Source organism: Schistocerca piceifrons, chromosome 2, assembly GCF_021461385.2.
Source record: "Schistocerca piceifrons isolate TAMUIC-IGC-003096 chromosome 2, iqSchPice1.1, whole genome shotgun sequence".
In the NCBI taxonomy this organism is placed as follows: domain Eukaryota; kingdom Metazoa; phylum Arthropoda; class Insecta; order Orthoptera; family Acrididae; genus Schistocerca; species Schistocerca piceifrons.
Window position 1 is genome coordinate 18,820,121 of NC_060139.1, and position 72,089 is coordinate 18,892,209.

A 72,089-nucleotide genomic window follows, 5' to 3' on the forward strand; every position below is an offset into this window, starting at 1 on the left:
TCGTACGGAATGAATTCATAAGAAATGGTACAAAACTGAAATAGAATAAAATGGGCTTGGCGCCAGAAATGTCGATTGAATGTCATAAAATTATGAAACGAAGGCAAAACAGTGACTGTTTTGTGTCCAATGATTGAGATGTTGACTGGAATACTCTCTTTCAAATTCTGAAGGTGGCAGGGGTAAAATACAGGGAGCGAAAGGTTATTTATAATTTGTACAGAAAAGCAGATGGCAGTTATAAGAGTCGAGGGGCATGAAAGGGAAGCATTGGTTGGGAAGAGAGTGAGACAGGGTTGTAGCCTCTCCCAGATGTTATTCAATCTGTATATTGAGCAAGCAGTGAAGGAAACAAAAGAAAAATTTGGAGTATGTATTAAAATACAAGGAGAAGGATTAAAAACTTTGAGGTTCGCCGATGATATTGTAATTCTGTTAGAGACAGCAAAGGACTTGAAAGAGCAGTTGAATGGAATGGATAGTGTCTTGAAAGGAGGATATAAGATGAACATCAACAAAAGCAAAACGAGGATAATGGAATGAAGACAAATTAAATCGGGTGATGCTGAGGGAATCAGATTAGGAAATGAGACTCTTAAAGTAGTAAAGGAGTTTTGCTATTTGGGGAGCAAGGTAACTGTTGATGGTCGAAGTAGAGAGGATGTAAAATGTAGACTGGCAATTGCAAGGAAAGCGTTTCTGAAGAAGAGAAATTTGTTAACATCGAGTACAGATTTAAGTGAGAGGACGTCGTTTCTGAAAGTATTTGTATGGAGTGTAGCCATGTATGGAAGCGAAACGTGGAAGATAAGTAGTTTGCACAAGAAGAGAATAGAAGCTTTTGAAATGTGGTGCTACAGAAGAATGCTGAAGGTAAGATGAGTAGATCACATAACTAATGAGGAGGTATTGAATAGGATTGTGGAGAAGAGAAGCTTGTGATACAACCTGACTACAAGAAGGGATCGGTTGGTAGGACATGTTCTGAGGCATCAAGGGATCACCAATCTAGTATTGGAGGGCAGCGTGGAGGGTAAAAATCCAAGAGATGAATACATTAAGCAGATTCAGAAGGATGTAGGTTGCAGTAGTTACTGGAAGATGAAGAAGCTTGCACAGGATAGAGTAGCATGGAGAGCCCCATCAAACTAGTCACAGGACTGAAGACCACAACAACAACAATTGAGGTTCTCAACGACAATCCACAGTCAATAACAGGCAGATTTACTGCTGTTTACTATATTTATACGTATGTGCCACACGTGCTTGGCCCCACTTCAAGCAAGAGAATTTCACAGATAATAGACTTCCTTCCTAGCCTAGTCTTTCTACTACCTAACATTTCTCACTTTAGATGTTCAGATCACTTTCAGGATACGTCTGTAGAACCTATGAATGGAAATCAGCTACGTGAAGAAAACTTGGAAGACCACCCAGAAGATGGATCCAAGATGGTAAAGGTGCGATAAATTCAAGGGATTAAGACTTGACAGATGACAATGACAGTCTGACTGGTTTGATGCTGTACATCACGAATTCCTCTCCTGCGCCGAACCTCTTTATTACAGAGTAGCACTTGGACAGAACTTCGTCTATTACTTACGAGTTGTCTTCCAGTCCCTGCCTTCCCTGCAATTTTTACCGTGAATATTTTCGTCTAGTACCATGGAGGTTAACATATGGATTATCATTCTGTCCGTTCTTCTTGTCGGTATTTACCATATTTTTCTTTCCTAGTTGACTCTACGGAGAACCATATCTTATCAGTCGACCTAATTTTCAATATTCCGTTATAGCACCGCACCTCAAACGCTTCGATCCTCTTATGTTCCGGTTTTCCCACTGTTGTTCGTATGTCATGAACTGTTTTGCTTCCAAAGTAGCAGAACTCCTTAACTTAGTTCTGATTCTGATGTTAAGTTACTCGCTATTCTTATTTCTGGTACTTTCCATGAGTTTTGTCTTTTTCCGATTTGCACTCAATCCATATTCTCCACTCATTAAATCATTCCATTCAAAATATCCTGCACCTCTTCTTCTCCATCAATGAGCGTGTCATCAGCGATTCTTTCCACTTTGAGTTTTAATCCTCTCTTGTCTCTTTCTTTTTATTATATAGATTGAATGGAAGGGGCGAACGACTGCGTTCCTATCTTACACCGTTTATAATTCGAAACTTCGTTCTCGATCTTCCAACCTTATTGTTCCCTCTTGCTTTTTGCACACGTTGTGTATTACTCGTCTTTCCCTGTAGCTTATTCCTATTTCTCTCAGAATTTCTAACATCTTGCAGCATTTTAGGTTTTGAAACGCCTTTTTTTCAGGTCGATCTTATGAGCGTGCCTTGTTGTATCTTCAACATTGTGGTGTCACCGCCAGACACCACACTAGCTACGTGGTAGTTTTAAATCGGCCGCGGTCCATTAGTACATGTCGGACCCGCGTGTCGCCACTGTCAGTGATCGCAGACCGAGCGCCACCACACGGCAGGTCTCGAGAGACTTACTAGCACTCGCCCCAGTTGTACGGACGACTTCGCTAGCGATGCACACTGACGAAGCCTCGCTCATTTGCAGAGCAGATAGTTAGAATAGCCTTCAGCTAAGTCAATGGCTACGACCTAGCAAGGCGCCATTAGTAACATTGCATGTATCTACAGAGTCTCACTTGTATCGTCAAGAGCAATGTACAACAATGATGGATTAAAGTTAAGTATTCCAGAAGCTACGTACTTTTCTTTATAGCATTCATTACGTATCCTGTTTCAGACCTCACGCCCATCTGCGTGAGCTTAGCGCGTGCCTTTCGGCTTCCTCGCATTGTGTCTAGGCTGTCTTGCCTAGACACAACAAACATTGCTTCCATTATCAAGCTTAAAGTCAGAAGTACCTGTCTGCTAGCCTTACCTGTCCTGAGCAAAGCTGATCGTTATCTAAAAGACCATCAGTTATCATTTCTATTCTTCTTTTGGACACTTCTTGTCAGGAGCTTGGATCGCTTGGTTGTCGTTCTCCCCAATGATTCTAGAAATTCCAGTGGAAAATTATCTAACCCTTCTGCTTTATTGAATCTCAAGTTTTCCGAAGTTCTTTTAAATTCTGAGTGAATTAAGTGTGTAAGTTCGCTAACCTCTTGTCGACCCCTGTTCACTAGTCTGGGTATTTTGACATTGGCCTCTTAATATATATATATATATATATATATATGTGTGTGTGTGTGTGTGTGTGTGTGTATATATATTAAGAGGCCAATGTCAAAATACCCAGACTACTGAACAGGGGTCAACAAGAGGTTAGCGAACCTACACACTTAATTCACTCAGAATTTAAAAGAACTTTGGAAAACTTGAGATTAAATAAAGCAGAAGGGTTAGATAATTTTCCACTGGAATTTCTAGAATCATTGGGGAGAACGACAACCAAGCGATCCAAGCTCCTGACAAGAAGTGTCCTAAAGAAGAATAGAAATGATAACTGATGGTCTTTTAGATAACGATCAGCTTTGCTCAGGACAGGTAAGGGTAGCAGACAGGTACTTCTGACTTTACGTTTGATAATGGAAGCAATGTTGAAGATACAACAAGGCACGCTCATAAGATCGACCTGAAAAAAAGGCGTTTCAAAACCAAAAATGCTGCAAGATGGTAGAAATTCTGAGAGAAATAGGAATAAGCTACAGGGAAAGACGAGTAATACACAATGTGTGCAAAAAGCAAGAGGGAACAATAAGGTTGGAAGATCGAGAACGAAGTTTCGAATTATAAACGGTGTAAGATAGGAACGCAGTCGTTCGCCCCTTCCATTCAATCTATATAATAAAAAGAAAGAGACAAGAGAGGATTAAAACTCAAAGTGGAAAGAATCGCTGATGACACGCTCATTGATAGAGAAGAAGAGGTGCAGGATATTTTGAATGGAATATATATATATATATATATATATATATATATATATATATATATATATATATATATATATATATATATATATATAGGGTGGTCCACTGATATATATACTGTCATTCCTTATTAATAATATCAGCTTATTCCCAAAAGTAAGCCGCTTTCATTCAATTAATGCTCGGCAGAAACCAAACTTGCATTTGGATGGAACTTCCTTCACTGTGAAGTATACTTCTACATCCATTTTCAATAAGCTACCACAAGAATTCAAAAATCTTAGCAGTAATCCGTGCTTTCAAATCTAAACCAAAGAGTTTCCTAATGGGTCACTCCCTGTATTTTGTCGAGGAGTTCCTTGGAACATTAAGCTGATTGTTATGTTGTATTGTTGATTGTGTTTACTTGAACTTACGGCTTGATTTTTTTGGGTTCATAAACAGTTTATTTATGTTATTACTTTTATGTTGTAGTTTCCACCTAATTATCAACATTCTTCTATAGCATCACACCTCAAACGCCTCGATCCTCTTTCTGAAAGCAACCAGTTTCAGCGTTTCATTGTGCCATCTTCAGGCCCCATACGCTTCTATCCAAATAAACGAACTTGTCGTGTAGCACTATCAAACATTGGATATTGTGAATTCCAATCGTTATACTATTGCTTCATTCAAAGACGTCTTTGTATGAATCATTTGTATAAAGATTTGGATTCACAAATCCAGTGATTTATGGTGGCATAGGACCTTCTTCTTCCATTGTCAGGCATAAATGCTTCCCTGCAGTTGCTGTCAAGTCTTCGTATGTATACTGATTGGAATCCATGATATCCAGTGATTTATCGTGCTACACAACAAGTTCGTTTATATGGATGGAAGCATATGAGGCATGGAGGTGGCAAAATGAAATGCCAGAACTGGTTACTTTCAGAATGAAATGTAATAATATATTAAAGAACATGGCTGGTGGTGAATTTTACATTGACAATTTTCACAATATTGTTGCACATATTAGCTTTTTTCCCACACTTTCATCTAAATATGCCCCTCTTATTTCTATATTTGCTCACCACCCCTCTTCACTTTAGACACATACCCAACACCTCCTCTGTTGATCTCTTTTCTCCCTCTGCCTGTCATTTCACAGGTTTTCCTTCTTAAGCCTGCCTCCACCAACCCTCTCCCTCTTTCACCTTCCTCCACACATCTCCCTTTTCCACTTGCTCACTACTAATCGTCATCTTTCACATGCCTTCTACACCTTGTACTACTCGAGCATCCCTTACTCTGTATACCTCCTCCTCCCTTTCTCTGTCCTACTCCTCCTCTTCCTCCTCCCTCCCTCTGTCCACTTCCTCTTCCTTCCTCTATTTGTCGATTTCCTGCTCTACATCTGTCCATCTGTTGCCTCCAACCTCTGTCTATCCCACTACTCCTCCTCCATCTCTCTGTAGCTCCTCCCCTCTCTTTGTTAATGTTCCATCCATATTTTACTCTCCGTGCCTTTCCATTCCCTCCTCCTCTCTTTCCCTCTCTCTGCTCAGCCATTCCCGTCCACACATATACCCACTGAACTGCATCTGATGCTACCCACACAACATTTCAGTCATGGAGGGTAACCAAGACGTCGGGCATTGTCAACCCTTTTCACTTCCACCCCCACCACTGTGTTAGTTAGGTGATTATTACCCCAACTGTGCTTCAGTCTAGACAGTAAGTGTTATGAGTAACATATTTGATGGAAATTGATCCAGTCCTGGATTTGAATCCTTCCACTGCTTATATTCCGAACGAAAATCATCAACAGTGGCAGCCGATGCCTTCTGGCATAAGAAGTCATCCTAATCCAGACAAGTGCCTTGTCAAAGTGGATGGAGGAGCGGACAGAGGTCCAGGGCACTTGATTAACCACAACCGGCCGCGGTGGTCGAGTGGTTCTAGGCGCTCAGTCCGGAACCGCGCGACTGCTATGGTCGCAGGTTCGAATCCTGCTTCGGGCATGGATGTGTGTTATTTCCTTAGGTTAGTCAGGTTTAAGTAGTTCTAAGTTATAGGGGACTGATGACGTCCGATGTTAAGTCCCATAGTGCTCAGAGCCTTTTGAACCATTTTGATCAACCACATGAGGATGCACAAGGCACTGGAAACCACCGCACCAAATACACATAACCTGTATTCACAGGATATGAGGTCTGTAATAAATAAAGCGTCATGATGCCCTCTCCATTGGCAAAAGATTCATGTCTAGTCCCCTCCCCCCATCAGATCTCCGGGACTGCCAAGGGGAGGTGACCTTAACAAAAAGACTGAAAAATCAACGAAAGGATAACTTGCTACGAAATGGGCTGAGGAATGTCAGAAGTTTGAACGTGGTACAGAAGCTGAAATACATAAAAAGTGAAATGCTAAGGCTCAATCGAAATGTAGAGGGGGGGGGGGGGGCTTACTAGAATGAAATTTAAAGAAGACGACAAGGATTTCTGGTCACATGAGTATACGGTAATATCAGCAGCAGCTGAAAATGGTATAATTGTGGTAGGATTTTTCATACATAGGAAATTAGGGCAAAGAGCGAGTTGCTGTGAACTGTTCACTGATTGAATTGTTCTCATCAGAATCGACGGAAAACCAACACCGACAACGATAGACGTACATGTCGACGCCGTACAGAGGTAGAGAAAGTATAGTAGGATATTGAATGAGTAATTCATTGTGTAAAGGGAGATGAAAATCGAATAATCATGAGTAATTGGAATGTGGTTGCAGGAGACGACGTGGAAGAAAGGATTACGGAAGACTATGGGGTTGGTACTAAGAATGAGAGAGGAGAAAGACTAATGGAGCTCTGCGATAAATTTCAGCTAGCAATAGCGAATAGCCTGTTCAAGGACTACAAAAGGAGGAGGTGCACTTGGAAAAGGTAGGGAGATATGGGAAGATACCAGATTACATCATGGTCAGGCAGAGATTTCGAAATCAGATACTGAATTGTAAGGCATACCCAGTAGCAGATATAGATTCAGATCAAAATTTAGTAGTAATGAAGAGTAGGCGGGAGTCTAAGAGACTACACAGGAACAATCAATGCGCAAAGAAATGCAAAATTATCGATAAGGAATAGCTCAAGAGGCAGTTCAGTTGAAGGGGAAAGAAGATCTCTAAAAAAGACAATCACAGAAGCTGGAAATAAAAACGTAGGTACCAAGAATGTGACTGCGAAGAACCACAGCTACCAGAAGAAATACTGCAGATGATCGATGAAAGAGGAAAGTGCAACAATTTACAGGAAAATTCAGGAACACAGAGACACGAGTCACGTAGAAACGAAACAAATCGAAAGTGCAAGGAAGATAAGGCGAATGGTTGCGTAAAAAATGTCAACAAATCAAAGGAAAAATGATTGTCTGAAGGACTGACTCAGTATACAGAAAAGTGAAACTGCCTTCGGTGAAATAAAAAGCAACGCCGGTAACATTAAAAGCGAAGTAGGAGTTTCACCATTAAATGCAGAGGAGAGAGCGGATAGGTGAAAAGAATACATTGAAAGTTACTATGAAGGCGGAGACTTAGTTGATGACATGATAGAAGAAGACACAGGAGTCGATTTAGAAGAGATAGAGGATCCAACATTAGAAGCAGCGTTTAAAAGAGCTCTGGAAGACTTATCATCGAATAAGGAAGAGATAACATATCATTAGAATTTCTAAAATCATTGGGGGACGTGGCAGCAAAACGACTTTTCACGTTCGTGTGTAGAACGTATGAGTCTGGCGATATACCACTTGATTTTATGAAAAAAAAATATCATTCACATATTTACCAAGATTTTGAGAGTTGAAAAGAGCGAGAATCATCGCATAATCTGCTTAACAGCTCATGCATCCAAGTTGTTGACAAGGAAATATACAGAAGAATGGAAAAGAAAATTGATGACGTATCAGATGACGAGCAATTTGGCTTCAAGAGAGGTAAAGGCACCGGGGAGATAATTGCTGTAGATAATAGAAGTAAGAATAAAGAAGTTGCTATGGATAATGGAAGCAAGATTTCAAAAAAATGAAGAAACATTCATTGGATTTGTCGACCTGGAAAAAGCGTTCAACAGTGCCAGGTTGTGCAACATGTACGAGATTCTGAGATACTTTATGTACAGATATGGTGTAGGAAGACGGGAAATATACGTCTACAAGAGCCAAAAGGGAAAATAAGTGTGGAAGACCAAGAATGAAGTGCTCATATTAATAATGGTGTAGGACGGTAATCTAGTCTTTCTTCCCTACTATTCAATCTGCACATAGCAAAGCAATGACTGACATAAAAAGAAGGTTCAGGAGCGGAGTTAAAATGCGAGGTGAAAGGATATCAGTGATAAAGATTTTCTGACGACGTTACTGTCCTAAGAGAAAGTGGAGAATAATTACAGAATCTGCTAAATGGAATGAACAGTCTAATGAGTACTATATATGGATTTAGTGTAGATCGAAGAAAGAAGAAAGTAATGAGAAGTAGCAGAAATGGGTATACCAAGGAACTTACCACCAGTAGTTAAGGAATTCTGTTGCCTGGCAGCAAAATAACCATGATGGACTGAGTGAGGAGGATATAAATAGCAGACAAGCACTGCAAAAAATGGCATTCCTAGCCAAGAGAAGTCTACTAGCGTCAAACATAGGCCTTAATTTGTGGAAGAAATTTCTGAGAATGAATGTTTGAAGCACAGCACTAAATGGTAGAGAAAAATGGACTGTGGGACAATCGGACAAAAATAGAATCGAAGCACTTGAGGTGTGACCTACAGAAGAATCTTAATAGTTGCGTGGGTTGATAAGGTAAGTGCGAGCTAACATCCCAAAGATGTCCGAGCTCACATGCGGTTCCTCTTCGTTGAAATGCCACAACTCAAACTCGTCTAGGGGTTGAACCACACGTGTCGCATTTCACGCCCTAAATTAGAGACTTGTGACCTTTTGGTTAAATAGCCTGGCTGATGGGAAGTTGGCGAAACTATATGAAACAAAGTTAATGTAACATATAATAGCAGTAATAATAATATCGGGAATTAAATTAACGACCCATAAATGATGTGGGCCACACAGTTGCGATTTGGTTAGAATAATGTTTATTCAGAAAGAAAACTAATAGTGAAAGTGGTGGTATTTAGATTCACTATCACACTCGAGCGCATATCCATTTGATACAGCTCGATCATTCACAATCTCATCGCGAAACACAAGCCCAATACTCCACCTCGATATTTACACGAAAAGTTAGAGTTCACACCATACGCGCGGCTGCTCACCGCCCAGAGCTAAGTCCTGCGATACCACACAACGCGAAATATTCCAAGTCGTTTTACTTCCAAGCTGCTTAAAGATCGACTGTTCGCTTTCGCGTCCCAATCCCAATTCAACTCTGCCCATCCACGGCCGTGTTTCCCGTGCGCCGAATATCGCTCCACTGACTAGGGCAGTTCCCTTTCCTGAAGCCGTCCATCTGATTGGCTACAGCTTATTCTACATTATTTTACATTATAACATATTTAAATAATCAAAGCTTGACCACTTTCACGTTCTAAATAAAGTAGCAATAAACGTTAAATTCTTTTACATAAATCCAATACAATTTCCTTCTTAACTTTGATTATCACGGCCATTAGCCTTGGGCCAATGTGCTTTCTGATAACTAAATAAAAAACGGAAGAACTATCGTGCACTAAACTTTACAACAATTATTCTATTACTTCATGATTCAATAAGTGGTCATGCTGTCATCGTTCAATGTGTGAGGAGGAAATGATGATCTGATGTTTAACTGAAAAAACTGATTATTTATATTTAGTATTTATTTTAAACAAATAAGGTTACAGAGTTGATATTTACAACATTTGACATTTTAATAATGCGATTCTAGATGAAATGTCGATCGTTAAGATCGACCAAAGCATTCAGATTTTAGAATCCAGGTCTCTTTTACAAAACTTGTTAATTTCAGTTTAGCAGTAAATCCTAAACTATTATAGATACGATCAATAATCAAGTTTTATTGGGATCATCATGAAATTTTATGAAGAATGGTAGATTAAAATTACTGTGGCTTCATTCCCTGCATTGCTTCAGAAATAAACAGTTTTCATAAATCTTTCCCTTTATGGCTAATCTTAGTTCCACCAGTTTTAAGACTGCCACGTCTCTCCAAAATACTAACGCGAATTCTGTACAGACGAATGGAAAAACTGGTAGAAGCCGACCTCGGGGAAGATCAGTTTGGATTCCATAGAAATATGGGAACACGTGAGGCAATACTGACCCTACGAATTATCTTAGAAGCTAGATTAAGAAAAGTCAAACCTACGTTTCTAGCATTTGTAGACTTGGAGAAAGCTTTTGACAATGTTGACTGGAATAATCTCTTTCAAATTCTGAAGGTGCCAGGGGTAAAATACAGGGAGCGAAAGGCTATTTACAATTTGTACAGAAACCAGATGGCAGTTATAAGAGTCGAGGAACATGAAAGGGAGGCAGTGGTTGGGAAGGGAGTGAGACAGGGTTGTAGCCTCTCTCCAATGTTATTCAATCTGTATATTGAGCAAGCAGTAAAGGAAACAAAAGAAAAATTCGGAGTAGGTATTAAAATTCATGGAGAAGAAATAAAAACTTTGAGGTTCGCCGATGACATTGTAGTTCTGCCAGAGACAGCAAAGGACTTGGAAGAGCAGTTGAACGGAATGGACAGTGTCTCGAAAGGAGGATATAAGATGAACATCAACAAAAGTAAAACGAGGATAGTGGAATGTAGTCTAATTAAGTCGGGTGATGCTGAGGGAATTAGATTAGGAAATGAGACACTTAAAGTAGTAAAGGCGTTTTGCTATTAGGGGAGCAAAATAACTGATGATGGTCGAAGTATAGAGGATATAAAATGTAGACTGGCAATGGCAAGGAAAGCGTTTCTGAAGAAGAGAAATTTGTTAACACCGAGTATAGATTTAAGTGTCAGGAAATCGTTTCTGAAAGTATTTATATGGAGTGTAGCCACGTATGGAAGTGAAACATGGACGATAAATAGTTTGGACAAGAAGTGAATAGAAGCCTTTGAAATGTGGTGCTACAGAAGAATGCTGAAGATTAGATGGGTAGATCACGTAACTAATGAGGATGTATTGAATAGGATTGGGGAGAAGAGGAGTTTGTGGCACAACTTGACAAGAAGAAGGGATCGGTTGGTAGGACATGTTCTGAGGCATCAAGGGATCACCAATTTAGTATTGGAGGGCAGCGTGGAGGGTAAAAATCGTAGAGGGAGACCAAGAGATGAATACACTAAACAGATTCAGAGGGATGTAGGCTGCAGTACGTATTGGGAGATGAAGAAGCTGGCACAGGATAGAGTAGCATGGAGAGCTGCATCAAACCAGTCTCAGGACTGAAGACCACATCAACAACAACGTCTCTCTAGCGATAATTTGCTTCTACGGGGCTTAACTACGACGTAGGTTCTCGTCTGTTTCACTCTCACACTACAGCACGATAGATTCCAGTGAATTCCCCCATCTCGTGGCGAATCTGCGCTCTTTGTGGCACGCGGTCCTGGACGACAGGTTTCGTTTCACAATTCCTTTAGGCTGACTCTTTCGGCCATATTCTTAAATGAGAGTGAAATTCTCGTTAACTCACGTAAGGTTCTCTGCAGAATCGGAGAGGAAAACAGGGAAAAACTGACAAGAAGAAGGGACAGAATCTTAGGACATCTGTTAACAAAATACGGAATGGCTTCCATGGTATTAGAAGGAGCTGTAGATGGTAAAAACTATACAGAGAGTTTGGAATACATCCAGCAAATAGTTGAGGACGCATGTTGCAAGTGCTACTCTGAAATGAAGATGTTGGCACACGAGAGGAATTCGTGGCGGACGCACCAAACCAGACGGAAGACTGATGACGCACAATAAAGTACGAAGGTCACTTACACATATTGCACATTTGTAATGTAGCGTGCAAGATCCTGTGCGGGTGGAGCACATACAGGTTCTTTGAGTCAACCAGTACCATGCCGGGTACTGAGACGTTAACCGAAATGGCCACGAATGTATCAACAAATAAAAGTACATTGCCAGCTTTATGTAATATTCGACCCAGCTGCGGACGGCCAGACATCTGGAATTGACTTAACAATCTAAAATGAATGCGTAAATGTGGTAGAATACCAATTACTGGGACCTCAAAAGTAATTTACTACACTACTGGCCATTAAAACTGCTACACCACGAAGATGACGTGCTACAGACGCGAAATCTAGCCGACAGGAACAAGATGCTACGATATGCAAATGATTAGCTTTCCAGAGCATTCACACAAGGTTGGCTCCGGTGGCGACACCTACAATGTGCGGACACGAGGAAAGTTTCCAACCGATATCTCATACACAAACGGCAGTTGACCGGAGTGGCCTGGTGAAACATTGTTGTGGTGCCTCGTGTAAGGAGGAGAAATGCGTACCATCACGTTCCCGACTTTGATAAAGGTCGGACTGTAGCCTATCGCGATTGCGGTTTATCGTATGGCGACACTGCTGCTCGCGTTGGTCGAGATCCAATGACTGTTAGCAGAATATGGAATCGGTGGGTTCAGGAGGGTAATACGGAACGCCGTGCTGGATCCCAACGGCCTCGTATCACTAGTAGTCGAGATGACAGGCATCTTATCAGCATGGCTGTAATGGATCGTGCAGCCACGTCTCGATCCCTGAGTCAACAGATGGGGACGTTTGCAAGACAACAACCGTCTGCACGAACAGTTCGACGACGTTTGCACCAGCATGGACTATCAGCTCGGAGACCATGGCTGCTGTTACACTTGACGCTGCATCACAGACAGCAGCGCCTGCGATGTTGCACTCGACGACTAACCTGGGTGCACGAATGGCAAAACGTCATTTTTTTCGGATGAATCCAGGTTCTGTTTACAGCATCATGATGGTCGCATCCGTGTTTGGCGACATCGCGGTGAACGCACATTGGAAGTGTGTATTCGTCGTCGCCATACTGGAGTATCACCCGGCATGACGGTATGGGGTGCCTTTGATTACACATCTCGGCCACCTCTTGTTCGTATTGACGGCACTTTGAACAGTGGACGTTACATTTTAGATGTGTTACGACCCGTGGCTCTGCCCTTCATTCGATACCTGCGAAACCCTACATTTCAGCAGAATAATGCACGACCGCACGGAATCTGTTGTTGACAAGCGTACGAGCACTTCGACTGAAATGTGCAGGAGCTCCATCGTGCAGGAACCACATGTTGTGTCGTACTCGTAAAGGCACATGTTCTAGCAGCACAGGTAGACTACCCCGAATGAAATCAGGATAACGTGCCCATTGAGCGTAGGTGGAGGAACATGGGGTCCAATAAAGACATCACCAACTATGCCTGCCCAAACGTTCACAGAAAATCTGTCTTGATGACGTGATTGCACAATTGCGTGCGGATTCTCGTCAGCCCACACATGTTGATTGTGAAAATTTACAATTTGATCACGTTGGAATGAAGCCTCATCCGTAAAGAGAACATTTGCACTGAAATGAGGATTGACATATTGTTGGATGAACCACTCGTAGAAGTGTACCCGTGGAGGCCAATCAGCTACTGATAGTGCCTGTCACGCTGTACACGGTACGGAAACAACAGGTTCTCCCGTAGCACTCTCCGTACAGTGACGTGGTCAACGTTACCTTGTACAGCAGCAACTTCTCTGACGCTGACATTAGGGTTATCGTCAACTGCAGGAAGAATTGCCTCGTCCATTGCAGGTGTCCTCGTCGTTCTAGGTCTTCCCCAGTCGCGAGTCGTAGGCTGGAATGTTCCGTGCTCCCTAAGACGCCGATCAATTGCTTCGAACGCCTTCCTGTCGGGACACCTTCGTTCTGGAAATCCGTCTCGATACAAACGTACCGCGCCACGGCTATTGCCCCGTGCTGATCCATACATCAAATGGGCATCTGCCAACTCCGCATTTGTAAACATTGCACTGACTGCAAAACCACGTTCGTGATGAACACTAACCTGTTGATGCTACGTACTGATGTGCTTGATGCTAGAACTGTAGAGCAATGAGTCGCATGTCAACACAAGCACCGAAGTCAGCATTACCTTCCTTCAATTGGGCCAACTGGCGGTGAATCGAGGAAGTACAGTACATAATGACGAAACTAAAATGAGCTCTATCGTGGAAATTAAGCGTTTCCGGACACATGTCCACATAAGATCTTTTCTTTATTTGTGTGTGAGGAATGTTTCCTGAAAGTTTGACCGTACCTTTTTGTAACACCCTGTATTTGTCCAATGAATACCCGTTTATCATCTGCATTTCTTCTTGGTGTAGCAATTTTATTGGCCAGTAGTGTACATAAGGGTTCATCACACCGTAGGCACATGTCGTGGACGCCCAGCAAGAACGGACAACAAGTTGCGGCCTGAACCGCAGTGACACGCCTCAGCGCACATAACGCTAGAACTAATACCGAAAGCGAGGCAGGCAACTGAAGAAACTGTAGCTGTCAACACGGCTGCACCCCCACGTTTTCTCTCAAACGCCATCCGCTACTAAAAACGATAGAAAAATATTACTTAATGCATGTCTTTATTTCAGGTAGCCGTCGTACAGAACAAAAAACAAAAGAAAAACATTGCAATGTAATTTTACTGCCAAGACATAAAAACAACAAAAATCTATAATAAAACTGTCAAGAAATAAAAGTAATAGAACCATAGTAAAACAAATAAAAGGGATCAAACCGACATACGGCAAATTATACATAGTAGTGGAAGATATGCAAATATGCACAGTGGTTCACATAAAGAATACAAGGCTATGGATGCAGATAGTGTAACCATGGTATAAGGTAACCTGCATCATCATTGTGTAAACTGAGTATATCACGTAAAACCCAGTAAAAAGCTGCATCTACCTTTGAAAACATTATGCGATACCTCCTAGCAGACACAACACTCAATCTCCAAGGTAAGTGAACGAGATGTTACAGATACAATTTATGCAAAGATGACCAAATACAAGAACCCGCTATAGTGGACACCGCTTTAGGACTTGGAAGATCAGTTGAACGGAATGGACAGTGTCTTGATAGGAGAATATAAGATGAACATCCACAACAGCAAAACGTGGGTATGAAAAGTAGTCGAATTAAATTTAGGTGATCCTAAGGGAATTAGATTAGGAAATGAGACGCTTAAAGTAGTATATGAGTTTTGCTATTTGAGGAGCAAAGTAAGTGATGATGGTCGAAGTAGAGAGGATATAAAATGCAGACTGGTTATGGCAAGGGAAGCGTTTCTGAAGAAGAGAAATTTGTTAACATCGACTATAGATTTAAGTGTCAGGAAGTCGTTTCTGAAAGTATTTGTATAGAGTGTGGCCATGTATGGAAGTGAAACATGGGCGACAAACAGTTTGGACAAGAAGAGAATAGAAGCTTTAGAAATTTGGTGCTACAGAAGAATGTTGAAGATTAGATGGTTAGACCGCGTGACTAATGAAGAGGTACTGCATAGAGTTGGGGAGAAAAATAATTTGCGTCACAACTTGACTAGAGGAAGGGATCGGTTGGTAAGACACGTTCTGAGGCATCAAGGGATCATCAATTTAGTATTGTACGACAGCATGAAGGGTGAAAATCGTAAAGGGAGACCAAGGCATGAATACACTAAACAGATTCAGAAGGATATAGGTTGCAGTAGTTCCTCGGAGATGAAGAAGCTTGCACTGGATAGAGCACCATGGAGAGCTGCATTAAACCAGTCCCTGGACTGAAGACCACAACAACAACAAATAGTGGCTATCGTCCCTTTATGTTGAAATTCAGTTTTCTCATGACGCTACTATCTGGCGGTTGCAACTTGCAGTTCGTAAATTGTAAGTCCTCCATATTGTTAAGAACCTATCCTTTTGATTGTGCAAAGATACTTGATATTTATAAGTCGTCTTTCATATGCAATCTGTGGATACTGAGTGCCAAATGCACCAAGAAAGCTGCCTTAGGATAATGAGTGGCTGCATATTCCATGAACCTAGTTTGAAAATTTCTCCCCATCTGCCCGATTATCTTACACTCATTTAATATTGTAAATGCCAGCATTATTATATGGGCAAAACACGCACATCATGACGGACCCAACGACGCCCGTTGGTTTTAGGAACAAAATAGGTAGGATAACACTCATAGGCGGTCAAAAAGAGCCATTGTAGACGGAAGAGCCAAAGAAACTGGTATAGGCATTCTTATTGAAATACTGAGATATCTAAATAGGCAGAATAAGGCGCTGCGGTCGGCAACGCCTATGTAAGAAATAATGGTTCAAATGGCTCTGAGCACTATGGGACTTAACAAAAAATAGTTCAAATGGCTCTCAGCACTATGTGACTTAACTTCTGAGGTCATCAGTCCCCTAGAACTTAGAACTACTTAAACCTAACTAAGCTAAGAACGTTACACACATCCATGCCCGAGGCAAGATTCGAACATGCGACCATAGCGGCCTATATAAGACAACAAGTGTCTGGCGCAGTTGTTAGATCGGTTACTGATGCTAAAACGGCAGGTTATCAAGATATAAGTGAGTTTGAACGTGGTGTTATAGTCGGCGCACGAGCGATTGCACACAGCATCCCGGAGGTAGCGATGAAGTGGGGATCTTCCCTTATGGCCATTTCAAGAGTGTATCGTGAACATCAGGAATCCGGTAAAACATCAAATCGCTGACATCGCAGAGGCCGGAAAGATGTCCTGCAACAACGGGACCAACGACTACTGAAGAGTATCGTTCAACGTGACAGAAGTGAAACCCATCTGCAAATTGGTGCAGATTTCAATTCTGGGCAATTAACAAGTGTCGGCGTCCGAACCATTGAACGAAACATCATCGATATGGGCTTTCGGAGCCAAAGGCGCACTCGTGTACCTACATCTACATCTACATTTATACTCCGCAAGCCACCCAACGGTGTGTGGCGGAGGGCACTTTACGTGCCACTGTCATTACCTCCCTTTCCTGTTCCAGTCGCGTATGGTTCGCGGGAAGAACGACTGTCTGAAAGCCTCCGTGCGCGCTCTAATCTCTCTAATTTTACATTCGTGATCTCCTCGGGAGGTATAAGTAGGGGGGAGCAATATATTCGATACCTCATCCAGAAACCCACCCTCTCTAAACCTGGCGAGCAAGCTACACCGCGATGCAGAACGCCTCTCTGCAGAGTCTGCCACTTGAGTTTATTAAACATCTCCGTAACGCTATCACGGTTACCAAATAACCCTGTGACGAAACGCGCCGCTCTTCTTTGGATCTTCTCTATCTCCTCCGTCAAACCGATCTGGTACGGATCCCACACTGATGGGCAATACTCAAGTATAGGTCGAACGAGTGTTTTGTAAGCCACCTCCTTTGTTGATGGACTACATTTTCTAAGCACTCTCCCAATGAATCTCAACCTGGCACCCGCCTTACCAACAATTAATTTTATATGATCATTCCACTTCAAATCGTTCCGCACGCATACTCCCAGATATTTTACAGAAGTAACTGCTACCAGTGTTTGTTCCGCTATCATATAATCATACAATAAAGGATCCTTCTTTCTATGTATTCGCAATACATTACATTTGTCTATGTTAAGGGACAGTTGCCACTCCCTGAACCAAGTGCCTATCCGCTGCAGATCTTCCTGCATTTCGCTGCAATTTCCTAATGCCGCAACGTCTCTGTATACTACAGCATCATCCGCGAAAAGCCGCATGGAACTTCCGACACTATCTACTAGGTCATTTATATATATATTGTGAAAAGCAATGGTCCCATAACACTCCCCTGTGGCACTCCAGAGGTTACTTTAACGTCTGTAGACGTCTCTCCATTGACTGCGCGACACAAAGCTTTACGCCTGGCCTAGGTCGGGCGAGTCTCATTTGAAATTGTGTACAGCGGATGCACGTGTAGGGGTGTAGAGACAACCTCAGGAATCCATGGACCGTGCGTGTCAGCAGGGGCCTGTTCACGCTGGTGGAGGCTCTGTAATGGTGGGGGGCGTGTGTAGTTGGTATGATATGGGATCCCTGTTACGTCTAGATACGACTATGACAGGTGGCACGTACGTAAGCAGCCAGTCTGATCACCTGCATGCATTCATGTCCACTGTGCATTCCTATGGACCTGGGCAGAATGGGTCTAGGAATACTCTTCTGTGTTTAAACACTTCCGCTGGCCACCAAATTCCCGAGACATGAACATTATAGAACGTGCTGTTCAGGAGAGATTCCCACCGTCTCGAATACGGATTTATGGACAGACCTGCAGCATTCATGGTGTCAATTCCCTCCAGCACTACTTCAGACATTAACCGAGTCAATGCCGCGTCGTGTCGCGGCACTTCTGCGTGCTCGCGGAGGGCTTACACGATATTAGGCAGGTGCACCAGTATCTTTGGCTCTTCAGTGTATACGCAACTAGCTACCGAGCAGCGTCCCCTGTTAAACTGCGCCCGCTCTCTCTCTCCACTACGAGATCAGTACTCAGTGTAAGGCCAGCACAGTGCGGCCGGAAGCGGACTGCGGCCAGTGGCGGCTCGCATATAATCGCGAGGGGCGGAAATTGGCCGCCGCGAATGCCAGCCCACGCGGCGCCTCTGTTGTGGCCAATGTCCGGCCGCGGACTGTAGCCGGGAGCGGACGCATTCTGGGCCGTTGACCAGGGCGACAGCGCGACCCAGTATAGCGGCTATTCGCTCTCAAATGGGTCCCACAGTCGAACTGCAAAATACGGGCAAGGGCCGCCACGCAGTTTGACGGGTCGCCACCCAGCAACACTTCCTGCGGGAGTCGTTCAGTTCAAGCACGCTGCAGAACATCAAAATGCAGATGTAACCATAAACAGGGTGACACGTGCTACGGATTACAAGAGCAAATCGGCGATTCGGATCCTATTGCTACGCTGCCCATCAGAATATGTACCAATTTTAGCACAGACATCACTGCACAGTTGAAACATGTGTAGTTGTCATTATCATCTCAAAAAATTCAGGCTGCAACTTGGTGTTAATCCTTGTCTACATATTCACTCTTTAATGCGGCACACTTTTCCCAACAGTGGATGGCTTGGAGGATATCTTCCACTTCGATATCGCAGGTTCGAATTCTGTCTCTGGCATGGACGTGTGTGATGTCCTTAGGTTGGTCAGGTATAAGTAGTTCTAAGTCTAGGGGACTGATGACCTCAGATGTATCCCATAGTGCTTTGAGCCATTTTTTGAACCACTTCGAAAATCACCTAGTCAAGATCACACACATGGCTGCCATCCGTGATCGCCCTTTCAGGAAAATGCAGGGCTCGGGAAGTGGAGCAGGAGATGAGGAAAAATTTGACAGCCAAAAGTAGATATAGATATCTGAATATAGTGCAAAATGAGCTGGATCGATGCCTTGGACGTAATCTTGACAAGAGATTCCTGCAAAGAGCAGAATATTTATGTGTTTGCGTCCTGATATTACTCTGACACCACGTTTAACTTCCAGTTTCCATTCTTGCTCTTCCCTCTTCGATCTTGTACATATTGTATATTACCCGTCTTCCCCTGTAGCTTACCCCTATTTGTCTCAGAATTTCCAACATATTTTATCATTTTATTCTGTGGCATACATTTACAGGTCGACAAATGCCATGACTGTGTCATGATAGTTGTTCAGTTTTTGCTTCGAGTGTCAACCGCAACGCCAGAAATTCCGCTGTGGTATCTTTACCTTTCCTAAAGCCAAACTGATCTTCATCTCACACACATTTAATTTTTTTCCCAACACTTCTCCACTTTATTTTTGTAAGCTACCTGGTTGCAGGAGCTGTTAATCTGATTACACGATAGTTCTCGCAATTATCTGACTTGCTGTATTCAGAGACCTAGGATTGATATTTTTTCGAAAGTCGGACACTACGACGCAAATCTCATACACCGAAAAGAATAGTTGTTTTTTAGCCTCATCCCAAAAGATTTTAGAAAATCACTTCTGCCTAATTTGATCTTAAGTCATCCAGAGCTCTTTTAAATTCTGATTCGATGATTGGATTGACTACCCCTTCCCTGTCGACTACTGTTTCTTCTTCTATTACGTCAACATACAGGTTCTCTGTCTCATTGAGGCTTTCAATGTACTTTTTCCACCTTGAAAGTATAATGTGTAACATTCCTACTTAAACTCGTGTTTGCGTCTGGTTGGTATCTGAGAAACGTATAAAACTTGTTCTTATACTAAAATACGTAGATCGCAGAACAGTGTTAAAACTAAATTTTGAATGGAAGTTAGCTGTGAGTATTTTAATGAGTAATAGCGACGTTTTAGGAGCAGAAATATGTCATTTAAGGCTTCATTGTATCTGCAACATATGGTAAATCTTACATATAATACAATATTATTTATGCTCCAATTTTCACAGAGATCTTGCATATATTATGATAAGCATGCAAGCTGTTTGCATTTAAGCAAGTTATACAGGCCATTAAGATGAGGCAATATATAATTCGAAGCTTCACTGTGCATACAACGTGTGAGCAAGCTTACATTTAACGACATTTTAATTTTGCGCCAATTTTTGTATGTATCTGGCATACATTATGATAAGAATGCAAGATATGTACAGTCGTGCTCAGAAGTATCCGAACGACCTGAATTGCATTTCGCCTGATTCGCATGCAACCAACATAACACAGCTGTCTAGCAGGTCCTCTAATCGCTCCTCGGTACAGTCGTTTGACTATTGAAAATGGTTCCAACAAGTCACCACTAGAAAACACTGCTCTGTATCGCAATAACTCTAGATGTAAAGTAAAAGCAAGGTACTACAAATACCAGGGAACACCTTGTCACAGATACGACTGTCATTAAGGCTTGTAAACTCACATTTATTACAATAAATGATATATCTGAAATGTTATGACTCTCATTATTACGTCAGATAGGTAATGAACGTTGTAAGTGCGTCATATTCATGATTTCCTCTCAAAGTAATGTACCGAACTTATTATTAAACACAAAATGACATTAAAAATTTAAGTTATTCATGAGCAGCTTGTTGAGAATATATATTAACTTCAAGTGACACGAAGAACCGTCTACTTCTGCATATGGATTCAAACCCAGGTCATGAAGACTAAGCAAAGATTTCGTTACTGACGGAAACTTACAGTCATTCCTGACTAGGCCTACAGAGAGTGATATACTTCGATTTTAGACAGTATCAGTTAGCAAATATCAACTTTAAATTACATAACGTAAGCATTTTCAACGGACGCGAATTCCTTCTTAACGAACTGCGAGAGAAGTTAAATATTGCTTCTTCACAAGTAGCTTACTTGAAATGCCGTCAGGTAAAGCTTTGTGTTTGACAGGGATTCGAATTCAGAGCCTAATAGGATTGTTATCGAAGCACAATCAAATGTGACATATCGGATTTTCTCGGCAGTAGGTAGATGTTTTAACTGAAATGACGAGACGACACATTAAGTTTTTCCTTCCCAGGACTACAACTGGCACCTATCGTTGCTATATTCTAGAGAAAACGAACGTTAAATATAGGTTTGTTACACCAGCAGCAACATGTAAGCATGTTTGAACTCGAAATAATATGACGAAGACTTAAGTACTGACTGGGAATCGAACCCCACACATAGCGTTCTTGACTGCACACAAAGAGACGTCAGCTACCGAATTTTCCTCCTCCACCAGCTCGGAATAACATCCTTGAACGGTCAGTGATCTTGCAAATACTTCTGTGTCTCATTGGGAGTCAAAAACGTCAGATATCGTTAGTGTTGACAACGAATGAAAATGCATTAAAAGTCAAAATTTTTATCTACCAGCAGATAGGTGTTCTCATGCTGCTGCTTGATAATACATAATGAAAAATTTAGTGCCGTGCCAGAATTCGAAACCAATCACGCGCAATGTGTGGGGATGTTGACGAACCTGCAGTTTTGAACAAACAACAAATTGTAGTCGAGCTGTATTGTCACGAAGGGGAACAAATTCCGCGTTAAGGGCGGTTGAGTTGCATTCCCAGGTCATAATAATTTTATCGACATGCAGAAGCTCAAATAAAAGATAGAATAAGTGTCCTGTGACCCTACATCGCGTTGGTTTTGTCACTAGAAATAAATAACTAGTATAAGAAAGGGTACAAGTGATAGAGTTTCTACATGTCGCCACTCCTGACTTTATCTTGGTTCAGCGTAACTTCTAATTGCTAGCGAAGGCATATCATGTTTAACGTGAATGTCAGACCACAATGCCATTATACCTTCTTGATTTGGCGTAGCCAGAAGACAATAGAATCTGTCTCTCCTTATCAAAATTCATCAGCAGAAGTTGGAATCGAACCCAGACCATAAGTATATGAACCTTTCATCAATCCAACAGACCACCAAATCCTCTTCTCTGGGACTCATTTTTCTGTAATAACAACGATGCACCACACTGGATTATATGACACACAGGCTCCCTGTAGTAGTTTGCAGCATGTTCAGTACATTTACTTACTTGGTTGACTGAATCGCCATGAACTAGATGTTTCAATAAAACTGAGCATCTGTACACAAGCGTGCCTCTATGAGCATGAATTAGTAAAATACTACTCACTTAGATTTCGATTGGGTCTGTGTTTGATTGGTATGCTGAGTCATACTCAAGTGCTATGCAAATGTGGCATTTCATAAAGAAAGTTATGTATTCCTAGAAACCCAACATTTGCTTGTCAGCAGCGGAAAGAGGCGTTACCTGTTGCGCAGCATTGGAAATGACAGAGAAAATCAAGTGAACTTTGAAGCTTAATTCCGTGCACACCAGGAAGTAACTCGTCGATCACAGAGTTGCCAAACATTTCTTGCGTTGTGCCAAATGTCAGTTACGTTACCAGCAGGAAGAAGACGAACCGATGTGATCCTACAGCGGGCTGGGAAGCGACCATACCTGACGCTGCTGCTACGGCCTGGAATACATAATCCGTCTGATACACATTTCTGTAACTGGGTTTAGGGACTCGAGCGTAGTTACTAATAATACTCAGAACTGACTGCAAACTAAGCATCATAAATCAGTAACTCTCATAGTTGTTTTTATATTTCTTTCGTAAGTGTACTCGAATATAAGAAACTCTTTGACGGACGTTTCCGTGCCTCGCCGATAGTCGAGCACAACAGACAAATAAAAATAAAAAATGAATGTGTGTGTGTGTGTGTGTGTGTGTGTGTGTGTGTGTGTGTGTGTGTGTGTGTGACAGAGAGAGAGAGAGAGAGAGAGAGAGAGAAAAATAAATAAAACAAGAATGAGAGAGAGAGAGAGCAAAAAATTGTTGTAAACAAATTGAATCATGGATAAATAAAACAAAAATGAGAGAGAGAGAGAGCAAAAAATTGTTGTAAACAAATTGAATCATGGCATGTAAAGAAATCTTTCATTAAAATGACACGTTCCACATTACTGCGAAATGTCGTATTCATGATCTATGGAACAAGTATTAATCTAATCATATCATTATGCTGACTAGCCATGAAGAGGCATGAATTACCGAAATTTTCGCCAATATCAGTAACCAAGTCTAAACTTGAAAATAAGAGACGACAGTTTTTGTAATAAACCTGGACTCCTATCAACCCCTTTCGTCCCTGCTAACTAACCCCCAAAGATTTCTGATATACCTCCATTAAGAAGTAACAAAGCGTGCATGCATTTAAAGATGAAGCACATGATGTGAAGTTCTGTGACGGAGATACGAACCCAACGCGTAATCGGATTGTTAACTAAGTAAAATCAAATGTTGCGTATGGGTTTTCTTACCAGCTGCTAGATGTTTGAAACTAAAATAAGGATACAAATTTTTGTGCCTGATTGACAATCGAACCGCAAAACCTATCGTCCTTACTTATCATCCGCGAATATAGCTTAAGTATCAATTGCTTTCTCCAACAGTAAGATGTGTGCGTGTTTGACCAGTAATGCGATTGTTAACAACACATTAACAGACATTAAAAATGCACTTTAATTTTCAGTAGCAGGCTGGTGTTCACGTGATAGGGCTTGAAATGAAATTATGAATATTTTTGTACTGGATCAGGATTCGGACCCACATACTTAACTTTGGAGGAGACCTAGAGAAGATTGCAGTCTTGGGAAATGGAACGAAATGATTGAACTATACTGTTCCGAAAGATTTAAATCCTCGAAAGAGGAGATACAAATTCGAATCACAGTCGAGGACCAAATTTTTCAACGTCGCTAGTTCAATCAAGTACAAGTAAAATAATAGCCCTGTTCCTTTAAATGTCTATCGGTTAATCTAATAAAATAAAATTTTCTAATATAAGTAATTTTACTAGCCACAGTATTTCTGTTTACCATGACTTCCGCCTATGTCATTTCCCAACGAAACCCGGCTCTGTCCAGTTGGTAATGAAGGAACGTGATGTTTAATGCAGATTCTGGATTACAGCGTCTTTCTCTTGAGGTTACCAGAGGTAAAGTAAATCTGTTAGTGCCTCTTGAATGTAAATGCCTGAACCCAGCCATTGCACCTGTCATAGTTCGTTCCACCAGACCATAGTGGCCATATTTCCCAGCCCCAGGAGTGTGCTGTAACGGATGTGCTTAGCTTACAAAATTAGTCACGGTGGAAAAAATGCGAGTATATTAAATGGTTCAGTAGAAACAAGCTTCTGACGTGAATATTATGCTATTCTCATGTCAGCAAGATGTAAAGACTCTTCTAGGCATCATAGCCTCGATGTGAATCCATTTTGAAATTTTCACTAATTCAGCAAATTCCTTAGTTCGTGAAAATCCACTGTGAAATGTGAAGTTACCGGATAATTTGATTATTACCGTCATTATTACTTTCATTTTTTTTCCTACCGCTGCTGGAACACATATGCTTGAAGATCATTTAATGCCTATTGGTCATTATAGAAATAGTTGCCCAAGAAGAGGTTCTTTCCCTGTCTACGGAATCCTTTTCATGTTAATATCAAACATCAGCAATTACTCGTAGATTACATTAAAACTAAAGTAATTGATGAAGACTTTACTTGATAACAAAAACGCGCTGTCTTTCTTCGTTTACTTGCGCCTAGAAATGGCTGTCGAATACTGCCAAACCAAAAGCCAAGGGATCTTACTGCCTTCCGATGTACATCGCTGTCAGTTCTTCCATATGATTTGGTCGTCGTGACCTGTTTCAAGTTGTGTATGACAGAGGATGTTTTAGAAAATCAGTTGTTTTCCTTTGCAATAAACAAAGATTTTCATTCTAAGCTATCCAAGTTCAAAATTTTCTCAATATTACTTCAAATTTATTATACACTTTTATAATGTAGGAAATTGCAAAACCTGCATCCGACTCATTGACCTTACGCTTAGTCGCAGACCATAAATTCTAGCTCAGAGTGACGAGTGACACTATTTTAAGTAACCTAATGTAGCGAAGACTGTTTGCGAGTGCTCTTTCTCACCGGAAAATACGCAATTCACTCATTGGGCTCCAATAGTACACTTTAACAGTAATTTCTGTGTGTATGCAGTGCATACGGATAGTAGAATTTAGTGGTGCTCTCTCTTCCACTTCTGTGTACAATATGCCTGACCTAAATGGGCTCTTTGTCATTACAGGTCCTGGGCAGTGCAACATCATACTGACAACAGTAATGTGCTTATACTGAAAACCTCCCTGTTCGTTTTGTGGTGTCGCCGCCAGACACCACACTTGCTAGGTGGTAGCCTTTAAATCGGCCGCGCTCCATTAGTATACGTCGGACCCGCGTGTCGCCACTGTCAGTGATAGCAGACCGAGCGCCGCCACACGGCAGGTCTTGAGACACTTCCTAGCACTCGCCCCAGTTGTACAGCCGACGTTGCTAGCCATGGATCACTGACAAATACGCTCTCATTTGCCGAGACGATAGTTAGCATAGCCTTCAGCTACGTCATTTGCTACGACCTAGCAAGGCGCCATTAACAGTTTATATTGAGATTGTTATTTATCTTGGGATGCTTGTACCGTCAGACCGATGTTCTACAATTATGGATTAAAGTTAAGTATTACATCAACTACGTACTTTATTTGCTACTAAAAATTCCCTTAACTGTTCCAGACCTCACGTCAGTCTGCGTGAGCTTAACGCGTGCCTTTCGGCTTCCTCCAAACCCCGTGAATTGGTTCCTGCCAATTCACAACAGTTTTAGCTGATTCTGTAATTATTTAAATAAAACAATATGAGCTTCCAGTGGGAGATCTTTCGTCCCCCCTTTCTTTCTGTGAAATTTGTCAGTAAGCTTTTTGCCTTCCAACCAGCGAAATGCGGCAAAGTACGGCCAGTAAACGATTCACAAACCACGATTTAGTGCCGTTAAGACGACTTCTTTAAACATTGTCGTAGCTAAAGGGATTTAGTTTCTTCTTAAATCGTCTTATGCAGCAACGTTCACAGATATCTCAAATAGGAAAAGCTCTTTATCCAGGTACGAAGGTTGTAAAACAAACTTCCCACAGTTTGTGTCAGGTTGATCTTTTCGTCTGATAGCACTGCGTTGTATTTTGTCTAAGAGGTATCACAAGTATTGTTCCTGTAGCTGTGGGAATCATTCGCTGAAAACGAGTTTAACTCCAATGGGTACAGTACTGCTAAATATTCAAAATGATTGTCAACCTAAGTCTGAGTTCATCCATAAACTGAGGTGTATTTATAATATTGAAGCTAGACTGTGTATCCTTGTCTTCCTTGAATGAGCATTGGAAGGCAGTTACACACACGTATACAATACTACGAAAACTTCGAACGCTGTAGTCAACGTTGCTCTCATAAACTAATTTTTTTTTAATTGTTCTGCGTCTTCAGCGTGCAATATGTGGTGTAGCTAGAGACTTGGACAAAAAAATTGACCGCCGTGTCGTTCACGTAAGGTGCTCCCCTCAGAGTTCTATTTCCGGCAATACGCTCGAGCTGGCAACATTGTAGATTGTGGCACTTCCTGGAGGAAGTCTTGACTGCAGTCTGAATACATCACTCTTGACTACGACCTTAGTCTTGAGGTAAAACGCGAGACTAGCTAATACGACGTCTGGCAACCGAAATCACACGTCGATAAAACTTTTATCGCCCCTTCCCTCCCGGTGCTGAAGCTATGAGTGTATTTCAAGCGAATCTACAAAATATTTCGCTTTCTGTCACATTGGTAATAACAGTTTGGTTCAGCAATATTTTAGCGTGATATTTCTTGGTCGACCATCTGCCTCTGAACACCGCATGTGTCAGAGTTCTCTGGGACACGTTTGCTGCCTACCGGCAGTGGCTGGAGCACTGTGCTGCCTCGCCTTCTGCCGACATCTGCTTCACTCCTCACTGTCGACGGTGTGAAATGCATTAATGTTTTTGAGTGGTGACCCATAAAATCTGTCTACTATTTCTGTCTCACACTCGACAGCAACAGAGGCACAAAACCGTTTGTATTTGGTAGGTACTTTATTGCACTAGTATGCAATACATCATTGTGGCACAGAATTAATTTCATTGTTTCTGATCCAGTGAGCTATAATTAAAGTGCCACATCCTGTTGTTTTTTCTTTCTCATGACATTCTTCAAGCAATCTATTTTTGTCATGGATTCATATGTATTAGTCAAGGCACAGAGAGTAAATGCAATGTAATGTGTGTGTGTGTGTGTGTGTGTGTTTTTATTTGATTCCCTATGGTAAATAGATGCAAGACATTGTGTCAATACCTTTCAGAACCTGCTCTATAGCTACTCAGGAAAATTTCTTGTTTGGCGCTCCATACATTAATTAATGGAGAACTGAACGCTGTTCAAAAGTCATATTTAAAATATTCAATAGGATTTAAGGCGACAAAATTTCCCATATTTGAAACTACCCAGAGAATAGTAAGTTGCTAGAGCCACTGTTAGAAAACGTCTGCAAAGAGTTCCTAATTGCTGCTGTGGAAATTTAACACAGAGGAGCCGGCCGGAGTGGCCGTGCGGTTCTAGGCGCTACAGTCTGGAACCTAGCGACTGCTACGGTCGCAGGTTCGAACCCTGCCTCGGGCATGGATGTGTGTGATGTCCTTAGGTTAGTTAGGTTTAATTAGTTCTAAGGTCTAGGCGACTGATGACCTCAAAAGTTAAGTCGCATAGTACTCAGAGCCATTTGAACCATTTTTACCATAGAGGCCCTATAGTAATCAAGAGGTTCATTTCCCTCATACTTATCACCGTGGCATGTGGGTCTTAAGTGAAGAACTATATTGAAATTCGTATTGTTGACGTTAGATGTACTATCATCATGGAAAGACGTCCCGTAATGACAGTTCACACGTTGTTAGAGTAAACAAATCTTACGTATTTAGATATTGTTCCTGATGCTGCGCAGGATTAGCCGAGCGGTCTAAGGCGCTGCAGTCATGGACTGTGCGGCTGGTCCCGGCGGAGGTTCGAGTCCTCCCTCGGGCATGGGTGTGTGTGTTTGTCCTTAGGATCATTTAGGTTAAGTAGCGTGTAGGCTTAGGAACTGATGACCTTAGCAGTTAAGTCCCATAAGGTTTCACACACGTATAGTTCCTGATGTATTTTGCAATATTGTGGTGTCTTAGCTGAGGTAAAGTAATTCATCTGATCCCTATTACGTTCTTCTTGTACAGCAGAAAACCAGTTATCCAAACCCTAACTATCTGGATCACCAGTTATCTGGATCACTTTGAGGAAAAAGAGATTTTTAGTGTACGACTAAGCCGGCCGCGGTGGCCATGCTGTTCTAGGCGCTCAGTCCGGAAACGCGCGACTGCTACGGTCGCATGTTCAAATCCTGCCTCGAGCATGGATGTGTGTGATGTCCTTAGGTTAGTTAGGTTTAAGTAGTTCTAAGTTCTAGGGGACTGATGACCTCAGAAGTTAAGTCCCATAGTGCTCAGAGCCATTTGAACCATTTGTACGACTAAAATTACCGATTCTGTCCGGCGGTCATAACGCTATACAGTACACTGTATCGCGGTACTCGGGATTAGGAGTTTTGTGGAATTCTACATATGCAGTGATTAATCAAAAAATAAATACTGAATACTTCAATATTATTTACTCTCTACTGCAATATTATTTGCTCTGTTAAATATTGTGGGCTAGCATGAGACTCTGAAGTAACCCAGTGGCACGATAACATGCGTACGGACATCGGATATTCCGAAGTACGCACGAAATAATGTATTATATACACAGCGCGCGACTCACTGTCTTCTAACAGATAGTTCGCGTGAGCGCTGCTATTATGGTGAGAAAATATGCGAACTTATACGCAAAATGTAATGATTAATCTCAGGGGCTACTGGTCATTTATGTACTAATTTTTGCAAAGAAAGAGATATTTTTGTGTTTATTAAACGGAATATTTATCTGTATTTACTATTCGTTATCTGCAAGGCAAAAACTGAGGAGAATCTCAACTGCCGTAAAGCGGCCAATCTTAAACATACTGAACTCATTCAGTACGAAAGGATTAATGAATGGAATTTGTCTTTGCTTTACTAGCTTTTAGACTATTAAAAGATCAAAACAGAGAAGTCTCCCACATTTATATTTAATATTACAGACTGAATTTCTAACTAAAAAATATCGTCAGCGTAATGGCGGACCAAATGCTGCTAGGGAAAGAGAGCTCTCCGCAACACTAAGTTCTGAAATAGAGTTATTAATTACAATTAATGGTGGCTATTATGGGAGGTACTCACTACTTCTATAAGCAACACTTTCTAATAACAATTGGACATATATTCTGATAACTTACAGACAGACTTACTTTAAATATTAGACTGTGATACAATGGCGGCATTCCGCTAGACGAAACAAGCTAGGAAAACAAATTCTAACCCAAAAAATTCTCTCTGTTCTTGTTCAACTACATTACACAGATACGATAAACAAAAGGCTATTTGTTAAGATCATCGCTGTTTGCGAGCCGTACAAATAATAAACTACACTTTTTAATATTTGATATTCATAGCGCACACGCACGCAGTCTTTCAATAATTTATAGTTCACAAGTTAATATTTTATAACACACAAAACACCCATTTAATTTTTCTCTAAATCTCAATTTAAGTGACGTTCCGTCACAAATGCATGTTTCTTTATTGTTCTACACTGAAGCGCCAGACAAACTGGTACAGATATGCGTATTCAAACAGACAGATATGTAAACAAGAGGAATATGGCGCTGCGATCATCAACGCCTGTATAAGACAACAAGCGTCTGGGCTGTTGTTAGATTGGTTACTGCTGCTATAATGGCAGGTTATCAAGTTTTAAGGGGAGCCGGAGGTGGTCAAATCGAAAAAATTACGATTTCTTTTTTTTTTTTTTTTTTTTTTTTTTTTTTTTTTTTTTTTTTTTGCTACCGAAAATTAATTGGAACATTCCTCTTTAATGTAAACTTTGAATTTTTGTTCTACTCGCCCTAGAAGTGAAGTTATTACCATTTTCCCCCACGCCTGCAGAGGAAATGGGCGGCCGCTGAATGCATCTAACACCCTCTCGTGACTTCCTGGCGAACTGCTTGGGATTTTCTCGGCCTGTTACGCATACAGCGCCTTATGTTACGCATACAGCGAGTGTGCAAGGGTTGGCTACATTGTTTTCTGTGACAAATGAAGTGCTAAGAGCGCGGAACATCGTCTCTTTGCTGTCTACCATTTCGAATTAGTTCAGTGTTGCGAGTGTTGTTGGTAGTATTATACTTCTTGTGTAAAGCGTTGTTTTGGTTACGATGCCACGTTTTACTAACTGTGTATATAAGAAGAGGAAGAACGAAGGGAAAAGAAAATTAACACTAATACCAAGTTGGGATACTACAATTACTGAAACAGTGCGTTCTTCTGCTAAGCAACACATGGCTGGCCATAGCCCTGTGACATCTTCTAGCAAATACTACCTTGGGGATGGTGACTCCAAAGGTTTCAAGACTATAGAAGAACTGAAACCATATGGAAATGAATTTGTAGTTGAAAAGTTGCACTGCATTGGGCATGTGCAAAAGCGTATGGGTGCACAGCTTCGAAGGCTCAAACAAACTTTGGGTTCAAGTAAGCTCAGTGATGGAAAGACAATAGGAGGGAGAGGCCGGCTTAGTGATGAGGTGATTGAACGTCTGCAGAGATACTATGGGTATGCTATAAGGCAAAATACTAGTAATGTTAGGGACATGCGAAAAGCAGTGTGGGCATTGTTCCTTCATACTGCCTCTTCCAATGAATACCCTCAACACAGCCTGTGCCCAAAAGATTCCTGGTGCAAATATAATGCAAAAAGGGACTATGATCAGAAACATGGTTTGCCAGCAGCTGTGATAAATGCAATAAAACCAATTTTTCATGACTTAGCACAGCCAGAATTATTACACGGAAAGACGCAGAATCCTAATGAGAGCGTAAACAATTTGACTTGGAAAGTGATTCCTAAAAGGGTGTTTGTAAGCATAAAAACACTGCACTTTGGCATTTACGATGCAATAGCAACCTACAACCAAGGGAACAGTGTGAAGTGTGTAGTTCTGAAGGCATTAGGATTTACAGCTGGGGTGAACACTGTACGAGCACTAAGAAATATTGGCAGAGAAAGGATAGGAGGAGCAGATAGAAGAGAAAGGCACAGGAAGTATGATGGAACAACTGGCCAGAAAAGAAGACAGAAGAGGAAGCTTTTGGAGGATGAAGAAGAAGACCATGATAATCCATCCTATAGTGCAGGAATGTATTGAGAAACTCTGATAGCCATTTCCTGTAAATTAGAAGTTTTCGAATATAAGGAACATTTTCTCAAAATCCACTCAAGCTAGAGAGATGAAATTTTTATACAGCACTCCTAGTGGTCAAAATTACATTGTTACACAGCCATTTGGCAATGTGTTCAGTAGTTTCATTTCAGTTTAATTATAAAGCAATTATTTGTAAAAAAAATTGGGTCATTAATAAAAAAAATAATTGGAAGGAAACTAGAAAAGATACTCCAAAATCCCTCTGTTATAACTGCAATACTAAACCACTCTATATGTAAAAAAAATTCCAATTTTTCTGTTTGGTAGTTTATTCATAAATGTTCCTCAAACTTACTGATTTTAACATGGGCAGCATAGGCACCTCCGGCTCCCCTTAAGTGAGTTAGAAAATGGTGTTATAGTCGGCGCACGAAGGCTGAGGCACACCGAGATAGAGATCAAGTGTGGACTTTCCCGTACGAGCATTTGACGAGTGTACCATGAATATCAGGATCCGGTAAAGCATCAAATATCCGACATGGCTGCGGCAGCAAATATATCCTGCAAGAACGGGAGCAACGGCGATTGAAGAGAATCGATCAACGTGACAGAAGTGCAGCCCTCCTCCAGATTGCTGGAGATTTCAATACTGGGCCATCAACAAGTGTCAGACTGCGAACCCTTCAACAAAACATAATCTATATTAACTTTCGGAGGCGAAGGTCCACCCGTGTACCCATGATGACTGCCAGAAATAAAGCTTTACACCTCGCCTGTGCCCGTCAACACCAACATTGGACTATTGATGACTGGAAACATATTTCCTGGTCGGACGAGTCCCATTTCAAATTGTATCGAGCAGATAGACGTGTACGGTTATGGAGACAACCTCATGAATCCATAGACCATCCATGTCAGCAGGGACTGTTCAAGCTGGCGGAGGCTCTGTAATGGTGAGGGGCGAGTGCAGGTGGAGTGATATGGGACCCTTGATATTGAGAGGCACCCACATGCCTTGCTAATACTGTGGCATCAAGCAGTCAGGCCTGCAAGATGAGTGGTCTGCCAAGCGAGTGGATTCATTCTTAATTTATCGAGTAACATGAGCTCTCGTACTCACAATTTAGTTACAAATTATCCTCCTGTATGAATAATACACAACGGAAACACGCATCTGACTATCAGTAATTTACAGAACTCTGACTGTACACTACGCACTGGCAATACCACATTTTCTTTTTGTCTTTTATTTAACGGCTTTTGTCAACACGTGGCCACCGCACTGAATATGAATGGCGCACACATTATAAATTCGGGACATCATGACAACATACAATTCGAAGGAAAAGTCCACCAATCTTTTTCTTTTCACTATCTTATTTTTCCGATAAATTCTCTAACCTAAACACACAAATTCTATAACCTACAACAATAACACATGAGAAATTTCGCCCAGTGGGCATGGCTTTACATTGGTGAATCTCTATATTATGGTCTCGTAATTATTTAACGCTACAGTGCACTTTCTGGATAGGATGGTGGATCTTTTATTATATCTCACACTTCGACTCTCACAATCATCATCATGAAACTTTCCTCCAGATCGAACGATACAGAAGGAACAAGCATAACCCACTAATCTTTTGAAACTACCTTGCTACTCTCCCATGCAAACCACACATACCCAAATCACATGACATACATCACACTGCAATAAGAAATATAAAACACTAAATAGTCACAACACTATCACTTTCAGCTTTCCCACTTCAATTAATATTTATCCCAGTTTCACACGACACTGCCCCACTTCGTAATTCTACTTTGGTACTATGAACACTGGAGATATATGCACGTCTTCCTGTGCAATGCCAGCCAAGTGGCGTTGCTGGATAGACGGCCGACTCACCTTGCTTCTCTCTCAGAGTTCGAATCTAGCGTCACACGGAATCATATCACGCAAAGTAATATTAAGAACGTATTCATCACACACACGAGTCCTCAACTGATACTATGGACGAGTACTTCTCTTATCCTTTGTCTCATACACAGATTGAGACTCACACAGTACTCACCACGTGGAAGTACTCGTCTCTAATTTCAAGTCCTGCACACGCCATTTGTTAAATATTTCAACTTATGGTACACACGCTATTTCTTAAATATTTCAACTTATTGTACACACGCTAGTAATTCAGTTTAACTTAAGCACGCAGAAGTATTTCAACTTATTGCTACACGTGGTTTCATTGTGACTGTTGGTCACTTCCGAAGATTACTACAATCCCATTAATATTACCTGCCTGACATTTAATTCTCCCCACAAAAGTTCCTGAAATAGAGAAATTATTGTTTGAAACTACTCTTAAATATTCCACATGCATACCATGTCTCCACTCTTTCGTCATTACGGAGCACCACGAAAACAGCTCTTAACAGCACAAGATCCAGCGGCAGAGTGCTGAAACATGGCCGTTCTCTAGGTCCTCTCACACCTCTGTCGAAGTGGGGAGGCACCTTGCTACCGTATTGGTCAGCCACATTTCAGGAGCTCAAAGCTCAGGTAAATTTCATCTCTTTGGTCCCACGAAAGGTGGCCAAAGGATCGTCTCAAAGATGATCATATACTCACATTCACCATCTGCGGTTAGCAGTCGACCATACATTCATTCATTTCACAGATCTCACCAAACTGGATGTAGGGATTTACTTTGTGGGAGTGCACATGTGATCAATTAAATAAATAAATTGTCATTCACACTGGTATCCGGCTTCGCTGTATTAATTGAAATTGAGTTATTTTACCAAAAAAATGTGTTGTTCTGACAAAAATAATGAAGTATGTTGTACCTATTTTCAATGTCGGGCGGTACTGTACCCTTTCAATATGTGTAGATACGACTCTGACAGGTCTATTGTGCATTCCGACGTACTTGGATAATTCCAGCAGCACAATTCGACCCTCCGCACGTCCGGTATTGCTACAGAGTCACTCCAGGATCACTCTTGTGAGTTTAAACACTTCCGCTGGCCCCCAGGCTCCGCAGATATGAGCATATCTGGGATGTCTTGCAACGTGCTGTTCAGAATCGACCTCCACCCCCTCGTACTCTTACGGACTTAATGGGCAACCCTGCAGGATTCATGGTGTCAGTTCCCTCCAGCACTACTTCAGACATTAGTCGAGCACATGCCACGTCGTGTTGCGGCACTTCTGCGTGCTCACGGGGGCCTTACCCGAAATTAGGCAGGTGTACGACTTTCTTTGGCTCTTCAGTGTAAAATCAAATGGGCATCGAAGGTATTAGAAGACAAAATATTCCAGTGAACAATGAATACAGCATGTACATTGCAGTACATACAACAGTAGGCTACCGTGTTTGTAAAAACAGACATAATGTCTTATGAGATAACAGCAATCTGTGATTTTATACTGTTACTTAAAATCCGTCATGATTGCAAATTTTTTATTCATATGACCGGTTTCCGTTCATTCTGAACCATCTTCATATCTGGTATTTCAGTTACAGGAGTAACCCGTCCAAATCCAGCAACTTTCACACGCTACGTGCTGATGTGACGTATCATGTGAAAGTTGCTGGATTTGGACGGGTTACTCCTGTAACTGAAATATCAGATCTGAAGATGGTTCTGAATGAACCGAAACCGGTCATATGAATAAAAAACTTGCAATCATGACGGATTTTAAGTAACATTACTGTGTTTGTGGTGCTCTTCATTCAGTGCAGTATACATCAGCCGCTGTGTGTGTCGTGACTTTAACGTACACACTGATTTGTCACTATATTTTCTGTCTTCCAGGTCTGTTGTTTTGTTTAGCCTGTATTATTAATTTACTGTGTGGCACGTGTATCCTGACAGGAAACATATTGTCTTGTTTTTTGCAGTCAAAATAAAAATCTTTGAAGAATTACACAAATACATGAGTGGTAATCAGGTATCTGGGATGCTTAGCATGAGAACATCAACAGCTTCAGTCATAAAAGAACAACTCCTCAATTTTATAACTTTATGTCTATCATTGAGAATGATGATGTGAGCTCTTCGAGAAAAGTGATGAAAACAGGATAAAACAAAGACAGTGAATGGTCCTTATTAAAGCGGTTATTATAACAGTGAGCAGTGGTTGATTGTTTGCTAGAAAGGAAAACTTTTAGCCTAGAAAGCAGACAGTTCTTCATTTAAAGCGAGCAATGGCTGGCTATGGATTTTTACGCAAGGCAAGGTAGTAGTCATTTGCATTCAAGTGGTGAAGAATTATCAGCAGACTCAAAAGCAGCAGTAAATGTTACTGAAAAATTCAAAATTGAAGCAATATCTCACGATTGTGAATTTTTATACAACAGAGGTGAGACAAGCCATATTTGAAAGATTCCTCTGAAACAATGTAAGCTTCAGAGAAAACAGTGCTGCTGGCTACAAGATTAGAAAAGACCTTGTCTGCTAACTTCTACAGGAAACCACAAAGTACCCCTTATGTTGACAGGAATATCTAAGAACCACTGGTTTCCCAAAAACAATTAGAAAACCTCATACCTGTTACAATAATCAACCTGGATGAGTGCTACTTTATTTTTGCGAATGGTTCTGTTCCATTGCCATTCTTGAATTAAAAAATTATCAAAAGGCATAGAGAAAGAAGGCAGTAAGGTGATAGTAATTCTGCACTGTTGATGCAGAAGATGGACGTATCAAAACACTCCAATCGGTTATCGAAACTATGAAGCGATATTACAGAAGAAATTTTTGAGAAAGCGTTTGATAGAAGATGGAAATGGGGAAGGAATTGCGGCTCATCATAAAAAAACCGAAATTCAAAGACTGCTCTTACGCTGTGGAGGAAGTAAGGAATTCGGTGAACCTAACCTCATTAAAAAGAGCTTGAAATAAACAGAAATGCATTTGAACGAAAAGTGATGTACAAAAGGCAGAGCTGAAAAGATGAAGTGTGAAATGTAAGTAGAAAGAGAAGAGATAGAAGACGAAATATCACTTGAGGAATAAGAATGGTCCTTTTGAAAATTTCTGAACGTTTCGATTGCAGTGCAGGGGATATAGGTGAGTGCCATTTTTGTGGTTCCTCGGACTCTGGATTCCAAATTCTCATTGACGATTACATCATTAAAAGTGTGAGAGAAGAAAATGATGCCCAGGAGAATGACATTTTCACTGAAACAGAAGCGGGACCATCAGCTGGTGAGCCATTTGACTGACTTGACACTGCGCTAACATGGATGGCGGGACTGCGTGTGACCGCACGCAGTTGCTCGCCGTCAATCAGATGCGACGCTTGGCTGCACAAAAACGGTTAAAGACAGCAACACAACTGAGTCAGACCGGCATGTTCAAGAGCTGACGCTGTATTGCAAGTACGGTACTCTACAAAATCTAAAAAACATTGATTTGTAATCATTAAATTTTTATTACAATGGTATGTATACACAAATTTAGCTTTTTTTAAAAAAAAAAACAAGAATTGAACAATTCTCATGGTTTATCCAATTTTCTGGATACCTGATTATCCAGATCAGATCCGGTTCCGAGTCATCCGGGTCATAAGAGTTCTATACCTCAACTAGATTCAAATTATTATTTGCAATAATTGTTATGGATTACATTTTTCTGCTGGAATTTTTCCTTCATTCTCCTCTTCCCCATGACATATGCTTTAAGGTTAACAATCACGGCGAAAAATATGTGGAAAATACACTCCTGGAAATTGAAATAAGAACACCGTGAATTCATTGTCCCAGGAAGGGGAAACTTTATTGACACATTCCTGGGGTCAGATACATCACATGATCACACTGACAGAACCACAGGCACATAGACACAGGCAACAGAGCATGCACAATGTCGACACTAGTACAGTGTATATCCACCTTTCGCAGCAATGCAGGCTGCTATTCTCCCATGGAGACGATCGTAGAGATGCTGGATGTATTCCTGTGGAACGGCTTGCCATGCCATTTCCACCTGGCGCCTCAGTTGGACCAGCGTTCGTGCTGGACGTGCAGACCGCGTGAGACGACGCTTCATCCAGTCCCAAACATGCTCAATGGGGGACAGATCCGGAGATCTTGCTGGCCAGGGTAGTTGACTTACACCTTCTAGAGCACGTTGGGTGGCACGGGATACATGCGGACGTGCATTGTCCTGTTGGAACAGCAAGTTCCCTTGCCGGTCTAGGAATGGTAGAACGATGGGTTCGATGACGGTTTGGATGTACCGTGCACTATTCAGTGTCCTCTCGACGATCACCAGTGGTGTACGGCCAGTGTAGGAGATCGCTCCCCACACCATGATGCCGGGTGTTGGCCCTGTGTGCCTCGGTCGTATGCAGTCGTGATTGTGGCGCTCACCTGCACGGCGCCCAACACGCATACGACCATCATTGGCACCAAGGCAGTAGCGACTCTCATCGCTGAAGACGACACGTCTCCATTCGTCCCTCCATTCACGCCTGTCGCGACACCACTGGAGGCGGGCTGCACGATGTTGGGGCGTGAGCGGAAGACGGCCTAACGGTGTGCGGGACCGTAGCCCAGCTTCATGGAGACGGTTGCGAATGGTCCTCGCCGATACCCCAGGAGCAACAGTGTCCCTAATTTGCCGGGAAGTGGCGGTGCGGTCCCCTACGGCACTGCGTAGGATCCTACGGTCTTGGCGTGCATCCGTGCGTCGCTGCGGTCCGGTCCCAGGTCGACGGGCACGTGCACCTTCCACCGACCACTGGCGACAACATCGATGTACTGTGGAGACCTCACGCCCCACGTGTTGAGCAATTCGGCGGTACGTCCACCCGGCCTCCCGCATGCCCACTATACGCCCTCGCTCAAAGTCCGTCAACTGCACATACGGTTCACGTCCACGCTGTCGCGGCATGCTACCAGTGTTAAAGACTGCGATGGAGCTCCGTATGCCACGGCAAACTGGCTGACACTGACGGCGGCGGTGCACAAATGCTGCGCAGCTAGCGCCATTCGACGGCCAACATCGCGGTTCCTGGTGTGTCCGCTGTGCCGTGCGTGTGATCATTGCTTGTACAGCCCTCTCGCAGTGTCCGGAGCAAGTATGGTGGGTCTGACACACCGGTGTCAGTGTGTTCTTTTTTCCATTTCCAGGAGTATAGTTCTGATGTGAACACACAGTCAATCCACTTAAACATCACACTTTTTTGTACGGTCATAAAACTCTTTCCGCATTGAGATTGTGTTGCACAATCAGAATGAAAAATGCGCCTGTTGTAACACATGAAATGAAATGAAATGAAACGAGCGTATGGTATCACTGGCGGGAGGCCCCATTCGGGGAAGTTCGGCCGCCAAGTGCGCGTCTTATTTCTGTCGACGCCACACTGGGCGACTTGCGCGCCGAGGATGAGGATGAAATGATGATGCGGACAACACAACAACCAGTCCACGAGCGGAGAAAAAACTCCAACCCGGCCGCGAATCGAACCCGCGCCCGCTTTCTTGAGTGGCAACCACATTACCACCCAGCTAAAAAGGCGGACAGTGTAGCACAAAAAAGCGAACATCCCCTGAAGAGAGTTCGTGATGTAAAACAAGGGAACTAGCTTTTCGCCATATTGGGCAGCTTCAAAGACATTTAATTCAAAACATCTTGTACTTGTCATTATTAGTATCCAAGTCGTGTAATACAAAGCTACTGCCTACAGGAAAATTAAAGAGACCTTTGGAGAGAAGAGAACCACTTGTATGAATATCAAGAGCTCAGATGGCAACCCAGTTCTAAGCAAAGAAGGGAAGGCAGAAAGGTGGAAGGAGTATATAGAGGGTTCATACAAGGGCGATGTACTTGAAGACAATATTATGGAAATGGAAGAGGATGTAGATGAAGACGAAATGGGAGATAAGATACTGCGTGAAGAGTTTGACAGAGCACTGAAAGACCTGAGTCGAAACAAGGCCCCGGGAGTAGAGAACATTCCATTAGAACTACTGATGGCCTTGGGAGAGCCAGTCATGACAAAACTCTACCATCTGGTGAGCAAGATGTATGAGACAGGCGAAATACCCTCAGACTTCAGGAAGAATATAATAATTCCAATCCCAAAGAAAGCAGGTGTTGACAGATGTGAAAATTACCGAACTATCAGTTTAATAAGTCACAGCTGCAAAATACTAACTCGAATTCTTTACAGACGAATGGAAAAACTGGTAGAAGCGGACATCGGAGAAGATCAGTTTGGATTCCGTAGAAATGTTGGAACACGTGAGGCAATACTAACCTTACGACTTATCATAGAGGAAAGATTAAGAAAAGGCAAACCTATGTTTCTAGCATTTGTAGACTTAGAGAAAGCTTTTGACAATGTTATCTGGAATACTCTCTTTCAAATTCTGAAGGTGGCAGGTATAAAATACAGGGAGCGAAAGGCTATTTACAATTTGTACAGAAATCAGATGGCAGTTACAAGAGTCGAGGGGCATGAAAGGGAAGCAGTGGTTGGGAAAGGAGTGAGACAGGGTTGTAGCGTCTCCCCGATGATATTCAATCTGTATATTGAGCAAGCAGTAAAGGAAACAAAAGAAAAATTCGGAGTAGGTATTAAAATTCATGGAGAAGTAGTAAAAACTTTGAGGTTCGCCGATGACATTGTAATTATGTCAGAAACAGCAAAGGACTTGGAAGAGCAGTTGAACGGAATGGACAGTGTCTTGAAAGGAGGATATAAGATGAACATCAACAAAAGCAAAACGAGGATAGTGGAATGTAGTCAAATTAAATCAGGTGATGCTGAGGGAATTAGATTAGGAAATGAGACACTTAAAGTAGTAAAGGAGTTTTGCTATTTAGGGTGTAAAATAACTGATGATCGTCAAAGTAGAGAGGATATAAAATGTAGACTGACAATGGCAAGGAAATCGTTTCTGAAGAAGAGAAATTTGTTAACATCGAATATAGATTTAAGTGTCAGGAAGTCGTTTCTGAAAGTCTTTGTATGGAGTGTAGCCATGTATGGAAGTGAAACATGAACGATAACTAGTTTGGACAAGAAGAGAATAGAAGCTTTCGAAATGTGGTGCTACAGAAGAATGCTGAAGTTAAGGTGGGTAGATCACGTAACTAATGAGGAGGTATTGAATAGGATTGGGGAGAAGAGAAGTTTGTGGCACAACTTGACTAGAAGAAGGGATCGGTTGGTAGGGCATCTTTTGAGGAATCAAGGGATCACAAATTTAGCACTGGAGGGCAGCATGGAGGGTAAAAGTCGTAGAGGGAGACCAAGAGATGAATACACTAAGCAGATTCAGAAGGATGTAGGTTGCAGTAGGTACTGGGGGATGAAGAAGCTTGCATAGGATAGAGTAGCATGGAGAGCTGCATAAAACCAGTCTCAGGACTGAAGACCACAACAACAACAACATTCTCGTAAAAGGAGCATTACACATGATGTCATGTCGTATAACATGACATACGCCATCATGTCATCCAACACATCACGACATTTGTCATGCCATGCAATACGACACAATGTGTCATTAAAGTATAGGATGCATGATTCCCCAATGTGGTATACTTCCTACTAGACATGCAGTCCCAATCTTGGATACTTCTATTGTAGGTGCCCCCGCCCCCCCCCCCCCCCCACCTCCCCGCTCCACACCGAACCCCCTGTAGAAGCACATAAATTCGTCTCTATTTGTTCTTGGACGGGCAATTGAACGTATCGGGTAGTATATTGAAAATGTCTTATTAGGTGAGCTCCGTAATAGTAAAACGAGGCTAATGGAAGGTAGCCATATTAAACCTGGTAATGTTCAGGGAATTAGATTCAGAAACGACGCACTAAAAGTCGACATAAAAGTTTCTGGATATGGTACCGCGTCATATTGTATACAACTACTGCTGGAGAAAACCTATTAAAATAACGTCCCCTCTCTTTCTTCCTTAAGTTATCAATGAAATGAACTATCTTTTTAAAAACATGACGTAATGGCATGCGCAGTGATCAGTGATATCAAAATATAAGGGACACTGCATAGCTAGAACGCCCTAGTAGTTCCAGAGGATGGACGCTGCAACCGTGGCCGAAACGTTGGTTTTCTCCAGCAGCAGTTTTATACAATATGACGCGGCACCACACCCAGAAAACTTTTATGTCGAGGCCGGCCGCTGTGGTCGAGGGGTTTTAGGCGCTTCAGTCCGGAACCACGCGGCTGCTACTGTCGCAGGTTCGAATTCTGCCCCGGGCATCGATGTATATGATGTCCTTAGGTTAGTTAGGTTTCAGTAGTTCTAAGTGTAGTGGACTGATGACCTCAAATGTTAAGTCCCATAGTGCTTAGAGCCATTTGAACAATTTTTTTTTTTTTATGTCGACTGACTCTGGCCGCGGAAGCATACGCAGTTATAAGAGCACTAAAAGTTATCGATGAAGTTTGTTATTTCGGCAGCAAAATAGCTGGCCAGGGCCGAAGTAAAGAGGATGTGAAATACACAGTGGCATTAGAAAAAAATGCGATTCTTAAAAAGAGGAATACATTTACATCGATTATAGATTTGAGTGCAAGAGAATATTTTCTGAGTGTAATTGTTTTGAATGTGGCCATAGACGGAATTGAAACGTTGATGATTAACAGTTCAGACAATAAGAAAATGGAAACTTTTGAAATTTGGTGCTACAGAAGAATGCTGAAGATTAGGTGGATAGATTGAATAACTAATAAGGAAGCATTGATCGGAAATAAAAGAAATTTACTACCCGGCTTGACTAAATGAAGGGATTCGTTAATGGGACTCACTGTGAGGCATGAATAATTGTTCAGCATGATACAGGAAGGAAGCTTAAATGTGTGTGGGAGGGGCGGGGGGGGGGGGGGGGAAGGGTGGCGGAAGGGGATAAACAGAGACAAGGACTGGGTTATAGTAAGCAGGTACAGATGCTACTGGCCATTAAAATTGCTACACGAAGAAGAAATGCTGATGATAAACGGGTATTCATTGGACAAATATATTATACTAGGACTGACATGTGATTACGTTTTCACGCAATTTCAGTTCATAGATCCTGAGAAATCAGTACCCCGAACAACCACCTCTGGCCGTAATAACGGCCTTGATACACCTGGGCATTGAGTCAAACAGAGCTTGGATGGCGTGTACAGGTACAACTGCCCATGCAGCTTGAACGCGATATCACAGTTCATCAAGAGTAGTGGCTGGCGTAGTGTTACGAGCCAGTTGCTCGACCACCATTGACCAGACGTTTTCAATTGGTCAGAGATCTGGAGAATGTGCTGGCCAGGGCAGCAGTCGAACATTTTCTGTATCCAGAAAGGCCCGTACAGGTCCTGGAAAATGCGCTCGTGCATTATACTGCTGAAATGTAGGATCTCGCAGAGATCGAATGAAGGGTAGAGCCACGGGTCGTAACACATCTGAAATGTAACGTTCACTGTTCAAAGTGCCGTCACTGCGAACAAGAGGTGACCGAGAAGTGTAACCAATGGCACCCTATACCATCACGCCGGGTGATACGTCGGTATGGCGATGACGAATACACGCTTTCAATGTGCGTTCACCGCGATGTCGCCAAACACGGATGCGACCCTCATGATGCAGTAAAGAGAACCTGGATTTATCCGAAAAAATGACGTTTTGCCATTCGTGCACCCAGGTTCGTCGTTTAGTACACCATCGCAGGCGCTCCTGTCTGTGATGCAGCGTCAAGGGTAACCACAGCCACGGTCTCTGAGCTGATAGTGCATGCTGCTGCAAGCGTCGTCGAACTGTTCGTGCAGATGGTTGTTGTCTTGCAAACGTCCCCATTTATTGACTCAGGGATCGAGACGTGGCTGCACGATCCGTTACGGCCATACGGATAAGATGCCTGTCATCTCGACTGCTAGTGATACGAAGCCGTTGGGATCCAGCACGGCGTTCCGTATTACCCTCCTGAATCCACCGATTCCATATTCTGCTAACAGTCATTGGATCTCGACCAACGCGATACGATAAACCGCAATCACGATAGGCCACAATCCGACCTTTATCAAAGTCGGAAACGTGATGGTACGCATTTCTCCTCCTTACACGAGGCATCACAACAATGTTTCACCAGGCAACGCCGGTCAACTGCTGTTTGTGTATGAGAAATCGGTTGGAAAGTTTCCTCATGTCAGCACGTTGTAGGTGCCGCCACCGACGCCAATCAACCATGTGTGAATGCTCTGATAAGCTAATAAATTGCATATCACAGCATCTTGTTCCTGTCGGTTAAATTTCGCGTCTGCAGCATATGATCTTTGTGGTGTAGGAATTTTAATGGCCAGTAGTGTAGCTTTCAGTAGTTATGAAGAGACGAAGAGGCTTGCTGAGGACAGACTAGTTAGAAGAGGTGCACAAAACCAGGTTTCGGACTGAAGACCACAACAACATGTTCACGCATTTGGAGGTGAGGAAGGCAGTGCTTTAGCAGCTCAGTGGCTGGTAAAGGAGTGTTGCAGTAAACTCACTCTTTCATCCCTCCCCGCTATTCCACCCGTTGTTGTTGCTCCCTCCGAGCACTTTTTTTTTTGTTCCGGCAGAGACGTACGGGGAGCAAAGAACGCAGAAGTGAGCAGCTCGGCCAGCTTTTCTCTTTTACGCGCCTCCGCACATGGCGTTAAACAGCGAGCAGAGGAAAAGACGGTCCGCTTGGATTTCAGCTTTACGGCGAAACGAATCTGCGACCGTGCGGAAGTCGGGGGGATTAAAGCCTTCTCGGATGAATGGGGGGAGGGGGGGGGGGGGGTGGAGAGTGGCCAGGCCAGGATTGCGAGGTCGCGATATTCCTACCGGCGGGTGCCGAGGCTCGGGACTTGGGTGCGGGGGTGGGTGCGGGGGCGGCTCGGACAATGACCCACGAGGCGACCCCTCTGGCCAATACGCCGCCCTAATTCTGCGGACCGCTGGAGTTCTTTAGGCGCCCCTGCGCCGAGGCCCCTGCGTCAGCGCGTGTCTGAATAGAAAGTGAGCCACGGTGCGTGAACCTCACGTGAGAATACGGAAGTGGCTCGGCACTGCAGAGGTGGCGGTATTCGTGGTAGGGATGGGAAAAGCAGACCGGTTAGAAACGATACCGGTATTTTGTTTCAGAATAACCCGTATTTCGCGGTATTTGTTTGGTCTCGGTAACAACAGATGTTTTTTTTTATGCTCGTGGTCGTGCAGTAGCGTTCTCACTTCCCGCGCCCGGGTTCCCAGGTTCGATTCCCGGCGGGGTCAGGGACTTTCTCTGCCTCGTGATGACTGGGCGTCGTGTGATGTCCTTAGGTTAGGTAGGTTTAAGTAGTTCTAAGTTCTAGGGGACTGATGACCATAGATGTTAAGTCCCATAGTGCTCATAGCCATTTGAACAATTTTTTTTTTTTTTTCATGAACGGTATTAAATGCCCACAATATGAGTGTTAGTTACAGCGGGCACGTGGGGAGAAGTTTTCAAATTAGGTTCAGGAATATGGAGCGAGTCGTTATCTTACGACAGCTATAGTGGTGCATTTGTCACTCAGTATCCACAGCTTGCACGTGAAAGACGACTTGAACCAGCCAACTAATAACCAAGAAAAAAAAATCGAGATACCAAATAGCCATAGCAGCGCTGCTAAAATTTTTCGTTTTCAAATGAAACCTTTTTAATAAGTGAGTAGCTTTTGCTGTTCAACTTTGTATTGTTCTGAAATATTGCGTTATTGTTCTAAATTCGGAAAGCAATCAGTGCTATTTTAATAAGGATGCCGATAGAACAAACACGTGGCATCACAACTGCTACTGCATTTCTGAGACGATAAGGTCCCATTTACCGTGTGTCGCGGCTTTAGGTAGGCATGTACGTGAGCGGTGCAGTGTCCAAGACTTGAGTCCACCTGGTCTGTACGGCAGTTCCTCGCTGTCGTCGGCGGACATCCTTTTCTTTCATGATATCTTGAGAACCATGGGTGAAGGGTATCAGACGAATGCCATATTCTTTTACTTCCAGAAAGTGTTTGACTCGGTGCCCCACTGTAGACTCCTAATTAAGGTACGAGCATATGGCATTGGTTCCCAAATATTTGAGTGCCTCGAAGACATCTTAAGCAATAGAACCTAGTACGTTGTCCTTGATGGTGTGTGTATGTCAGAGGTGAGGATATCATCTGGAGTGTCCCAGGGAAGTGTGGTAGGTCCGCTGTTGTTTTCTATCAAACATAAGTGATCTTTTTGATAGGGTGGATAGCAATGTGCGGCTGTTTGCTGATGATGCTGTGGTGTACGGGAAGGTGTCGTCGTTGAGTGACTGTAGGAGGATACAAGATGACTTCGACAGGATTTGCGACTGGTGTAAAGAATGGCAGCTACCTCTAAATATAGATAAATGTAAATTAATGCAGATGAATAGGAAAAAGAATCATGTAGTGTTTGAACACTCCATTAGTTGTGTAGCGCTTGACACAGCCACATCGATTAAATATTTGGGTATAACATTGCAGAGCGATATGAAGTGGGACAAGCATGTAATGGCAGTTGTGGGAAAGGCAGATAGTCGTCTTCGGTTCATTGGTAGAATTATGGGAAGATGTGGTTCATCTGTAAAGGAGACCGCTTGTAAAACACTAATACGACCTATTCTTGAGTACTGCTCGAGCGTTTGGGATCCCTATCAGGTCGGATTGAGGGAGGACATAGAAGCAATTCAGAGGCGGGTTGCTAGATTTGTTACTGGTAGGTTTGATCATCACGCGAGTGTTACGGAAATGCTTCAGGAACTCGGGTGGGAGTCTCTGGAGGAAAGGAGGCGTTCTTTTCGTGAATCGCTACTGAGCAAAGTTAGAGAACCAGCATTCGAGGCTGACTGCAGTACAATTTTACTGCCGACAACTTATGTTTCGCGGAAAGACCACAAAGATAAAATAAAAGAGATTAGGGTTCGTACAGAGGCATATAGGCAGCCATTTTTCCCTCGTTCTGTTTGGGAGTGGACAGGGAGAGAAGATGCTAGTTGTGGTACAAGGTACCCTCCGCCACGCACCGTATGGTGCATTGCGGAGTATGTACGTAGATATGTAGATATTCCATAGTGGTACCAGCACTGGTCTGGAACTACTTTTTCGAAGTGACGTAGCAATGAATACACTGCCACATTTGCTTCAAAAAATTAAATATTTGTCTGCCATTTCCAATAGATAATAGAAAACGAAGGAAATAGCAACAATAATAAACTGAAAACTTAACGATTCATTCATAATATACAATCAAAATGGAAAGTAGGTGATCTGCTGCCTATGTTAACGTAAAATGACTTTATCTGCTTATAGCATTTGAAAAAGGACAGCTTAACACGAGAAACAGTTCTTCAACCCCAATATTCACTTTTCAGCACTGACTACTCCTAATTTCCAAGTAGTGTTATCATGCCCAAAAAACTTAAATCAGTGGAAAAATATTGGCGATTTTTTTGTAGCATTCAAACACTTATCACGTTTCGAGGATACCAGCGAACAGTAGATGGGCTTACTTTTCTTTCATTTGCCTAATTCAATATTCTAATTATGTGTTTTTTGAAACTGAGAGAGTCAAAATTTTTTACTCTTTGTTCGATTTCTACGTTTATCACAGGAAATAAGAGGAATAAAAAACGGAAAATCAGTTATTTCAGAAACTGGTTACTTTGAGCGGTTTAACAGTTAGCTTGGTCCGAAAAAAAAACGATATAGCCGAAAATCGGTTGTTTCAGCGATAAGCACACTGCTTAGTTCGTGGTAATGCCTGGTGTTAGATTTCCCAACACACCGTCGATATGCAGGGCAGATGTCATTGTATGTCACTTCATTTGTACCAATGGAAAGCGTTCTAAGTGTCATTTTTTCAAAAAATTCTATTGTGTTCGTAGAAATCTGTTGTATGTCTCTAGACTTGTTCCAAGTGTCATATCAAAGAGAAAATGTTGCAGGCGTTTATTACTATAACGTGTGTGGTCATTGTGCCAAACATGCTTCGCTAAGGAGTTCTCTCAGCTAAAGCTACGAACTCATTTCATGCAATTCCCAAGCGTACAACAGGCCTTTTTTATTTTAAAGGTGCTGCTGAACATCGTTGTCAATGCAGGAATGTAAGATCTCCAAATGCAGAATTATCAAAGTGTTTCATACTCATCCATCTCATGTAGGTATTGAAAATTCTCACTCTGAGAAAGAAGATTAGGAAACTGTCAGTGTATTGAAAACAAGAAACCCATGGTATACTAGTATGCCATGCCGTACTGTATCTTAAAGACCAACCACGAAATAGAAAGACCAGTTAACTATGAACGTTTTTATTCCTCAACAAAACAGAGAGCTTTACAATAAGCATCGAAACATCGGATCGCAAGAATGGAGTTGTGTAAGTAACAGAGGTCAGTACTGAGAGGTTTTTTCACGAATTTAAGTTTATTGTTCTCTTGTAAAAAAAAAAAGTGAAAGGAATGAGAAATGATTCTTGTTAACCACAGCTGTACTGATTAAAATATTTTTGCTGAATTTCTGTAGTTGTATTATGACAAATGAAACGTAATGTCTCTATTAATAGTAGGTGGAACCAAAATTTACTTATTGGCACTTAGAGCAAGTCAGTTACCTGGAACGGCACTTAGAACGTTCTTGTTGACTACAGTTCTACCAGTTATAATATTTCTGCTGAGTTTCTGTATTTGTATTATCACAAATAAGACGTAGTGTCTCTGCATTAATGGCAGTTTGAATAAATACTTAGTTATTGGCACCCAGAACCGGTAAATTTCCGTTAATGGTACTTAGAGCGTTCTTAAATGAAATATTGATTTTCCATTTTGCCGCATTGTGTTTTGTAATGGTGAGCTGCGCAGCATAATTCTTTGATATCAGAATAGCTTCTCAATTTTTCGGATACAAATAACTTATGTACAAACATAGATATAATCTTTTCTTGATTCTCCAAGAAAATTCTAGATTTGGCAATGGTAAAGTTTTCCACTTCTACTCTTCATTTAGTTCACGTTGTTGTTGTTGTTGTTGTTGTTGTTGTGGTCTTCAGTCCAAATACTGGTTTGATGCAGCTCTCTGTGGTATCGATAGCTAAGATGCCACGGCGTAGCTGACAGTTAAGTTGGCACTACGACAGACAACGACGACAGCCCCCTCTAGCAGGCGCAGATCAGCTCTACGAGCTCCGCTAGAGATTCTACCCATTCGATGAAGAGCAGAAAGCCGGGACACTTCGCTTCAGCTTTGCTCTACATACGACGGGTTTCAGCATCACACCTCATCGCAAGTTATGTAACCGTGTATTAACTTGTTTTTTGCACCAGTAAACCACTTTTACTTACGTACAGTACCGACGTATTTTTCCTGCTCCTGCTTCTACCCACGCGCCGCCTTCCAAGCGGGATACAAAACTCTCCATGCCACTCTATCCTGTGAAAGCTTCTTCATCTCCCAGTACCTACTGCAACCTACATCCCTCTGAATTTGCTTATTGTATTCATATCTTGGTCTCCCTGTGCGATTTTTAACCCCTAGACTGCCCTCCAATACTAAATTGGTAATCCCTTAATGCCTCAGAGCATGTCCTACCAACCAATCCCTTCTTCTAGTCAAGTTGTGCCACGAACTCCTCTTCTCCCCAGTTCTATTCAGTACTTATGTGATCTACGCATCTAATCTTCAGCATTCTTCTGTGGCACCGCATTTCGAAAGCTTCTATTCTCTTCTTGTCCAAACTATTTATCGTCCATGTTTCACTTCCATACATGGCTACACTCCATACAAATACTTTCAGAAACGGCTTCCTGACACTTAAATCTATATTCGATGTTAACAAATTTCTCTTTTTCAGAAACGCTTTCCTCGCCATTGCCAGTTTACATTTTATATCCTCTCTACTTCGACCATCATCAGTTATTTTGCTCCCCAAATAGCAAAACTCCTTTACTACTTTAAGTGTCTCATTTCCTAATCTAATTCCCGCAGCATCACCTGATTTAATTCGACTTCATTCCATTATCCTCGTTTTTCTTTTGTTGATGTTCATATGATATCCACCTTTGAAGACACTGTCCATTCCGTTCGATTGCTCTTCCAGGTCCTTTGTGGCCTCTGACAGAATTGCAATGTCATTGGCAAACCTCAAAGTTGTTATTTCTTCTCCATGGATTTGAATTCCTACTCCGAATTTTTCTTTTGTTTCCTTTACTGCTTGTTTAATATGCAGATTGAACAACATCGTAGATAGGCTACAACCCTGTCTCACTCCCTTCCCAACCACTGCTTCTCCTTCATGCCCCTCGACTGTTATAAATTTAGTTCATATAGTTCTTTAGGCCCCTTTCCCTAAATGAGTATTCAATTCTCTTAAACGGATTATTTAACTTGTTGTTCCCATTTCATTAATTTAGACAATAGCTTACGTTTTTCGGATAATAAGTCTATCATCATAAAAGTGAAATAACATTTTTAGGTCACTATCTACTTATGTCCTATACACTTTTAAACTAACCAAGTGACGAAGCTATTGCCATTCCGTTTCTACTAAATGGGAGTAGAGAAACCACTATTCAAGGTTATTATCATTCTACTTAATTACTGACTAGCTGGAACTGCTCGCAGGTCCAGATACTGACACACAGATCAACGAATTTAACTGAACGTCCAGTGCTGCTACTCTCGGGAGAGGTATACGAAAATAACTACGCGTTGATCAGAGAAGCTTATTTTTCCACCTGCTCTGCATATGACGTGATATTGAACGATTGAAACCATAAAAGGAAGCCTAAACGTATAAGTTCATCTTCAAAATTGATGCATTTTCGGGTAAGCAATCAGAAATAAATTACATATAAACTTGTTACAGTATTTAGGCGTTAAACGAAAATCTAGCAAAACATTTTGTGTAATATTTACCGGGAACAAAAACAAGATCAACTGAAGATGACACATAGTTGTCGAAACATGTTCTGGTAAGGACCAAAAAAATGTAAGAAAAAGTATCTTCCAGAGGTCATAGTCTTAAGTTATCCAAGTTTATGTGTTGATAATTTTAAACAAAATTAATATTTTATAAAGTTGATACCATTAATTTTACGACGAAAAATTGGGCATTGTAGTTGTTGGGTCCCCGATACTACGAGTTCTGTCCTGTACGAATAAATCGCCACTAATTACAATCTCTAGCTTCCCGTACGATTTTGGATCTCTACAGCTATGATACTACCATATGCGTAATTCAATGATGTCTTTAACACATGCCTTGTCGTACTGTCCATCTACTTGGTTTTTTTCTAAATATTCCCTTCCACGCTACTTCTCCGAGGATTCTCATTTCCTATCGCTTCACTTAGCTGTCAGCATTCTTCTGTAAGACCGCATCTCATGCACATCCACTCTCTTCATTTTAGGTTTTCCCATACTCCATGATTCAGTTCGATACAAGACTTTAAGACAGACGTATTGTCTCAGGAACGTTTTTCTTATGTTTGCCTCTAATAAACGTCTTTTTGGTACCATGTTTTGTCTGGGCTAATCTAATTCTTACATCCTCCCAGCTTTGCCAGTCAGGTGCAAATTTTATTTCCAAGGAACCGAATTTCTTTCATTTCGTCCCCCATTGTAATGTTGATTTTTTCGTGGTTCCCCACTCCACGGGAAGAATTATGTCGCTCCCCCGCGCTCTTTGACAAGGGATTTCTCAGAATAAAGGCGATTCCTTATACCGGAAGTCTTCGGTCTTCATTGCAGAGGACAGCAATGTCATCACGGACTTAAACCATTTATATTCTGTCACAAGGAATATTAATTTCATTCCCGAATTTTTCTTTTAATTTCGCCACTACGTTTTCGATTTACAAGCGCGTTCTGTGTTACCAACTCTCTCTTACAATCTTTTTAATTCTAGCCTGTGTTTCTTGGTATTCAGTTCTTCTCGTTCCTTCTTGGCTCTAGTATTGTACTGTTGATTCTTCCTCTATTCCTATAGTTTCATGTGATAATTTCAAGTTTGTTGCGTGAGGTTTAGATGGAGTGCCGTTTCGGCGGGGTGTTACTGACAAACATAGAAAACTCTATTATAAACAAAAGATTCCTTGAAGAGGGGTTGAACAACTAAAAATATCTTCTTGAAATAATAATGAAAATTAATACAACACAATTCACTCTGGCCTCACATTGGCAAATCAAATAACGATGTAACGTTCTACAGTATACGGCATTTGGCCTTTAGTTACGACAATGGTAACTTGTAATACCAGTAGATATTCACGTATAATAGAAAATTGAGTAAAATCGCTGCTAACTACTACTTACTTTGCTGCAGATAACTGCCCCCAATCACCAAAACGCCGGTTATCAATATGCTACACAACTGTCCGCCCTTACATCTAAGTGATCACCACGTACATACATAAAGAATTCTTTTATACATGCGAGTATAGCACTACACAATACACATGAATGAATCACCGGTTCAACAACAAGAACCGTACAGAATCAACATAAACACCACGTAGTGCAGAAGAATTTTTATTTTGCATTTAACTTCTGCACGATCATGCTCTCTGAACTTAGAGATATGAACCGGCTTGCTTTATACCACATTATTCACTTTAGGACGCCCCTAAATCAGTACGCAATACTCACTTATCATTGCCCCAAGTGCAAGCCGTAACTCGATGTTCACAACTTCCGGCCGAAGCGAGATAACATTGACTTCAGTTAATGCAATTCTGGATATAATATTGCGACTTGAAAATAAGAGCGCCAGGATACCAACACTAACTTATAAGCACTGTTACTGCGTCCTTTGCAATACGCAAAAGTCATTCCTCGCCCTCCTGCCATATGGTGTGTGCGACCGCGGTAGGTGGAACCCACTCCAACAGGTTGTTGTCCACACGCCAGCGCCACTCGTGTTGACCATGTCCGTCCGGAGTCGACGAACATGCCAACTCAGTGAGGGGCTTGAACTTGGCTTCCAGTAGAACTGCTTTCTTTGGTGCCTCTCGTCAAATGTGTAATAGGCAGACATCTACCCAGGCCATCACTCAGGAATTCCAAACTGCATCAGGATCCACTGCAAGTACTATGACAGTTAGGTGGGAGGTGAGAAAACTTGGATTTCATGGTCGGGCGGCTGCTCATAAGCCACACATCACGCCGGTAAATGCCAAACGACGCCTCCCCTGGTGCTAGGAGCGTAAACATTGGACGACTTAACAGTGGAAAATGTTGTGTGGACAGGGGGTACAATATGGCGATCCGATGGCAAGGTGTGGGTATGGCGAATGTCCTGTGCACGTCATCTGGCAGCGTGTGTAGTGCCAACAGTAAAATTCGGTGGCGGTGGTGTTATGGTGTGGTCGCGTTTTTCATGGTGGGGAGCTTGCACCCCTTGATGTTTTGCGTGACACTATCACAGCACAGGCGTACATTGATGTTTTAAGCACCTTCTTGCTTCCCACTGTTGAAGAGCAATTCGGGGATGGCGATTGCATATTTGAACGCGATCGAGCACCTGTTAATAATGCAGGGCTTGTGGCGGAGTGGTTAAGCGACAATAACATCCCTGTAATGGACTGGCCTACACAGAGTCCTGACCTGAATCCTATAGAATACCTTTGGGATGTTTTGGAACGCCAACTTCGTGCCAGGCCACACCGACCGACACCGATACCTCTCCTCACTGCAGCACTCCGTGAATAATGAGCTGCCATTCCCCAAGAAACCTTCCAGCACATGATTTAACGTATGCCTGAGAGGGTGTAAATTGTCATCATGGCTAAAGATGGGCCAACACCATACTGAATTTCAGCATTACCGTTGGAGTACGCCACGAAGTTGTGAGTAATTTTCAGCCAGGTGTCTGGATACTTTGAATCACATAGTGTACATTGACTGACCCAAGACGTGAAGCACTGAGAATGGTAGGAAGGTACGAAATGACAGTTTACGGATTGACAGGGTATGCGATGTTATTCCAGTGATTACAATATCGAATGAAATCGACAAAGAACTCAGCAATATGATCCTACTTACGATCATGCGGTTCTCTCCCTCTGGCCTGCATGCACACGCTGGTTCAGTTGGGAAAGATGTCATAAAGCCGTTGCATCTCTGCTGTTGAGGCAATCTCGCCCACACCTGTTGTAACTAGTTCTTGAGATCCTGTATACTGGCACAGGTACAGAGATTACGTCCGAGCTGGTGCCACAGATGTAACAGTGACAGATCTGGGACTCCATCTGGCCAGATGAGTACCTGAACACCACGTGGACAAATCAAGGAGACACCAGCAAGGCTCTACTGAAAAAACCACCACGATGGATATGACGGCGCAAGATGTCCCTGACGTGGCGTCAGAGTTCCCTCAGTCGCTACCGGCCGTGGCTCTCCACAACTTGACACCAGGAGTAACACCGCTGTGGCTATCAAACACATTTCAAGACTGAGACCTCTCCCCAGGTCACCGCCATACTAGCCGACCATGGTCACCTAGCCCACTAAACACAATGCCAGACCATTCATGGGTAATCCACGCATTCCGATCATAGCACCGTTACAAACTCAGCAATTTGCGCTTTGGTTTTAACTACAGTTTTTGCACGTGACGATCGTGTCACATAGAGTGCTGGTAAACTCCAAACATTGGTGCCGGAAGACAGAGTAAGTTACAGGGAGACCACTACATGTTTTTGGGTGGCAGGCGTAGTTTTGAAGGGGTTACAGTGTGGCTGGTGCCCAGTACGACAGTCATCCCTTTCACTGATCAGACGTGGTCGACGGAAACTTTGACTATTATGCCTGCCCTGGCGTCCCCATGATGTCCAAAACGGGACCACTGTGACATCGAAATTATTTTCCTTCTTTCATCATGGTCTAGGTCATAGACTTGTTGTGTCTTCTAAGTACCAGCCATACTTTTCTTGGTCTTCCTACTGATCGTGTACCTAAAGTTTTAAATTTTAAAGGTTGTTTGGTAGTCCCGAATCTGGCATTCTTTGTGTACCAAATATCCAAAGCTCTGCTCCTATGTCTCGTTTCGTAGTTTACTTAATCTTGTACCACCCTTAACTCCTCTTAGGAATTTCATTTCTGCCACTTGGTTTCTACTTTCTGCCTTTTCAGTAGTTGTCCAGGTTTCGCTTCCAAAAGCAATGTGGGGTGGCTATTACTTTCTAAAACTTTATTTTTGTGTCTTTTCTCGCTTTATTTCTCAATGTTCTCTTGATTGTTTCTTATATAATTCGATATTGCTAGAGTTTGTTTTCAGTATCGATTTCACTCTGGTAGCTCATAATATTTCCAAGGTAACTCAAGTGACCAACTTGTACAGTGGGTGTGTTTCTTATTATGCTCTCAGTTCTCGGCAGTTTTGTCCCTTTGGAAGTCACCGTTTTTTACTGCGGAATTCATATTTTTATATTGTATTCTTCAGAAATCTAGTTCAGTCTATAGATGGACCTCGTATTAAGAAACATTTATGTTGTAATCTCAATCCCGGGTCACTTTGTTGTTTCCATGTTTCAATCGTATCATCAATGCATATACTGAAAAGTGTGGGTGACACTCTTGTCAAACCCCTTCGTTTATTGCTATCTTCTGATACCGCATGGTTAGTCTATATTCAAACTTTTGTACGTTTACATAGGATTTCTATCAACTTGATTAGCTACGGACGATATCCATTCCTGTGTAATATGTTCCATAATATCTTCCCGTCTACATGGTCGAAATGGGCTTTCTCTAATCCTATAAAGGCGATGTATGTTTATCTATTGAACTCTCTTTGTTTTTCTAAGATTTATTTAAGTATGAAAGCATTATCAGTGCAGGATCTTGCTTTTATGAAACCATTTTGTTATTCAGATAATAAATTTCGGCGATAATTTGCACACCTTGATTTATTACTCGGCGTAAATCTTATAAGCTGCGTCCGCTAATGTTATTCCATGAAAATTGTTGCATTCATTTACTTTTCCTTTTTTAAAGACATATGAAGCTGTCCATCGTTTTGGGATTTGGTGTCTTTGCCAACACATATTACGTAAATCAAGAAGTTTAAGTTGTAATAATGATCCCCAGTATTTACGTAAGTCGGCATTTATGCCGTTGGAGCCTGCTACTTTCCGGTTTCATTACTTTTTTTTTTAAGGGTCGTGTTTATTTCTTGGATCATTTTGAGATAGGCGTCATATGGTTCATCCGTTGTAAGGGGTCTTCCCCTACAGCTAGGTGTTTATTGCACTAGAGCTGTTTATAATGTGCACTCCATTTTTATTCTGATTCATATTTAACTTTATCTCTTTTTCTGTTTAATTTCAACGCTTCATCCTGTAAGATACGGACTGCCTTCCATGGCTGTCATGTTCAACTCTGCTCACAAATTTACACCAGGATTCTTTATTCGGTTTCTTGACAGTGATTTTTACTTTATTTCTTTTATCTTTATATTCTTGTTTCGCAGATTGTGTTTTCCTCTGTGATATATGTGACAAGGTCGTTTTCTTTCCTAGACTGCTTTTGCGATGTCTTCGCTCCATACTCTGAGTTCCTTCTTCTTTTCTGATTCTCTTTTCCTACTGACTCATTTGCGGTCTGTTCAATACACTGTTTTTAACATTTACTTATTCGATTTCCAAACTTGTGTCTGTCTGAATTGGACAAAGATTTGCTGTAGATGTTTTATGCTCTCATCCTGTAATAGGTACACTGCAAAACCTTCTTCCTTCTTGTCTCAACTCTGTTTTTTTCCATCCAGAGAGCATAGCTATTTTTGCTACTGGTATGTAGAGATCCTATGAAATATCGCAACCTCTGAAAACACAAACACCCTGAACTTGCATTCATATTTTAATGTTGGCCATCGCATAATCTGTTGCTGATCTGTGTCCTCGCCCTCTAAAGAAAAGAAAAGTAGTACTTCTCAGTCCATTACTTGAGGAAAAATATATAAGAGGTAGTCCATTATCATATATCTGAATACTGAATAACTGGACCAGACGGCCAAAAGCATAACGCTGTCTTACACGAGTACGCAGCTTCTCCATGTCCTTCACAGTGATCAGTCAACATCCGTCACTATTCACTCCCTTTTTTAAATACTACAAGGCGTGGTAACAATACTAAACACCAACACTGTACCCTGGCTGCCGTTTTATGAGTCACAGAGAATTGCATCTCCAGCTATTTACAAACTTGCCGTTGGTGTGTAAGTGTGCGAAGTTACATTGTTAACCGACCAAATCCTCTGGTTGCTTCACCTTTTACGTCAGTCAGTGTATGTTGCATTTTGTTAAATCTTGTTTACACTACTGGGAAAAAATGCACTACCCCCAAGCACAACGGCACTTTATTGACAGGTGATGTAGCAGGTCTTTCATCACTGTAAGACTATACGAACAGAAATTCAGATCTAATGAAACACGAAAGTCACAGTAAAGTGCGTCCAGGCAGTCGTACAAATACATGGTGTATCAATCGTATTCTCACATGCATACTATCAGAAAGGAGCCGAATGACATCAGCCTATAAGTTCTCCCAAGAATCTTGCTCCTTTTGATGCAAATCGATAATGAACCGAGCAGGTCAGGGCAGGCAGCTTACACCGCGAAGAGCACGTTACGTGACAGCAGCCGTATACGGATTTGTACTTTCCTACTGAAAAGGACACCACCCTACTGACGAAGATATGGCAGTAGCACGGAGACAACATCTTGTGCAAATCTGCGGGCGCTAGTTACTCTGTATTAACACCAAATATGACCCAAGTTACAACTCATGGCGCAAACACAATGAAGTCTTGGATGGGACCTCCGTGTTGTGGGCGAACGCGCTCTGGAATAGACAGCTCACCAGGCCAATGACAGACACGTGAACGAACATCACTGGCATACAGATAGAAACCGTTCGCATCACTGACGACAGCAAAGCGCCATTCCAATCTCCAGTCGACTCTTCCACGACATCAGAGTAGCCGTGCTTGGTGGCGTGATGTGTCAGTGGTAGCCTGCCCAGAGGCACACGTGATCTTAGTCCTGCTAGAAACACAAGTTTCACAACTATCCCTGATGACAGCAGGTGCAACATGTGGCCTGATACCATTCCTGGATGATATTTGGTCGGTCGTTGCTGCTCGCCAAGTGCTTCGTCCTTACCGTGCATCTGTACTACGCATACATCCAGAACCCGGTGCGCGGATGTAAGAATGTTCGACAGACCAGTGCTAAACACCGACACACAACCGACATATTGCGACGAGCATATACAGTTGTCCATCGATACTTCCACTCCTCCAGGCCCATTATTCAGTCCCCATCGAATGAGTGAAGCTGTTCAACAGAAGTACTCGTCGGTGAGACATGGCTGTACCCTAGAATGAAAGTTATAAACGTTGTCCACCTCTAAACGAAGCACATTTAGTACCTCATCATCATCTCCTTCAAAGGATTAAGCGTTGTAATCACCTGTTCCGGTCTCTATCACTTATTCATCCACCTGTTGCGAGGTCTAACAAGTTCTCTCTTTCCAGCCGGCCGGTAACTCATTATCTTTTTCAGCACTCTGTTTTAAGTCATTCATCAACACGATCTTCTCTTCCATCTTTTCATCAACATAAAAGATTACAAAATCTGACATTATTGTTTCATTCTTTTTTCATCCACTTTATCACAGCGTATTACATATCTCACGAACTTCGTCTCTGCTGCTCGTATAAGTAATTTTTCTTTTTTCGTTACTGTCCACGATTCGGAACCATAGAAGAGAAGGTATAGGCATAACTTTATATAATTTCATTTGTGTCTCTTTTCTTGTTTTTTCCCCCAAAGTTCTTCCAATTGTTCCTCAGATAGCCTGATATTTATTAACCTTCTTCTCAATGTCTTTGTCACAGTTAAAACTAATATAACATGCTGAAAAATTGAAGTGGACACTCGTTCCAAAATTCTCTCATTTATTATTACCTCCGATTTTACTGCTTTACTTTGAAAGCCATTATCTTCTACTAACAGTTATAACTAAATGGTAAACAATTGCGTTGTTGCTCAAATCTACCTAGTGTAGTTTGTAAGTTGTTTTCAATTTCTTGTATAATATCTCATCATCAGCATATATTGTGTGGGACGCTAGGTCCTGTTTTAATTCCCAAGTGTAGTTCATCTTTCCACGTCGTCAATATATATATTACATAAAGTGGACTATAGACTGCAACCTTTGTCGAAGATCTTCATTTATTAAAATTTCATCAGAAATTTTCGAACCTGAACTTATAAATATTTTTGTATTTACATACAGACTCATTACAATGTTAATAACATGTTTAGGGAAACTTTTTATTTCCAATAATTGCCTCAGAAGGGATCTTTTTACGGTATCAAAGTCTTTCTCAAAATCTATAAATGCTAAACGTGTTTCTAAGCCCATTTTCTCGACGTTTCTCAATAATCTGTCGTACCATCTTTATTACCGTTACACGAACGTCCTTGATTGTTCCCCTCAGATTATTGTATCAGTTTAAGAATTTTCCCATAAATTTTATATCCTGCATTTAGTAAACTTATTCCTCTATAATTTCCTATGTCTTTCCTATTGCCTACTTTACGTGTAGAATTTAGCTGTGTTCGAGTCTTCAGGTACAGAAATGTTTTTCCAACATTTATTTAAAAAATGGAGGAAGCAAGGCCGTAAAATGGTTCCCCCACATTTGATTAATTCAGCATTAATGCCACCTAGGTCAGTAGTTTTCATGTTTTTGTAATATTTAAGGCTGCTTTTAATTCTCTTATGTCTATTTGATCTACATAACTATTGTCAATTTTTATAGAATAACTTTCTTCACTGTCTTCATCATATCACAAATTTTTGTCATAGCATAGATTTTGATCTTCTGTTATTATATTAGTGTTTGTAACAGCTTCCACTGCAGTATTGATATGGTTCTTAAGTTTGAATGCTATACTCTGTCTTCCATGAATGTCTTGTTCAGTATTAGCAATGAATCTCTCCCAGAATTCGATATGGTATCGTTTTATTAAATAGTTTGCTTGATGTTTTTTTCTGATTATATATTTCCAGGGCTCAATTTGTTCATGTGTGTAAAGATGTATTATAAGGATTTGTTTTTTGTTTCTCTATTCCGTATTTTGAGACCCCTTTTCCGGTTTGATACTTTACTTTTCCTTACTACCAGTACCTCACTGGCTACTTTCTTCTTCAATATTGTCTTTGGTTCCAGCCATCTGCAATTCCTGAGTGAGTCTTTGTCGATGTAAGTTCCCTATGCGATGTACCATCTGTCATTCGGTTAAATATCATCCATACAATTCCGAAGACCCCAAGAGCTGACAAGTGCGATAATTATCGCACTGTCAACTTTTAACATTTTTAACTGTTCGGATAATAAGTTGCCGTCTCTTTATCTAAGAATAGATGATTAATGCAGCTAGCCGCTATCTCTGTGTAATGTCTTGTCTGTATAGACGTGTATCTGTTGCCCTTAAGATCCCTTCACCTTCACACATAAATCTATACAGTAAAGAAAGGCCCTCCCAGCTCTTGGCTGATCCGTGATAAGACAGGCGAAAAATTAGACTAATGGAGGATTATTAGTATTATGTCTATTTTCATTCACTCTCTCTCTTTCTCTCCTTTATCTATGTACGGCTTTTAATATAATATTTCATTACGTGAAATCAGCCAAATAAAATCTTTGGTGAAGTCTTTCTTCTTGGTAATCAGCGGCTGGCTTGCTGTAAGAGATCTTTACATTTATTATTACTGTCAAACACTGCAGTCAGTCGAGAGAATCAATCGTTTGGACAATTTGTTCCTTTTACGAAAGATTACGAATTCCAGTTGTGTACGAAGCCTTTTTGGACGATTTAACACAGACTCAGTGATTGCAGGCTCTCTTCAACACAGCTGAAACTTCCCCACTAATTACAGGGCAAACGTGATCAACAAATGATTCTGAAAAAAACTCATCAGTTCATTCACTCCAGAACAAAAAAGGCACAAACCTTATTTATGGAGGATATCGTGTATTAAATCCATTACATGTCCAGATCTCCGGTGATTCCACGCCTTAATTATTTTCCTTTTACAATCTCTTACTCTTCAAAACAAATGTTGATTGGCTCGCTTTAGCGAGAAAAAAAGCATAATATGTATCTCTCAGAAACACGTCAATCCCTCAACAGATACTCCTGAAGCTGTCCTAGTTACCGTCTAACAACCATGGAGAATGCATATATGCATCTTTGTTATTTCAAAGAATAAACGCACTAGAAAATAGTTTGGCGTCGACGAGCTGTCGCTGCATATATTACGAGAAAATCAGATCAGATAACTTTTCCAAAGTGAATGAATGTGGATGGTTTGACTGAAAATGATTAATTGGTGCGTGGTAGAGGGTATTTGCTGTGGGACATTACAAACTTAACAGGTTATGCATCAAAGTTGCTTACAGGAACAATGGAAAAGAAAATTGAGGATGCGCTAGATGACGATCAGGTCGGCTTTAGGAAAGGCAATTCTGACTTTGCGATTGGTAATGGAAACAAGACTAAACAAAAATCAAGACACATCAAAAAGATTTGTAGATGTGGAAAAAGCGTTCGACAATGTCAAATGCTGCAAGATATTCGAAATTCTAAGAAAAATATAGCTAAGCTTTAGGGAAAGGTGGGTAATATGCAATATATAAGAGAGCTAAGAGGGTAAAATAATAGAGGAAGTCAAGAATGAAGGTTTCGTATTAGAAAGAGTCTAATACTAGGGTTTTGTCTTTCGCCCCTACTGTTCATTGTATTCGTCGAGGAATCAATGAAGACAATAAGAGAAAGGTTCAAAGTAAACCCTGTCAATCATAAGTTTCGCTGGTGACACTGGTGTCTTCATTGAAACTGAAGAAGAATTACAGGATCTGGTGAATGGAATGAACAGTATAATGAGTACAGAATATGGACTGAGACTAAATCGAAGAAGAAAGTAATGAGAAGTAGCGGAAATGAGGACAACGCTGAACTTAATTTCAAGACTGGCGATCACGAAGTAGATGAAGTTGAGAAATTCTGAAACTTGCTGGCAGATTAGAACTGTGTGCGAACCGAGACTGGAACAGCCAGGAACTTTCAAATCAGATCACACTCCACTGCAGAGTGGAAATTTCATTTTTGAGAAATTCTGATTCCTAGGCAGCAAAAACCCATAACGGACAGAGTGAGTAGGACATAAAAAGCAGATTAATGCTGACGTAAAGGGCGCTCCTGGCCAAGAGAAGTGAACTAGTATCAAGAACAGGCTGCAGTTTGAGGAAGAATGTTCTGAAATTGCACGTCTGGAGGACAGCATTGTAAGGCAGTAAAAGATGAATTGCGGTAAAAGCGAAAAAGAAAAGAATGGAAGATTTTTGATGTGGTGATAGACAAGAATATTGAAAATTATGTACACTGATAACATAAGAAATGAAGTGGCCCTCCATAGAATCGTTGAGGAAAGGAATACATGAAAACCACTGGCAGGAAGAAAGGAAAATCTGTTAAGACATCACGAAGTAGCTTCCATAGTGACAGAGCGAGCTGATGTGAGTAAAAACTCTAGAGGAAGATAGAGACTGGAATAGATCCAGCAGATAATAGAGAGCGTAGGTCGCAAGCGTTACTCTGAGATGAGAAGGTTGGCCCAGGAGAGAAATGCGTGGCGGGCCAAACCAAACGATTTAGAAAACCGATGACTCAAAAAACAGAACAAAAGGTTCTAACCACAGATAGGTGCCTCGGGAACTCTACGACATGCAAACGGGCCTTCATCAGTCGTATACAGACAGAACTTACTCTTATCACTAACGACAAGACAGCGCTGTTCCACTCAGCAATCGAGCCACGACATCAGAGAGGCAGTGTTTGGCGGTTTCGTGGTGACTATTGTAGCCCAAGTCCGCCCAGTTGGCCGTGCGGGATGGAGGGCCGGTCCCAGCATGAATCCACCCGCCAGATTAGTGTCGAGGTCTGGTGAGCCGACCAGCCTGTGGATGGCTTTTAGGTGGTTTTCCATCTGCCTCGGCGAATGCGGGCTTGTTCCCCTTATTCCACCTCAGCTACACTATGTCGGCGATTGCTGCGCAAAAAATCTCTCCACGTACGCGTACACCACCATTACTCTACCACGCAAACATAGGGGTTACATTCGTCTGGTGTGAGACGTTCCCTGGGGGGTCTACCGGGGGCCGAATCGCACAATAACCCTGGGTTCGGTGTGGGGCTGTGGGGGGGTGAAGTCTACTGCGACAGTCGTCGTGGGGTTGAGGACTACGCGGCTGCGGCGGGGACAGAGCCTCTCCGTCGTTTCTAGGTCCCCGGTTAACATAACATAACATAACACTGTAGCCAAGCCAGAGGCACACGTGGTTTTAGTTGTACTGCAAGGAGACGGTTCCCAATGACCCTAGGTGGCGCAGCAGTGTAATATGTGTCCCGATTTAGTTCCTAGATGGTGTTCGCTCGACCACTTCTGGAATCACAATGCATGAATCTTTACGTGTGCCTACACTACGCAGACGACCAGAACCTGGTCTACGGGTGAGCGAACGTCCCAGAGACCACTGGTGAAAGCAACGACACATCACCGATGCACTATGCCGATCATCTGTAGCATTCTGTCAATGTGTCCATTCACCTTACTGCGGGCCCAAAATGAGGCTCTATTCAAATCTCTGAAGCTGTTCAATAGGAGCAGGTACTCGCCGGTGGGGCACGGTTGTAGCCTGACATGAATGTTTCTGAGCCGTGGCAGGACTTACGACTTGTACTTTGGTTAGGCACTATCGGTTCCCTCTGGCAGAAGATGGTATTTGGAGCCTGGGCCGGCTCAGGATATAGCGGGCAGTAGGGAGTGGAAAGGGGCAACAACGTTGGGCACGGCAAGCGGAAGTGCGCGTATTAGTGAGACGTTGGAGAGACGACAGCGAGCACGGTGTGCCGAGGTGGAAGCGTGCCGGGCCCATAATTCAGAGGTCCTTGGATCGAAATCACGCTCTGCTACCATTGGCACATCATTTCTAATTTTTGACCCATACAGTGACCATTTCATTTCAACATATTTATTTGCATCATAGATAAATCATTAAGAGAATTACGATCTTAAATCAGATAACAATTTCTTTAACAAACGCCATTCAGGCAAACTTTACAAACTGCTTGTTATATAAGACCACAAATGAATTAGTCTCTTTAACAACATTTAAAAACCCGCCACTCAGGCCAAGTAAATCTTTTAAAATAAAGTTTACATCAAGTAACCAGGAAATCAATTATTATTTTCACACAGATTGGAAACCGCTTCTCCCGGGCGAGATATTACTACACAACTTTACAAGGTTATAGACAGTTTGATCAGTAATAACCCTATTATTTCCTCATCAAAATTGACATACGCCACTAACTCTGAATTGCACCGCAATTTCAGAAAACGGCTTCAGTTAAGGCACATTCTTCTAGAAATCCTTCAAAATTCTTAAGACAAATATTTAAAACATTTAACCCGAACAACCTTGCAGAGCCACCACAAGTTTTAGAAAACTGCAGCTTGTACAGTAACTGAGGCGCGAGATTGTGAGGCCGCGGCTTCGCCACGAACGGTGCAGGCGACTGAGTACTTATCTTCGAATTAAGATGTAGACTCCGTTTGTACTTCCACCCCGTTCAGAACACCGCAATCGGAGGCGAACAGCACACGCGAGCTCAGACCAAGTCCACCGCCCGTACGCCCGCTAGCAATTTAAAAGGGGAGGCTCTGCACTTCGGTGGCCCACTGCTTCCGATCTCTGAAACATAAATCAGAAGGGACAACAGGGAACCTTCCTTAACCTTAATACTCAAACTTATACAGAAAACTATTTAGATGAAATTGACAAAAACTGATTTCATTTCTTTAAGCAGAACCATGTACACGAATGATGCAAACGGCTCTGGCTCATTAAAACCCAAGCATCACATGGAGCACCTCATGTGGGCCTGTAAGGTACCACACGGCAATCTTTAGACACGGGATATAGATCGTTCGGTAAGGCTGCGCACACGTATCAATGTTTTAGACATTTGCCAGCTGAAGTAAGAACAATACTATTAAGGGGCGAAGCACATACTTAATAAGAGGCATCAAATATCACATCACAGTCCTTGCAAAGCTTTGCTGCCTCAATAGCAATCATCATCATATTTTACTAATAGTTGGTAGGACTTGAATTACTTAACTTGATGCCAGCTGCTGGATCGATGTGGCGAAGACACCAGGGGTTGCTTAATCCGATAGTAACGGCGTGTCCCTTCACGGAAGAGAGCACATTCATAGCTTCACCAGGTTGCCAAGAGGCCACAGTGCCGGCCCGCTGTTACTGACCCCAGTACGATCAAGCGTTAACTAACGACTGTACTCGGGCACACCGTGCTCGCTGTCGCCTCTCCAACGTCTCGCTAATACGCGCACTTCCGCTTGCCGTGCCCAACTTCGTTGCCCCTTTCCACTCCCTCCTGCCCGCTATATCCTCAGCCGGCCCAGGCTCCAAATACCAACTTCTGCCAGAGGGAACCGATAGTGCCTAACCAAAGATAGCCCTGGAACTAGTCCCGCCAGCCACGGCTCAGTTTCAAACACTATTCACCTCTAAACTGAGAACGGGTACGGCATGCGAAGTCAAAAACAGAGGGTCCACAGATAGACCTACCGAGCGCCTTCTGGTGACCGTGAAAAGCCCTCAGTATGCACGTATTATTGCCAAGTTCAAAAATGGTTCAAATGGCTCTGAGCACTATGGGACTTAACATCTATGGTCATCAGTCCCCTAGAACTTAGAACTACTTAAACCTAACTAACCTAAAGACAGCACACAACACCCAGCCATCACGAGGCAGAGAAAATCCCTGACCCCGCCGGGAATCGAACCCGGGAACCCGGGCGCGGGACCACGAGCTGCGGACTATTGCCAAGTGCCGCTGAATACAGTCTTGGAGAGCGCTTTCCTTTTCTTTTTTTCCCTTCAGTGTATTTGTGTAGCTTCTGAAGATGTCATTCACAGCAAGAGGCGAAAAGCACTCCGTCTTCAGGCCACGAGTGGCCTACCATGACCGTATGACCGCCGCGTCATGCTCAGCAGAGGATATGGATAGGAGGGGCGTGGGGTCAGCACACCGCTGTCCAGGTCGTTATGATGGTGTTCTTGGCCGAAGCCGTTACAATTCGGTCGAGTAGCTCCTCAACTGGCATCACGAGGCTGAGTGCACCCCGAAAAATAGCAACAGCGCATGGCGGCTGGATGGTCACCCGTCCAAGTTCCGACCACGCCCAACAGCGATTAACTTCGGTGATCTCACGGGAACCGGTGTATCCACTGCGACAAGGCCGTTGCCGCAAGAGACGAAAACGGGACAGGAAATGTTCCAGAGACAACAACAAGAAATCGCAGTAAGCCAGTTGTCAGCAAGCCTGCATAATCCTTGCGTGGTAACCTTCGTCTTCGTGGTTCTTAAGCCCTTCGGGACGAGTGCTCCAGCACGGTGGCAGGAGGCTGCGGCAGCGGGAGATATCCCTGGACGGTGGCGGCGGCGGCGGCGGCGGCGGCGGCGGTGTGTCGGCACGCGGTGTCGGCAGGTAGCGGCCGGGCGCGGCCCGCGAGGAATGCGTCCGCCCCCGCCGCCCCCGCCGCCGCCGCCTCCGCCGCCCTGGGAGCGCCAGACGCGCGCCGCCTCCCGCTGCACCACCGATCGCCTCCCGCGCCACGCCACGCCGCGCCGCGCCGAGCCGCGCCACTCCGCGCCATTCCGATATGGATTTCGCAGCTCTGTGCATCGATCCCCGAGGCCTGGCCTCGCCAGTCCGTACCTGCGGCAGGCACGCAGCGTCTGCGTGACGCCGGCCCGCCTCCTCTGCGGCACAACTGTCTCAGCCGCCGTCCGCTCGTCTGCGGCGGTTCTCCTAACCCTGCCGTAACCTTCGGGTCGATATGACCCGAAAAAGAGGTTGTTGTATCATAACAGTATTAAACACTCCCGCACAGAACCTAGTGACGCCTATATAGATGGGACTTATTATACGTCTTGACTAAGTTTTAAAAATGACCGGTTTCGGTTCGACATGAGCCATCCTCAGATCTACAGGGTGTTACAAAAAGGTACGGCCAAACTTTCAGGAAACATTCCCCACACACAAATAAAGAAGAGATCTTGTGTGGACATGTGTCCGGAAACGCTTAATTTCCATGTTAGAGCTCATTTTAGTTTCGTCAGTATGTACTATGCTTCCTCGATTCACCGCCAGTTGGCCCAATTGAAGGAAGGTAATGTTGACTTCGGTGCTTGTGTTGACATGCGACTCATTGCTCTACAGTTCTAGCATCAACAGGTTAGTGTTCATCACGAACGTGGCTTTGCAGTCAGTGCAATGTTTACAAATGCGGAGTTGGCAGATGCCCATTCGATGTATGGATTAGCACGGTGCAATAGCCGTGGCGCGGTACGTTTGTATCGAGACAGATTTCCAGAACGGTGTCCCTACAGCAAGACGTTCGAAGCAATTGATCGGCGTCTTAGGGAGCACGGAACATTCCAGCCTATGACTCGCGACTGGGGAAGACCTAGAACGACGGGGACACCTCCAATGGACGAGGCAATTCTTCGTGCACTTGACGATAACCCTAACGTCAGCGTCAGAGAAGTTGCTGCTGTACAAGGTAACGTTGACCATGTCACTGTATGGAGAGTGCTACGGGAGAACCAGTTGATTCCGTACCGTGTACAGCGTGTGTAGGCACTATCAGCAGCTGATTGGCCTCCATGGGTACACTACTGCGAATGGTTCATCCAACGATGTGTCAATCCTCATTTCAGTGCAAATTTTCTCTTTACGGATGAGGCTCCATTCCAACGTGATCAAATTGTAAATTTTCACAATCAACATGTGTGGGCTGACGAGAATCCGCACGCAATTGTGCAATCACGTCATCACGACAGATTTTCTGTGAACGTTTGCGCAGGCATTGTTGGTGATGTCTTGATTGGGCCCCATGTTCCTCCACCTACGCTCAATGGAGCACGTTATCATGATTTCATACGGGGTACTCTACCTGTGCTGCTAGAACATGTGCCTTTACAAGTACGACACAACATGTGGTTCCTGCACGATGGAGCTCCTGCACATTTCAGTCGAAGTGTTCGTACGCATCTCAACAACAGATTCTGTGACCGATGGATTGATAGAGGCGGACCAATTCCATGGCCTCCACGCTCTCCTGACCTCAACCCTCTTGACTTTCATTTATGGGGGCATTTGAAAGCTCTTGTCTACGCAACCCCGGTACCAAATATAGAGACTCTTCGTGCTCGTATTGTGGACGGCTGTGATACAATACGCCATTCTCCAGGGCTGCATCAGCGCATCAGGGATTCCATGCGACGGAGGGTGGATGCATGGATCCTCGCTAGCGGAGGACGTTTTGAACATTTCCTGTAACAAAGTGTTTGACGTCACGCTGGTACGTTCTGTTGCTGTGTGTTTCCATTATGTAATAAAATGAGCTCTAACATGGAAAGCAAGCGTTTCCGGACACATGTCGACATAACATATTATCTTTCTTTGTGTGTGAGGAATGTTTCCTGAAAGTTTGGCCGTACCTTTTTGTAACACCCTGTGTAGACAACGGATCGGAAACAACGGGCTGCCTGGACTAGAATTGGAGACATACATATCCGTATAACGAAAGAACTCGACCTTTCAAGTTGTTGGGTAACTCAGTCTCAATATCATTTAAGGGGGAGCACACGAGAAAAAAAAATAACATTTAGGCTGCGATACAGAGCTATCCGTGAATACGATAAACATGTGTAAGGGAAAAAGAGGAGAAGATGACGGGAAAAGAGAAGTGAAATAAATTAGTAATACTTCCTGCGCCATTCTCCACTTTGTCACGCCGTCCGAACAACGTTCATTCTATCATTGACCATTAGAAGGGGAACGTAGGATCTTTCAGTCTTCGTTGGCACGTTTCGTTGAGATTCCAGCTCCCAGGCGGGTTGGCGAATATACCAAGGTGGCCCGAAAACGTCGATGTAGGCGAAGGGTGTGGCGGTGTACTTGGAGGCGTGTCCAGAAGTCCGCCGGATTTTGTCTTCCTGGAACATGCCACTGTTTCATGTGATGGCATGCCACTTAGACGATGGAACGCAAGTCGTGTCAGGATATACCAGCATGGTAGGAGATACGTAATGTGGGGGTACACCGATGTAGAAAGCCACAATCTTCTGTACGAGGATTCAGACAACTGCTGCCGCCCCACACTCAAAACGATGTAAATCTGTATCTTCGACGTTGCACTTGAGGCACACCAGCTCGATGCGATGCAGTTTGTGTCTTGTAGTATACTTTCCGTTCACGAGAAGTTACCACGTCGCGGTGGTGCCAGTGGTGTGGTGTGGTTGGTGGGTCATTTTCCACCCGCTTGAGCTATCCTGCTGTCCTTTCTCGCACTACTAACGTAGCTCAGAGACGTGATCCTCACCATTTCATGAACAACGCTGCCACCTACCGCACGTGTAACAGTGACAGCCAGCACCTATCCCGACATGTTGACCAACTTCGCGGTGCCATGTATGCCTCCCGACTCATTTTCCAACAAAATGATTCCCGGTAGCCCTATTATGGGATCATGGTGATGTTACCATATTTCTGCGTGGGACCTTTCCTGAGCCTTCGTTCGGAAGGAAGGAAGGGGGTACCATTGCCTCGTCCCCCAACTTTCCCAATCTGACTTCACTGGGTTTCAGTGCGTGGCAGTTCATCTAGGACATTGTTTACACAACAAGCATTCTAGATCTGATAGATCTGAGACAACGGATCTGCGACACATTAGCAGACATAATTGTGGTGTCACCGCCAGACACCACACTTGCTAGGTGGTAGTTTTAAGGGGATACGGAATCACCTATCCCCGCAATGTTAATATATGCCTACTATAGGGAACATTTTCTCACAAACTACTGGAGACAGAGAGGTAAAAATTTTACTGTATGTGCATTCATATGTTACAACAATACTGAAACAACAGTTTATTGTCAAAGTATTTTCTTACAGAGATATTGTACATTTATTTTTAAGTAAATTTTTTCCATCGCTTTTTACTAGACTATCACCCCTAAGTCTTTTGTAAATCAAGTAATTAAAAAATCGTTGTTTCAGTATGTAATAGGGACCTATGCCACTACGTCATAAAAATTTCAGACTTCTAGGTTGACCAGTACCTGAGATAATGTTCCTAGATGAAGTAAAAAGTAAACTTACGGGAAACGGAGAAAGAAGATTAAAACATTCCTGATCCGTAGCTAATACCCCCTTCACAGTCTTCATAATCATCTTCAAGTCTTCTTTTGGCACCCCTCTGCACCTGTCTTGCTTTTTTCACTAATGTCTTGATTATATTATCAGCATGCCTTAGTCTGTGCTGATCTAAAAAGAACATAGCACGTACCGTACAGGAACCAACACACATACCCAACTTTTGAAGGACCTGGCATTTAGTTATATTTCCAAGATTGAAGGTTGCCACAGCATCATACACACCAAAATGTAGTGTATTAATTCCGACAAACACTGTTTTTGGGAGACGATGCCATATCACACTATTCAAGCACTCGTTGGGGTTCTGCGTTTTTCCGTGAAGACATTTCATCAGAAGACTTCTGTCAGCCAGATCTCTGAAAATGGGCTTTATTTCTGCCATGATGGCTGATGGTAGACTGTGGTGGTGAATGTATTTCTCTCCTGTTGTTAGTCCCCTATTGTATTTACACCAGCTGTTTTCACCTTTGGGGCACAAACCATGTTGTGGATGCTCATCCGTGGATGCGGTGTGGAAATATAAAGCCCATATAGCTCTCCTCATTTCTTCAAGATTGCCTGTATTTTGCCTGATTGCAAGGCCATAGCAGTTCTGAATGTGGTCTATTATGGAATCAGTCAATCTTCCTCTGCCATCCAAGGTTTTCCCATCATCTAGTTTTTTCCCTTTCATAACTGATTTTAACCTTCTCAGCCTGGCACCCATTCTCTTCTGCACATGTCCTATACATTCAAGTTTGCTTATATTTACACTGTTCCCATATGGTTTGCTTTCCAAAACTTCTTTGAATGCTTTAGAGTCACCATCTCCCAGATATTTGACATAGCGAACATTATACCACTGTGAAGAGCGATGAAAAATTTTCTTCACCCCAGCAACCTCCATGCCACCACTACTACCATAATAATTAGCAATACAGTCATCACTGTGTTCATTTTTCAGCCTGCCTGTGCACCTACAGTATTTAGACATTATTGCAACATCAATAACCTTGCCAGTATCAACACTAGTTGCTGTTACAACACCATTGTTGGAGGTGTGGCCCCTTTTCTGCCACGTGCCATCAAACGCCACTGTGAGGTCACGACTGCCGTCATTTTCTTCCACTGCTTCTTCCACAGCAACCTGCATTGACTTCTGTGCTACATCTTCAACTGCAGATCCTAGTACATAATTGTAAGCTTCAAACTTTGAAGGTGCACTTGGAAGATTTAGAACACCACATAGCATATCACCAGCTGCTTTGCCCTTACCAATTGCTCGCAATCCATAAACTAACCTAATATTTACACTATAAAGTTCAGTTTTCTTGTATCCATTATTTACAGTTACTGAAACCGAACTTGGAAACTTACAGCTGTATTTACAAACACTGCATATTAAATTAAACTGGGCAGCCAGGCCAACATGGGATTCTACTTTCAGAGAAACGTTTCCATGACATTTTTTGCAGCACAAACTGTTTTCAAGAGCTTCACACAATATATTCGTATCAATGAGTTCAAAAACTTCATTCCCTCTATCAAGTAAATTATATTTCTCTTCCAAATCTCTTAGTTTTTTATGAGAAGCACTGTTTTCATTTGGTGTAAGTTCGTTCGGCAAATCAGTAATAAGTGGATTCACATTTTCCAACAGTGATGATGATGAACTGCTTTGCTTTGCTAATGAATCATTATTTCTTTTCTTTTGCCAGTTCACACGCTTTTTAAATACTTTTGCTTTAGCTCTAGGCATTTTCACTGCGAAAAATGAAGCACTAAATACGAAATAACTCAACAACAACTACTTTCTTATATCACACTGTTTACAAAACAGTCCCGCCACAAAGTCAAAGAGTAACTTGAGGAAACCAGAGAGAAACATTTTCGGGCAACTAGTGTATAAATAGTCGCTGGAAACCGGGATATTTGAATTCATGTCACTTTAAAGGTACTGCCAAAAAGTTCATGGTCAGCCACGAGA